We start from the raw sequence: 70,222 nt of genomic DNA, 5'->3' as shown, positions 1-70,222 counted from the left end.
TTGCAGAAATTGGCCAGCAGTTTAATGCCTCTGAAAGCATCCAGTCATCAGTCTCCACACTGCAGCCTTGAGCTCCTGATTCCTCAGGCTGTAGATGAGGGGGTTCAGGGTTGGAGGCACCACTGAATACAGAACAGACAGGGCCAAATCCAGGGATGGGGAGGACATGGAAGGAGGCTTCAGGTGAGCAAATGTGGAAGTGCTGATGAACAGGGAGATCACAGCCAGGTGAGGGAGGCAGGTGGAAAAGGCTTTGTGCCGTCCCTGCTCAGAGGGGATCCTCAGCACAGCCCTGAAGATCTGCACATAGGAGAAAACAATGAACACCAAACAACTGAGTCCTAAACCGACACTAACAGCAAGAAGCCCAAGTTCCCTAAGATAGGATTTGGAGCAGGAGAGCTTGAAGATCTGTGGGATTTCACAGAAGAACTGGCCCAGGGCATTGCCATGGCACAGGGGCAGGGAAAATGTATTGGCTGTGTGCAGCAATGAATAGAGAAAGGCACTGGCCCAGGCAGCTGCTGCCATGTGGGCACAAGCTCTGCTGCCCAGGAGGGTCCCGTAGTGCAGGGGTTTGCAGATGGACACGTAGCAATCGTAGCACATGATGGTCAGGAGGAAAAACTCTGCTGAGATGAAGAACAGAAAGAAAAAGAGCTGTGCAGCACATCCTTTGTAGGAGATGTTCCTGGTGTCCCAGAGGGAATTGTGCATGGCTTTGGGGACAGTGGTGCAGATGGAGCCCAGGTCAGTGAGGGCCAGGTTGAGCAGGAAGAAGTAAATGGGGGTGTGCCGGTGGTGGCTGCAGGCTATGGCACTGATGACGAGGCCGTTGCCCAGGAGGGCAGCCAGGGAGATGCCCAGCAAGAGGCAGAAGTGCAGGAGCTGCAGCTGCCGTGTTTCTGCCAATGCCAGCAGGAGGAAGTGGGTGATGGAGCTGCTGTTGGACATTTGCTGGGGCTGCACATGGGGATCTGTAAAAAAAGTAATCATGGAATAGTTGGGTTTGGAGAGGACTCTAAATATCCCAGCACAGCCTGGCGGCACTTTCCCCGCACTGCCTGCCAAGGGCTCTGCTGCCTGGAGCTGTCCCTGCCAGCAGCTGCTTCCCAGTGCCCAGGGCTGGGCCCTGCCAGTGCTGCCAGAGCCCAGCCCAGCCCTGGGGGCTCAGCTGTGCTCTTCAGACCCCTCCCAGCTCAGGCACTGCCCAGGGGCAGCTCCGGCTCTGCAGGCTCTGATGGCAATGTCAGAGCAACCCTGAGGAGGCTGGAAAATTACACTGATGCTGCCTCTAAGAGCAACCCTGTGCTGATTTCTGTCACTGGCTGGTATATTACCATCTGAGAGAATTTTCTTTCATTTTTCTCAGCTTGATCTGAGATATGATTATCTATGTGCAGATTCCCCTCCAGGCAACCCAGAGCAGTAGAATAAAAAAGCAGGATTTCCCTTTTTATGCAGCCCCTGCCTTGCTGTGCTCCTTGTATAATCTACTTGGAAATGTTCTGCAGTTAAATGTCCTACTGGGAACAGGCCTGAAAAATGCAGCATCCTCAGCACAAAACGAGAACACTTTCAAGCCTTACCAGCTGTCTCCTTCCACCCAGATCTTGTCCCCCTGCACTGGAAGCAGATGCCAGGGCTGGCTGAGAGCTGTCCGTAGCAGGCAGCAGAGTCCCTGCCCCAGCACAGCGCCCTGTGCTACAGGACCCTGCTCTGCAAGACAGCCCTGGGCACCCCTGGCTGCTCTGCACAAGAGGCAATCAGAGAATGTACTCAGAGGGTCTGTAGGCATTGGGATATTCCAGCTTTAGGAGATGGCTCCAGGAGCTGCAGCTGCTTTGTCCTGCAGCCAGAGGTTCCTGTGTCAAGGGCTGGCAGTGATTGTGCCCCAGGCACTTCTCTGCACCTTGCCAGCCCTGACTGATTGAAGCTCTCTGTGCCTCTGTGCTGTGCCCAGGGTGACTGCAGACAGTGCCCCGCCCTGCTGGGCTGGGAGAAGAGCTGCTCATCAAGAGAAATGTGCTTTTGAAGCTCTTCTTGGTTACCAGCAGCTGCCTCTGTGCGAGGAGCCCAGCCCAGCTCAGCAGCACAGACACAGCACAAAGACTTTAATGAGCCTCTGGGGCTTTGTGCTCAGGCCCTGAACATCAGTCCCTGAGAGGGAGCTGAAGAAACCTCTCCAGAACTCCAAGTCAGAATCACACTCCAAAGTTTCTTTCACTTTTAATGGGTCCCACTGAGGGACACGACTGAGAAAGTGTCCCCAGGCCCCAGGCAGAGCAGAGAACTGGAGGCAGTGATGACAGGTGGGGACAAAGAGGAGCCAAGTCTTGGTGCCCTGGGGCACAGCAGGGTCTGTGCCACCAAGGGCTGTGAGGAGACACCTTGTCCTGAGGCACTGGGGCCTCCTGGCACAGCCCCAGCCAGGCTGAGCACTGTCACCCCTTGTCCTGCCCTCAGCATCCACCCTAGCCCACATCCCAGTGGCCTCAAGGATGTGCTGGAAGGAGTCCCTGGGGAGCCTTGCTCAGGAATGGCCCTGGGGGCTCCCAAATGCTCTCAGGCACTGCAGGTTTTTCAAAGGACTTTGGGTTTGGCTTTCGCCTTGGAGTCTCTGAGAGGTTTGTGCAATCATGGCCTCCAATTATCTGCTGTAATTATTCCCTGGAGAGGCTTTGTCAGTAACAACACTCAGTGGGGCTCATTAATGCTTCAAGGTACTTCACTTATTTTAAGGTACTTGGTGTTTCCCTTTGGATACAGACTCTGGGAGAGGTTTGTGCAATCATGGCCCCAATTATCTGCTTTAATGAGTCCCTGGAGAGCTTTGTACTGACACTCAGTGGGGCTCATTAATACTTTAAAATACTCAAAGTTTTTAAGGTACTTTGGATTTTCCTTTCTACTTTGAGTCTCTGAGAAGGTTTTGTGCCATCCTGGCCACCAATTCTCTCCTGCAAGATGTCCATGAGGAGCCTGTTTTGGGGAATGGACCTCAATGGGACCCCTTAATACTTTGAGATACTTTGGGGTTTATCTCTGGCTTTTACTCCTGGAAAGTTTGTGCAATCTCCTCTCAGGCCCTGAGGTTCAATGTCTCAGCTCCAAATGCACAACGGGGCTCATTGGGATCAGGCAATTCTTGACAAACCATGGCTCTGCCTTGATTTCCCCCTGGTCTCATGCAGTTCATCAGGAAGGTTTCTTTAGTGGTTTTGTTTCACCAAATTGAGATTTCTTGGAGAATGCATCCATTATTGTGGTGGGTTCAGTGTTGGCTAATTACCAGTACACTCACTAGAATATCCTTTCTCATTTCCTTCTGTGAGATAGGATTAGGAGAAAGGCAAAGTAGGCTCAAAACTTTAAAAGTGTATAAAGAAAAGTTTATTACCAGTAAGTAAAAGAAAGAGTAATAAGAATCAGAACAAAACTTTCAGAACACTTCTCCTCTCCCTACAACCTTTTCTTTCTTACTGACAATGTAAAGAGAGAAAACCTAGAATTTTCAGTCACTTTACCACCTCTAGATCAGTCTTTCTTCAGTTCACTTAGAGAGAGGTTGACTCGTTTGTGCTATGAAGACTTCTCCATAAGAAAACAGTTCTCTTGTGGCTCTCAGTTTTCATGAAGAGAAGCCACCTGGAAAATCAGCACTTGTGAAGTCCCTCAGATTTTTTTTCCCAGCTTTTCCCACATTTGTGTTTATAGACTATGTCAACTTACGAGCTATTCATTTAAAGATGGGCTGTTTAAGAGCAGAGGTTCTCTTTATCTACTTCTGAAATCATTTTCATGTCTAGGAACAGAGATCTTCTCTCCACAAGGGCATAGGGTCTCATCACTCTTTCCTTTTTCTCTATTCAAACTTCTCATGGGATCAGAGCTACTTAAACATTTGCTTATTTTAGCATGGAGGCCTTTTCTGAACAAGTCATCTCCTCACACTTTTCAATGAATTATAGGGAAAAAGAGATTCTGATGTATCAATTCGACCCTTCTCCATAGCTTTACAGGGGGATTTCAGCCCCAAGATCAAGGCATCTCCTCATCCCTCCCATCTGGGACTCAACTTCCTCTTCACTGTCCTTGGTGTCTTCATGTTGCTCCTCTATGTGCCTGCACTTTGTCCTTTTCCCTCACTTGAGGGAGGATGGAAGCACTGACAGAGTTCATATCTCACCCAGGGCCTGCAGATGGTTCTGTGACCCCGGCCAGGCTCGGTCCTTGTGGCCAGAGCTGTTTTACGATGGAGGTTTCTGCAGCAGCTGCACTGGGGCTGTGTCAGGATGGGCCGCGCTGGGGTAGGGCCAGGATCTCAGCAGCCAGGCCAGAACACAGCAGCAGCACGGCCAGGGGCCGATGGCTTCTCCTCCCCCGGCCAGGGGTTGCGGGCAAACCCCAGCAGTTTTTTCATCTTTAAAATGTGTCTTCACAGAGCCTTGTACAGTTTCTTTAGTGGTTTAATAGATTTTCAGCTCTCAGATCTAATTACTGATTGGTTTCTTAGCCAGACACGAAGGAAACTGCTATCAGCTTCTCTTAGGACATCACTTCCATGATGCAAAACCCCCACAACAGCACAGAGCACACAGCTCCTTTGTCCATATGTAGTGGTTATACGCCCAAGGCCTACAAACCCCTCCTTGGGAGATCTCTGAGCTCTCCCCAAGGTGTTTTCAATGAAAAGATTCAGCTCATAGTCTAAGAAAATCACCAGAGGACAGGGCCAGCCTGACCTGTCTGTCCTGGCTGCTTTTGTCTGGAAGGAATCCTTGGATATACAAAATTTGGGAGGCCAAATTTCAGTTTTGGCCATGGCCCTTGGACATGAAAGCCGGCTCTTTTCAGTAGGAATGAAGGAACAGGGCACCAGTATTTCAGGGGCAGATGAGAGGTGACCACCAGAGGCCAAGGCCAGTGAGAGCTGGCAGGTTTTTTTCTGAGAGATACCCTTCCTATAGGAAATTTTTTAGGGAGAGTACCAATTTTGGCAATGGGCATCTGAAAAGAGGGACACTTCTTTTCCATAGCAAGGAAAGCATGGAAACCCAGGGCTCTAGGAGCTGATGAGAGGCAGCCCTTGACATCTCAACATCAGCCAGACATGTCAGGTGAACCCTGGGAGGCCAAGCCAGCCAAACCTGTTCCATGTTCCCTTGGTTACATGGGGCCACACAGTGTCCCAGTGGTCCCTTGCTTCCATGGGGCCCTGAGGTGCCATAATGCCCCCTTGGTGACATCAGGCCCTGAAGGGTCAGAGTGTTCTCCATGGTTCCATCAGGCCCCACAGAGCCATAATGGTCTCTGGGTTCCATGAAGCTCCACTGGGTCACCACGGCCCCTTGGTTCTATGGGCTCCAGTGGTGCCACAATGATCTCCTTGGTGCCACAATGATCCCCTTGGTTCCATGAGGTCCCCACAGTGTCATAGTGATCTCCATGGGAAGGAAAGAACCCAGCCCCAGTGTTGCAGGGGCAGTCACCAGAGGCCAAGTGTCATAGGGTGACAATGAAGTGAGTGTTCTTGGAAAGTTATAGCCAAACCAATCAATGCTCACATTTAAATATTGACACCTGGTGTAACCACGGAAGACATGGACACACCTCTGAGAACACAGGGGGTTAAAAGCAGAGAACTCCCAGGGGAACACTCTTTTGTTCTGGTCAGTGAAGGGTTCAGACCCCCCTGCCCATCCACATGCTGGGTGGGGGAGGGGAAGCTGTGCAGCCTAGGCTGAGGTAGGCTGGAACCCAGGACAGAGAAGGGGGTGAAGGGAGTGGAACCAGGCATGGCCCCTGCAGGAACAGAGGGGTGGAGAAGCACTGAGATGTCCTGGGCAGCCTCTCCAGAGAGAGTTCCCCCCTGAGAGAGAGAGCCTGTGCCACCTTGAAATTTGATATCATGTCCTGGCAGCATGGCTAGCAGAGGAGAAAGAGAAGGGAGGCAGAAGGTGTCCAGCTGTGAGAGTCCTGGGCAGGCTGCTGTGGGATTTCAGTTGTCCTGAGGCCAGCAGAGCCCAAGACTTTAACCCTTCCTTAGACAAAGAAAACTTTGTGAAACACTCATCCTTCATCTGAAAGAGAAAAGAGACAGCCTTGGACCTGAGATGTCAGGAGAAGATGGGAAAGAATCCTAGGTGAGAGGAGATCATGGAATGGCCTTTGGCTGGACTTTTCTTTGTATAGCCATAGACTGAAACAATTTTCCTGTAACATAGAGACTGCATTTAGGGGAATGCAATGGCCTGAGCCAAGAGAGTGACCTGCTGCAGTGATTGCCAGTGCAGGAGTGAGAGTGACCTGCTGCAGTGACACCATGTGCAGGAGTGAAGTGTACAGAGAAAGATGAGCAGGGTGTGGTGGTGCCCTCTGGCTTCAGGGAAGAAGAAGATCTCTGTTCTCAAGTCCCTCGGCCCCAGGGGAGGTGAAAATGGGGGGTATGTTGTCCCAAAAAACTGTCATTCATTGGTACTTGGCAAAGCATCCTTAAAAGGAACCCTTTAAGAAGTTTTGGTCCATGGACGGTGGTGAGAGCATGGAAGGAGGAGGTCACAATGGCAGATTTTCTCCAGGCAGTGCCATGTGTGACATGGAAACATAAGAGGTTTCAACCTGTGGAAGACTATGGTACAAGAGAGACTCCTCTCTCCCTTGATGAACTAAGAATTGATTATCTGAGAGGTGGTAACTTGACTGAGAATCCAAGGTTTGTCTCATTGTGCTTTGGTGGAAATTGGGTCGGGGGAGTAGAAATGTTTTGGAAGGTTTTAGTTTTGAATTTTGTTTCTTTTATTATAGTGTAGGTTAATAAAGTTTTTTTCCCTTTATTTCTAAGCTTGAGCCTCATCTGCTCTGTTTCTGGTCACACATCACAGCAGCCATTTGAGAAAAATATATTTTCATGGGTGCACTGGCATTGCACCACTGCCAACCCATGAAACTGAGAAAGGCCAGAAGGGCAGGGAAGACACCAGGAATTGGTCACATTTTCTCCCATCACAACCATGACTCAGGGAGTAGGATTAAACCTGGAAAGGCTCAGGCACATTACTGACCTCCTGCTGCCTAAGGAAAGAAAGAGAAATAAAGATAATTTGTCCCTTTTTGGGTTCTCCAGTTCAAAAAAGACACTGAGTCAATCAAGAAGGTCAGGAAAGCTGGATATACAAGGATTTACAAGGGGAAGCTGGGAGTAGAAGTTGTGCCCATACTCATGTGACCTGAACTGCTGGGTTCTATTTGCAACAGGTTTTTGGACTGGTTATTTCAAAAGAGGATATCCAATCTAAATTATTCTCAAGTTTTATGTAAAGGGTTCCATCTGAACTGGGTCACCACAAGCTTCCTCCAGAGCCAGTGGATGTGGAAGTTTGGGTATAAAATCCAGTGGCTTCACTGAATATTCCTCCATTGTTAGAACTTTAAATATTTACCTCCAACAGAAAAAGAAAAACACCAGAGTAGACACCAAATGTTAAATTTAGTAATTCTCTTTTTTTTCTGTTTCTCCAGTCTCCATACTTTCTCTCTACTATCCTTCATTTTCCTAGGAATTTCTCAGCACCCTCTGTCTCCTTTTTCTATCCTACACGCCTTAAACTTTAAAGGCTTTAAACAGCAGCATTTAAAGTCTCCCTGTCCTGGTGTTAACACGTGTTTTGGGTTTGGGTTTCCCAGGACATGCACTCCTGAAGATTACAAATTACTTTATGCTGTTCCTGCTGTCTCCTGGAATGATTTCACCCCAGACATAGTTGGAACAGTTCATATTAAAAATATTTATTATCCATTTACCACTGTCACTCTGATCTTGACACGACTCTTTCTTCATCCTTACGGATGGAGAAAATGTGCTCTCTCTGAGGGGATAGAAGGGAATAAAAACTCTGCTCTGGAACTCCATCCAGACAGTGCATATGAGGAGGAAAAAATGCCTGAAATATGAAATATGCTTTTTATCTGCCTAATCTTAGCCAGACCTGGTGTCTTCTCCCAACCAGTCCTTTCAGTCAATGAGGATAAAACAGAGAATATTGACCTCATTTTTTCTACTGTTGAATATGTTGATATTTTTATTTAACCTTACAAGATAAAAATTAACTAAATTCTTCCTGTGGAGAAACTGAGGTACAGGAGAAGACTGGGATTCATCTGCATAATTTGGGGTGCCTGTAATTTATACATCTTAATTTAATTATCATCAATAAAGACAATCCAATCAACAAACTGAATAGAGTTTAGAGTGTGAATCACCTGACATAGTGCACATCTGGTTTAGGGTGAAATAAATCACTGAATGGGTTGGGTTGGAAAAAACCTTCAAGATCATTGTCTTGGTTTGGAAGACAGGTGCCTGCTAAAGGAGACAGGAGCCTCCCCTGAAATGGAGAATGCAAACCCTCCCCACCCCTCTGAATTGCTATGAATTTTAAATTAAGGGGCTCTCAGGCAAAAAATATGGGAGCTGGAAATTACAGTTCTTTAATAGGGAACGGCAAAAAAATAAAACAATGATAAAATAAAACAATGCAATACACTAGAACAACACTGACAGAGCCAGAACTCAACCTGACACCCTGTTGGTCAGGGTGTTGGTAGCAGTCCAGTTGGAAAAGGGCTGCAGTCCTCCTGGAGTGTCAGGCGTGGTTCTGTTGGAGCAGGGGAGTCCTGTAGGGAAGGGGTGTATTCTTCCTCTGCAGATCTGTGGAAGTAGAAGCAGCTGCTGTTCCTCTGGGGAGTCCAGTGGAGAAAAGCTCTGTTGGTGTGTCAGAATCTCCAGATTATATCTGGGTAGAAATGCTTGGTTCCTCCCTCTGGGCGGAGCATCTCACAATGGGATGTTATAGTTCTTATCAGTCATGTGGTGACATTCAATAGCCCCTTATCAGCAGATGTTCCCTGCTGAGGGACCCTGATTACAATCACTCAGGAAGAGAGATAAGGAGAATTGCCCACTTGACACCAGACAACTGTCATACAGATGGCAATAGAAAACATCTTGCCTTGCAATCTGGAACACAGTCCCTCTGGCACTGGAAATGCCATGGCCCAGGCCAGAACCAACCCGGTGGGCCACAGGTGTGAGCGGCCGATGGTGTTGTAGGTATTCAGTCCAGAGCAGGTTTAATCAGCTCCAAAGAAAAAGAAAAACCCCAGCCCAAGGAACTTCTCTGCTTCAGCAAGCTAAAAACTCACTAAAAGCAAAGGAGAGCTCTGTCCTAATGTCTGTCCATCCACAGACCAGAGATACCTTAGGTTTTAAGTTTTTCTGTATTGTTTTGGTGTGCAGCTTTTAGCTTTTTTATTAAGTGTTACTGGGATCTTTTCACAAGGTGGTGAAGACAAAACAATCCTATTCTAGCTGGAGACTCAAGGACAGTCTCTTCAAACTTCAGGCCCAAAGCACAAACAACATGACAAGAGGAGGGCAGGCAAGCAAGCAAGGAGGATGAAACTTCATAATTTGAAGGTATTAATTGCAGAGTTAACTCTTATATGCAAATGGACTAAAACTTATAAAAAATATGAGATCTCGTGACCAAGCCCTCTTTTGCTCCCATCTTGGAGCCATCCAGGCAGAGCCACAACTGTGGCTCTTGTACTGGCAGACTGTGGCCTTGCAAGGCACTTCAATAAAAATCCACTTTATTCCTCTTAACTCCCTCTGGCCTCTGTTCCAGCCCCTTAAGGCATCACAACAGTCCAGGAGCCGGAATGTGGAGGAGTGAGTGCAGTTTCTGAAAACAAACTGCTGCTTCTTCCTCCTCCCCTCGCTCTCAGAACCGGCCTGAAATGTGCAGAACTCATTTCTGGGCTGAACGGACTGATGGGGGTACGAGCATCATGAAGTCACCCCAGGACACGCCCCAGGACACGCCCCCTGTCAGGGTCAGGGGGTCCTGTCCCCGCCTCATCTCCAGGCTGCTGGGGGTTCCTCCAGATCTGGTATCGCCCCTTCCCCTCTCCTCAATCTGGGGGTCCCCCGTTCTACAGCCCCGGCTCTCATGGGGATCCCCAAAACGAATGGCCTGCCCTGTCAGTACCTGGCCAACCCAGCGTGGAACCCCCAAGGCCGTCCCCAGAGGCAATGATTCCTCCACTCCACCCAAAAAAGCTCCTCTTAGGGAGCCCAGAGATATCCTTCTTGTCCTCCTCCTCCTCTTCTGTCTCCACATCCTACTCTTCTTCCTCGTCCTTGTCATCCTCCTTGTCCTCCTCCTCGTCCTCCTCCATGTCCTCATCCTCCTACTCCTCCTATTCTTCCTAATCCTCCTCCTTATCCTCCCCCTCCTCCTCCTCATCCTCCCCCTTCTCCTCCTCATCGTTGTCTTCCTCCTACTCATCCTCCTCTTCGTACCTCTCCCCCTCCTCAGCCTCATCCTCCTCTTCATCCTCCTCCCCCTCATCCTCATCCTCCTCCTTATCCATGTCATCATCCTCATCCTTCTCCTGCTACTCTTCTTCATCCTCCTCCTCACCCTCCTCCTCCTTCTCCTCATCCTCCACCTCCTCCTCATCCTCCTTCTCCTTTTCCTCATCCTCCTCCTCCTCGACCTCCTTCTCCACGTTCTTCTTGTACTCCTCTTCCTCGTCATCCTCCTCTTCCTCATCTGCGTGCTCATCCCCCTCGTCATCCCTAGCTCCTTGTCCCCAGCCTCCTCCTTCAACTCCTCCACATCGTCGTCCTTGTCCTTATCCACCTCTTCCTCCTCATGCTCGTCCTCTACTGCATCCTCTATCTCCTCCTCCTCGTCATCCTCCTCCTCATCATCATCCTCATCCTCCTCCTCGTCTGGCTCCTCATCCTCCTCATACTCTTTCTCCTCTTCCTCCTCCTTCTCCTCATCCTCCTCCACCTCCTCCTCCTCGTCCTCCTCCTCTGCCTCCTAGTACTCCTCTTCCTCCACCTCCTCGTCCTCCTACTCATCCAATTCTTCCTCATCCTCCTTCTGGTCCTCCTCCTTGTCCTCATCCTCCTCTTCTTCCACCTCCTCATCCTCCTCCTCCACATCCATGTCCTCCTCCTCCACATCCATCTCCTCATCCTCTTCCTCCTCCTCCTCTTCCTCCTCCTCATTGACCTCCTCCTCCTCTTCCTCCTCATCTTCCTCTGCCTCCTCCTCCTTCTCCTCCTCCTCATCTTCTTCTTCCGCCTCCTCATTCTCTTCCTTGTCCTCCATCTCCTCTTCCTCCATGTTCTCCTCTTCTTCCTCGACCTCCTCCTCCACATTCTCCTCGTACTCCTCTTCCTCGTCATCCTCCTCTTCCTCATCTGTGTGCTCGTCCCCATTGTCCTCCTCCTTCTGCTCATCCTTGTCTGTCTATCTCCTTGTCCCTGGCCTCCTCTTCCACCTCCTCCACATTCTCGCCCTTGTCCTCATCCTCCTCTTCCTCCTCCTCCTCGTCCTCCTACTCCTCCTATTCTTCCTAATCCTACTCCTCATCCTCTTCTTCCTGGTCCTCCACCTCCACCTCCTCATCCTCCTCCTCCGCCTCCTCCTCCTCAACCTCATCCTTCTCCTCTTCATCCTCCTCCTCTTACTCCTCCTCCAACTCATCCTATTCCTTCTCTTTTTCCTTTTCCTCATCATCTATGTCCTCCTACTTGTCCTCCCCCTCCTCTACCTCATCATCTTCCTCCTCCTCATCCTCCTCTGCCTCGTCCTCATCCTCCTCCTCCTCACTGTCCTCCTCATTCTTATCCTTATCCTCATCCTCATCTTCATCCTCATCCTCATCCTCATCCTCATCCTCATCCTTATCCTCATCCTCATCCTGTTGCCTTTTTTGTTACAAGGCAACGGCGACCTGGTTCTATGGAGCAGCACGGTGGTCCAATCTGCTCAGGACCATCCGGGCCAGTGACACGCGTGGCATCAATGTGATGGACGATCAAAGGCGTTTATTGTCTCATATCATGGGGTTATATAGGTTTGGGGGTCTGCATTACATCACCTAGGGGTCTTGCATTACCTTCTATGGTTAGTAAGGGGTGGAACTATACTAGAGTTAGTGGAAAGTTACTGGAATAGGGAGGATTGCATTCTTTCGGCTTATCTCTTATCTTAGGGAGTTGGGGAGAAAGGAATGTCTAGCTTTCCGTTACATCGCGTAATCTTCCGTGGCGCCTTGCCTTGACCACTACATCATCCTCATCATTGTCCTCCTCCTCCTGCTACTCCTCCTCCTTATCCTTCTCCTACTAGCCCTCCTTCTCCTCTTCCTCCTCCTCAACCTACACCTCCACGTCCACATCCTCCTCGTCCTCCTCGTCCTACTCTGCCTCCTTCTCCTCCTCGTCTTCTGCCTCCTCGTCTACCTCCTCATCCTCCTTCTCATCATCATCCTCCTCCTCAACCTTCTCCTCCTCCTCAACCTCATCCTCTTCCTCATCATCCTCTGCCTCATCCTCCTCCTCCTTATCTTCCTCGTCCTCCTCCTGCTACTCTTCTTCCTCCTCCTCCTCTTCACCCTCCTCTTCCTTCTCCACCTCATCCTCCTCCTCGTCCTCCTACTTGTCTTATTCTTCTTCATCCTCCTCCTTGTCTTCCTCCTCCTCCTTGTCTTCCTCCTCCTCCTTTTCCTCCTCCTCTTCCTCATCCTGCCCATTCTACTCCTCCTTCTCTACCTCCTCTTTTTCTTCCTCCTCCTCCTTGTCCTCCTCCTCCTCTGCCTCCTCATTCTTCTCTTCCTCCTCATCCTCCTTCTTCTCATCGTCCTCGTCCGCCTTGTCATCCTCCTCCTCCTCATCGTCCTCGTCCTCCTGGTCATCCTCCACCTCCTCATGCTCCTCATCCTCCTCCTCATCCTCCTCTTCGTCCACCTCCTCCTCTTCCTCATCCTCCTCATCCTCTTCGGCCTCTTCCTCCACCTCCTCCTTCTCCTCATCTTCCTCTGCCTCTTCCTCTACCTCCTCGTCCTCTTCCTCAACCTCCTCCTTCTCATCCTCTTTATCCACCTCCTCCTCATCCTACTCCTCCTCCTCTGCCTCCTCATCCACCTCCTCGTCCTCTTCCTCAACCTCCTCCTTCTCATCCTCTTTATCCACCTCCTCCTCATCCTACTCCTCCTCCTCTGCCTCCTCATCCACCTCCTCGTCCTCTTCCTCCCCCTCATCCTCCTCCTCCTCATCCTTGTCATCGTCCTTGTCCTCCTCCTGCTACTCCTCTTTCTCCTCCTCCTCACCCTCCTCCTCCTTCTCCACCTCATCCTCCTCCTTCTCCTCCTCCTTGTCTTCCCCGTTCTCTTCCTCATCCTCTTCTTCCTCTTTTTCTTTCTCCTCCTCATCCTTGTCCTCCTCCTCCTCATTTTCCTCCTCCTCCACCTCCTCCTCCTCTTCCTCCTCCTCCTCCTTGTCATCCTCCTCTACTTTCTCTTTGTACCCCTTCTCCTCATCTGCCCCCTCCTCTTCCTTGTCCTTCTTCACCTCCTCCACATCTTCTTCCTTGTCCTCCTCCTCATCCTCCTCCTTGTCCTCCTCTTCCTCATCCTCCCCCTCCTCGTCCTTATCCACCTCTTCCTCATCCTCCTCCACCTTGTTCTCCTCCTCCTCATCCTCCGCGTCTGTCTCCTCCTCCCTCTCCTCAACCTAATCCTCCTCATCGTTCTCCTCCTCCAACTTGTACTCCTCCTCCTCATCATCATCTTTGTACTCCTCCTCATCCTCCTCCTCTTCCTCATCCTCGTCCTCCTCTTCCTCCTCCTCCTCCTCGTTGTCCTCATCCTCATCATTTTCCTCGTGCTCATCCTACTACTCCTCCTCATCCTCGTCATCTTCCTCCTCGTCATCATCCAACTTCCCCTCCTTGTCCTCTTCCTCCTCCTCAACCTACACATCCATGTCCACCTCCTCATCCTCCTCCTTGTCCTCCTCCTCCTCCTCACCCCACTCCTTGTCCTCCTTGTCTTCATCCCCCTCATCCTCCTCCTCTGCCTTCTCGTCTACTTCCTCGTTCTCCTCTTCCTCCTCCTTAGTCCTCCTCCTTTTCCTCCTCCTCATCCTCCTCTTTTTCCTCATCCTCAACCTCCTTGTCTTCACCTTCTTCGTATTCTTCCTCCTCGTCCTCCTCCTCCTCATCCCCCTCCTCCTCTTCCTCTTTCTCGTCCTTGTCCTCTGCCTTCTTGTTAACCTCCTTGTTTTCCTTGTCCTCGTCCTCCTCCTCATCCTCCTCCTCGTCTCCATTGTCCTCCTCTGTCTCTCCCTTTACCTCCTTCTCCTCCTCCTCTTCCTCCTCCTCATCCTTATCCTCATCCTCATCCTCTTCATTCCCTCTTCCTCCTCCTCTTCATTCCCCTCCTCGTCATCCTCCTCCTCCCTCCTCATCCTCCTCCTCGTCCCCCTCCTCATCTTCCTCCTCCTCATCGTCCACATCTTCATCCTCCTCCTCCTCGTCCTCCTCATTCTCCTCATCCTGCTTGTTCATGGCCTCCTCCTCCTCCACATCCTCATCCTCCTCCTCATCCTCCTGTTCCTCCTCCTCCTCATTGTTGTCCTCCTTCTCCTCATCCTCTTCTTCCTTGTCCTCCTCCTCATCCTCCTCGTCGTCATCCTCATCCTCGTCATCCTCCTCGTCCGCCTCGTGTTTCTTGTCCTCATCGTCCTCCTAATCGAAAGGATGGGATATTTTCCCCTTCCTCTTTTCTGTGGAACAATGAAGTCCAGCTGCTGTTTCCTTCTGGTGCCTTGTTCTTTCTTCTTCTGGGGATGTCAAACTCACCAGGAGCAGGAAAATCCCCATTCCCTGTTTCCTTGTGGCTGCAGCCTGGAACATCCTCTCCAAACAAAAACTTTCTGACAGTCTGTAGTGGACACTGAGATGGCTAGGGCCCCATGGAGGATGTAAGCCTGAGATAAGCAATTGCTGAGTCAGAATAGCTAAGCCTGGAGTCCTCACTTAGGTCCTCTGGCCTAGCTTATCGCACTGTGACCCTATAGGCTAATTTCCCTAACCCTTACAATTGGTCAGTTTTCAATCCCTCCTAACCCTATATAAGTAGCAATTACTGCCTGTTCTGGTAGAAGAGCTGCCATAGGAACCCTTCGCGACCCCTGCAAATAAACCATTGTGGAATTTCCGAGGCTGCCTTCTCCTCTCTCTCCGTCTGCTCTGTAGAAGCCACTGAGGCCAGCATCTTAGCAAGCAAAGAGCTGAAATTATAAAAGAGCTGAAAAACACTAAGAGCTGATAATCACTAAGCTTGCTAAAATGTCAGGCTTGGGACACTTAGGCCTCGGACACTGGGCCTGCTGAAGGCTGAGCTGCCCGGCCCGAGACTGCTTGCCTGAAGGAACCCTGGACCCGTCTCGCTATCCAGCAAGAAGAGGCCCAGTGGAGGGACAGAACAGTCCTGCTGAATGACACTGGGAGGAGGTTTGCGAGAAAAGGAGGAAATTGTGTTTTGATGGGAAATAGAAGTTGCAAAATTATTTCTTTCTGTCGCATTCGTTTTCCATCAATTCCAGTTCTGTTTTCAGAGGGCCACCTTCTCAGCTAATTGTGTTTGTGTCCTCCTTTCTCTCCTGCCTTTCTTTGCCTGCTCTGTTTCTCTCTCAGTGTCTCTCTTGACCCAGGGCAGCTCCCACCAAAGACCCTGCCCTGATTTGATCCCCCATCCAGGAGCTACAGCAACCATGGGTGAAGTTATGAAGGCTGGCAGTGAAATGTCACTGTAAGATCTTGCTCCACTTGGCATTTGGCTCCAACTTTAGAGCTTTGTCTTCAAGGGCAGGAACATCTTTTCCTGGTTGGGAACTGGAATTCCAGCCCCTGGGAGTGTGTGCCATGGATCCCAGAGGGGCATTCCTGAGGCTCCCAGGGTGCTGCTCCTGCTGTGCCTCCCAAGGAGCTGTGCAGGGCCAGGGGACAAGCTCCAGCAGCTCTGTTGGTTCTGCAGTGCCACAAGGGCCCCTGGTTCCATGAGTTTCCCTACTGCCAACAGTGGTTCCTTGGTTCCCATGATGCCCTGCTGTGTCATCATGGATATTTGGTGCCATGAAGTTCTTCAGTGTCACAATGGCCTCCCTCGCTCCATGAGCATCCACAGTGTCACAATGGCCTCCTTGGATGGGCAGTGTCACCATGGACCATTGGCTCTATGCAGCCCCGCTGGGTCACCATGCACTCCTTGGGTCCATAAAATTCTGGGGGTGTCTCCATGGTCTCCTTGGATCCACAGTGTCACAATGGAACCACTGCATCCACGTGGCCCTGCTATGTCACCATGGCCCCTTGGTTCCATGGGACCCCAGGGTCACAAATGACTCCTTGCTTCCACGTCACCCCTTCAGTACCAAAATGGCCCCTTTGTTCCATGAGGATCAAAAAAGTTTTGTAGAAACATTGAGCAAATCCTGCTTAACACGCCTGGGAACATTTGCTTACATTCAAGAGAGAGGTCAAAGGTGAGGATGGCGCCAGCAGCTTCCATCTGCAACTCAAATCCAGGGAAAGGACAAGGACAGAAAATTCAGCTGCAAGACTCAGAGAATTCTGCTTCCAGAGATCATTTCTGCTCACACTGGCCCTTGCAGAAAGGTGACACAATTCCAGGCAGCCTGGACTGAGCAGATGGTTCCTCAGTGGGGTTTGTTGTTCAGGAAACCTGCTCAGATTTTTCCATTCTTTCCTTCCCAACAGGAAAACTTCTCCTGGGCCTGTGTGCAGGCAGAGCCCTGAGGAGAGCAGGTGGGACATGGTGCAGTGGGCTGAGACATGGAGCTGCAGAGCTCAGGGACAAGGTTCTGCTGCAGAGCAAAGGGATGTCAGTGCCAGGTAGACTGTGTCAGACATGGTGAAGCTGGGGGTGAGGAGCAGCTTGTCCAAACAGGGTCAGCCCTCAAGGGACTCATTCTTCTACATACCCAGACCTCCTAAGGAGACATTCAGCATCCAGATCACCCGGGGAATGCTTCTATCAGCTCTTCTCTCAGCTGGTAAATAAAAAATACTCACTTGATTAAAGGAAAAAAGTCATGAGGTGCACTTTGAAATCTTCCTTCTTAACAGAACTCCAAACTGATTCTAATCAGCTGCACAAGCCCTGGAGAACTGAAGAAAATTTCAGGAAGAGAAAGAGCCCCAGAGGGCTTTCTGCATTTTGGTGATCCCCACCATGGGTCAGTTGTGACAACATGAGTCCAAGGACACCACGGTAACACTACAGAACCTCATGGAACCAAGGGGCCCTTGGGACATTGTGGTGACTCATGGAATCAAGGAGAGCATTGTGAAACTCGAGGGCCACAAGGAACCAAGGGTCTGTGATGACCTTGTGCAGCCCAGAGTGTAGCTGAGGAGGCCCTGTGACACAGTGAGGGCGCATGGAGCCGAGGGGCCATGGTGACACATCAGGGCTTTGTGGAACCACAAAGCCATTGTGACATTGCAAGGCCTCAGGGAAGCACAGGGCCATTGTGACACTACAGAAGCAAGGAGAACATTGTGACACTCCACAGCCTCATGGAACTGAGGAGACCATTGTGACACTGTGGGATTACATAAACCAAGGGAACATGGAACAGGTCTGGCTGGCTGGGCCTCCTGGGGACACCTGACAGGTTCAGCTGACCTTGGCATGTCGAGGGCTGCTTCTCATTTGCCCCTGAAGCACTGGGGCTCTGGGCTTTCCATCCTATGGCAGAGAACTGTCCTTCTCCTCCAGGGGCCCATTGCCAAAACTGGGATTCCTCCTCCAAATTTCCTTATATGTAAAGATTGTTCTCAGATGAAATCTGCCAGGAGAGACAGATCTGGCTGCCTTGGTCACCCAGGGGCCACCTTTCATCTGCTTTTGAAACACTGGGATCATGTGCTTTTCTTTCTTAGAGGGAAAACCAGCCATTTTAACCAGGCGCCCAAGGCCAAATTTGGGCATCTGCCTCCAGAATTCCCTATATCCAAGGATAGATCCCAGACAAAAGCTGCGGGGACTGACATGTCTGGCTGTCCTTGGCTTCCTGAGGGCTGGCACTCATGTACTTCTAAAACCCTGGGGCTCTGTGATTTCCTTCCTAATGAAAAGAATTTTTCTTCCTGTCCAGGTGCTCATGTCTAAAACTGAGATTCCACCTCCAAAATGCCCTATGTCCAAGGACAGCCCCTAGATGAAAGGTGCCAGTAGAGACAGGTCTGGCTGGCTTGGCCTAAGGGTGGCCACCTCTCATCTTCTTCCAAAACACTTGGACTTCATACTTTACTTTCCTATAGGTAAAATACCCATCCATCTTGACCATGTGCCCATGGCTAAAACTGGGATTCCACCTCCAAAACTCCGTACATCAAGAACTGGCCCAAGGAAAAGCTGCTAGAAAAGACAGGCCTGGCTGTCCTTGGACTCTTGGTGGCTGCCTCTCAACTCCATTCAAAACTTTGGAGCATGGTATTTTCCTTCCTATGGAAAGAACTGTCCTTCTTACCTATGCAGAAATGGCTGAAACTGGGGTTCCACTTCCCAAATTCCCTATATCCAAGGGTTGCTTTCAGACAAAAGCTACCAGGGCAGAGAGGTCTGGCTGGTCTAGGCCTCTGATGGCCACCTTTTATCTGCCCCTCAAACACTACTGTTCAGTGCTTTCCTTCCTATGGAACAGAACCGTCCTTCTCCTCCAGGTGTCCATGTTTGAAATTGGGATTCCACCTCCAAATTTCCCTATATCCAAGGGTTGCTCCCAGGCAAAATCTGCCAGTACCATCAAGTTTAGCTGGCCTTGGCCTCTAGTGGCTGCCCCTACAACACTGGGGCTGGGTTCTTTCCTTCCCATTGGAGATCACTGGCACACTGTGGGGATCTCATGGATCCAAGGGGATCATTGTGGCACCACTGGAGCCCATGGAACCAAGGGGCCATGGTGACCCAGTGGGGCTTCATGGAACCCAGAGACCATTATGGCTCTGTGGGGCCTGATGGAACCATGGAGACCATTGTGACCCTTTAGGGCCTGGTGTCACCAAGGGGGCATTATGGCACCTCAGGGCCTCCTGGAAGCAAGGGACCTTTGGGACACTGTGGGGCCCATGGAACTGAGGGAACATGGAACAGGTCTGGCTGTCTTGGCCTGCCAGGGGCCACCTGACATGTCTGGCTGATGTTGGGATGTCAAGGGCTGCCTCTCATCAGCTCCTGGAGCACTGGGGCTTCTGTGCTTTCCTTGCTATGGAAAAGAAGTGTCCCTCTTTTCAGATGCCCATTGCCAAAATTGGTACTCTCCCTAAAATATTTCCTATATGCAAGGGTATCTCTCAGAACAAAACCTTCCAGCTCTGCCTGGCCTTGGCCTCTGGTGGTCACCTCTCATCTGCCCCTGAAATCCTGGTGCCCTGTTCCTTCATTCCTATTGAAAAGAACCAGCTTTCATGTCCAAGGGCCATGGCCAAAACTGAAATTTGGCCTCCCAAATTTTGTATATCCAAGGATTCCTCCCAGACAAAAGCAGCCAGGACAGACAGGTCAGGCTGGCCCTGTCCTCTGGTGATTTTCTTAGACTATGAGCTGAATCTTTTCATTGAAAACACCTTGGGGAGAGCCCAGAGATCCCTCAAGGAGGGGTTTGTAGGCCTTGGGCGTATAACCACTACATATGGACAAAGGAGCTGTGTGCTCTGTGCTGTTGTGGGGGTTTTGCATCATGGAAGTGATGTCCTAAGAGAAGCTGATAGCAGTTTCCTTCTTGTCTGGCTAAGAAACCAATCAGTAATTAGATTTGAGATCTGAAAATCTGTTAAACCACTAAAGAAACTGTACATGGCTCTGTGAAGACACATTTTCAAGATGAAAAAACTGCTGGGGTTTGCCCGCAACCCCTGGCCGGGGGAGGAGAAGCCATCGGCCCCTGGCCGTGCTGCTGCTGTGTTCTGGCCTGGCTGCTGAGATCCTGGCCCTCCCCCAGCGCGTCCCATCCTGACACAGCCCCAGCGCAGCCGCTGCAGAAACCTCCATCGTAAAACAGCTCCGGCCCCAAGGACCGAGCCTGGCTGGCGTCACAGAACCATCTGCAGGCCCTGGGTGAGATATGAACTCTTTCAGTGCTTCCATCCTCCCTCGAGTGAGAGAAAAGGACAAAGTGCAGGCACATAGAGGAGCAACATGAAGACACGGAGGTCAGTGAAGAGGAAGTTGAGTCCCAGATTGGAGGAGCTGCCTTGATCTTGGGGCTGAAATCCCCCTGTAAAGCTATCGAGAAGGATGGAATTGATACATCAGAATCTCTTTTTCCCTATAATGCATTGAAAAGTATGGGGAGATGACTTGTTCAGCAAAAGCCTCCATGCTAAAATAAGCAAATATTTAAGTAGCTCTGATCCCATGAGAAGTTTGAATAGAGAAAAAGGAAAGAGTGATGAGCCCCTGTGCCCTTATGGAGAGAAGATCTCTGTTCCTAGACATGAAAATGATTTCAGAAGTAGATGAAGAGAACCTCTGCTCTTAAACAGTTCATCTTTAAATTAGTACCCTGTAAGCTGACATAGTCCATAAACACAACTGTGGGAAAAGCTGTGAAAAAATCTGAGGGACTTCACAAGTGCAGATTTTCCTGGTGGCTTCTGTTCTTTAAAACTGAGAGCCAAAAGAGAACTGTCTTCTTATGAAGAGAAGTCTTCATAGCACAAATGAGTCTCCTCTCCCTAGGTGAACTGAAGAAAGACTATTCTAGAGGTGGTAAACTGACTGAAAATTCTAGGTTTTGTCTCTTTACATTGTGAGTAAGAAAGAAAAATTTGTAGGGAGAGGAGAAGTGTTCTGAAAGTTTTGTTCTAATTCTTATTACTCTTTCTTTTACTTACTGGTAATAAACTTTTCTTTATACCCTTTTAAAGTTTTAAGCCTACTTTGCCATTCTCCTTATCCTATCTCACAGAAGGAAATGAGTAAGGATATTCTAGTGAGTGTACTGGTAAGTAGCCAACACTGAACCCACCACAATAATGGATGCATTTGCCAAAAAATCTCAAACTGGTGAAACAAAACCACTACAGAAACCTTCCTGATGAACTGCATGAGAGCAGAGGGAAATCAAGGCAGAGCCATGGTTTGTCAAGAATTGCCTGATCCCAATGAGCCCCGTGGTGCATTTGGAGCTGAGCCCTGGAACCTCAGGGCCTGAGAGGAGATTGCACAAACTGTCGAGGAGTCAAAGCCAGAGATAAACCTCAAAGTCTCTCAAAGTATTAATGGGTCCCATTGAGGTCCATACCCAACACAGGCTCCTCATGGACTCTTTGCAGGACAGAATTGGTGGCCAGGATGGCACAAAACCTTCGAAGAGACTCAAAGTAGAAGGGAAATTCCAAAGTACCTTAAAAACTTTGAGTATCTCAAAGCATTAATGAGCCCCTCTGAGTGTCAGTAAAAAGCCTCTCAAGGGACTCGTTAAAGCAGATAATTGGGGCCATGATTGCACAAACCTCTCCCAGAGTCTGTATCCAAAGGGAAACACCAAGTACCTTAAAAGAACTGAAGTACCTTGAAGCATTAATGAGCCCCACTGAGTGTTGTTACTGACAAAGCCTCTCCAGGGACTAATTACAGCAGATAATTGGAGGCCATGTTTGCACAAACCTCTCAGAGACTCGAAGGCAAAAGCCAAGCCCAAAGTCCTTTGAAAAACCTTGGGAACATTTGGGAGCCCCCAGGGCCATTCCTGGCCAAGGCTCCCCAGGGACTCCTTCCAGCAGATCCCTGAGGCCACTGGGATGGGGGCTAGGGGGAGATGCAGAGGGCAGGACAAGGAGGTGAGAGTGCCCAGCCTGGCTGGGGCTGTGCCAGGAGGTCCCAGTGCCTCAGGACAAGGTGTCTCCTCACAGCCCTTGGTGGCACAGACCCAGCTGTGCCCCAGGGCACCAAGACTTGTCTTCTCTTTGTCCCCACCTGTCATCAGTGCCTCCAGTTCTCTGCTCTGCCTGGGGCCTGGGGACACTTTCTCAGTCGTGGCCCTCAGTGGGACCCATTAAAAGTGAAAGAACCTGTGGAGTTAGATTCTGACTTGGAGTTCTGGAGAGGTTTCTTCAGCTCCCTCTCAGGGACTGATGTTCAGGGCCTGAGCACAAAGCCCCAGAGGGTCATTAAAGTCCTTGTGCTGTGTCTGTGCTGCTGAGCTGGGCTGGGTTCCTGGCACAGAGGCAGTTCCTGGTAACCAAGAAGAGCTTCAAAAGCACATTTCTCTTGATGAGCAGCTTTTCTCCCAGCCCCAGGGCTGGGGCACTGCCTGCAGATACCTGGGAACAGTTAAGCAGACAGAGGCTTAAAGCAGCTGGAAGGACAATTCTGAACTCATTCATGGAGAAATCTTCACCACTTCTGACATAGTCAGTCTCTGGCTGCAGGAATCTCCTAAAGCTGACCCAGGACAGGACTGACATGACTGTAAGGATGGCTCTGCTGCCATTTCTGCTTTGGGGGAGGATGTGGTCCAGAGCACGGCTGCCCTGGACACCCTCAGAGGGACAGGGCAGGATGGCTCCTGCTGCCAGGGACGGCTGCAGGGGGTGAAGCTGGGGCTGCAGCCAGGGCTGCCCAGAGCTGTCCTGCAGAGCAGGTCCAGCAGCCCTCAGGGCTCTTGGCCAGCCCAGGGCATGTGCCACCTGCCAGGGGCAGCTCTCAGCCTGCCTGGGAGCTCTTCATAGATGGTGCATGGGAACTGTGAGTGCAAGGAGTGACTCCTGCCAGGGCAGATCCTGCTGCTGGGGAGAGAGTGCTGTGTGGGCCAGGGCTGCTCAGAGCTCCAGCTCATGCCCACCTCATTCCTGAGGGGAATTTTCATGACCTCCTTCAGGAAAGGGGTTTCCTGCTTCTGTGTCTGCTTTCCTGAATCTGTGCTCCCACTTTTCCCTGGCTCAGCTTGGTGGCAGTGGAAGCTCAGCTGTGCAGAGCAGAGCAGGGGCTGAGGCTCTCAAACCATCACACTGAGTTTTCCTGGGAACCTCAGCAAATGCTTCCATCTGCCCAGCCTCCAGATCCATGCAGCATCATCCTTCCAAGGTGGCCAGGCTGAGGGAGCTGTTCTTAAATCCCTGCAGCCCCAAGCAACTGCAGGGCAGAGCTGGCCCAGGGGCTGGGCTGGGCTCTGGCAGTTCTGGCAGGGAAGGAGCCCAGGGCCACAGGAGCAGCTCGGGCTGGCACAGCTCCAGCAGCAGAGAAATGGGCAGGGAGGAAGGGAGGCAGTGCTGATGGAAGCCCTGCTGCAGGGCAGATGTGGCACCTGCCAGCCCTGCCCTGCAGGGTAGACCCTGCCCTGAGCAGCATAGCTCTTGTGTCCCCTCCCAGCCAGCACAGCCCTCAGCCCAGGGGCTCGGGGCTCTCAGTCCCTCCTGGGCCAGCAGAGCAGCACCAGAGATGAAGGGCATCTCTCCAGCCACATGCCCATTCCCTACTGACCAGGGCCTGAGGGCCACTGTCCTGTCCTGGTGCTGCCTGGCAGGGGCTGGGCAGGGCTGGGCGGAGAAAAGCCTTTTCCTCAAGCCTGGCTCTCTCTCCTTGCCTTGCCCAGGTGCTTCTGGCATTGCTGAGGGTCTCTCTGGAATGGCAGTTCCAGCTGCAGGGTCAGGTCCAGCCCTTGGGCTCCTCCTGTGAAGACTGAGCACAGCAATGTGGTGTCCCATTGCTGTGCCCGGGGAGCTCTGGGCAGGGCAGGCTGGGAGGCTGGCAATGAGCCCACTCGCCTTAAGCAGTGCCATGGACAGGACCCTTGGTGTGTCCTTGGGATGCCATCCAAGCTGTGACACTGAGGGACAGGAGTGTCCTTAGCCAGAGTGGGGCTGAGACTGAGAAAGGCTGAGCCAGTTTGCTCTGCTGTGGGTCCCTCTGCTCTCAGCTGTGTCAGGCTGATTTCCAGGGGAGCACAGGGACTGCCCTGGATCTCAGAAAGGGCAGCTGGGGACAGATGGAGTGACAGAGCAGCTCCCTTCACCCTTCAATGACTTGCAGCCACTGTTCTGGCTTTGCACAGTTCTCTCTGATCTCCCTGAGGGCAGCAGGAAACCATCTCAAACTGCCTTTGGCTGTGACTGTTCCTTAGCCCTGGGACAGAAGATGCTGCCAAGCTCCTCTGCCACAGGAACAGTTTGGACTGATGAAATCCAAGCCCAGGATTGGCCCCTTTCCCATTTCTGTGACCCCACTGCTGCAGAGTACAGCTGACCCCTCGGTGTCCATGGGAAGGGCCCCTACTCATCACAGCAATAGGGTCAGATCCCAGCAGAGCTCCAGGCATGGGGCTGAAGGAAGGGCTCTGAGAAAATTGGGTTGCAGAGAGCAGCAGGGGCAGGGCTGGGAGAAAGGGCTTGGACATTGCACAGCAAAGTATGCCCTGACTTGTCACTGTGCCCTCCTTGAACAGGACTCCATGGGCAGAGGGAAGAAATGTCCAACAGCAGCTCCATCAGCCACTTCCTCCTGCTGGCACTGGCAGACACGCGGCAGCTGCAGCTCCTACACTTCTGCCTCTTGCTGGGCATCTCCCTGGCTGCCCTCCTGGGCAACAGCCTCATTATCAGCGCCATAGCCTGCGGCCACCACTGGCACACCCCCATGTTTTTCTTCCTGCTCAACCTGGCCCTCACTGACCTGGGCTCCATCTGCACCACTGTCCCCAAAGCCATGCATAATTCCCTCTGGGACACCAGGAACATCTCCTACACAGGATGTGCTGCACAGCTCTTTTTCTTTCTGTTCTTTACTGAAGCAGAATTTTCCCTCCTGACCATCATGTGCTACGACCGCTACGTGTCCATCTGCAAACCCCTGCACTACGGGACCCTCCTGGGCAGCAGAGCTTGTGCCCACATGGCAGCAGCTGCCTGGGCCAGTGCCTTTCTCTATTCCCTGCTGCACACAGCCAATACATTTTCCCTGCCCCTGTGCCAGGGCAATGTCCTGGGCCAGTTCTTCTGTGAAATCCCACAGATCCTCAAGCTCTCCTGCTCCAAAACCTATCTTAGGGAATTGGGGCTTCTTGCTGTTAGTGGTTGTATAGCACTTGGTTGTTTTGCGTTCATTGTTTTCTCCTATGTGCAGATCTTCAGGGCTGTGCTGAGGATCCCCGCTGAGCAGGGACGGTACAAAGCCTTTTCCACATGCCTCCCTCATCTGGCCGTGCTCTCCCTGTTCCTCAGCACTGGCATATTTGCCCACCTGAAGCCCCCCTCTGTGGCCTCCCTGTCCCTGGATCTGGCCCTGTCAGTTCTGTACTCGGTGGTGACTCCAGCCCTGAACCCCCTCATCTACAGCCTGAGGAACCAAGAGCTCCAGACTGCAGTGTGGACACTGATGACTCGATGCTTTCAGGAACATTAAACTCCTGGCCAATTTCTGGCAATCACTTGAAATAAAATCATCTTTGATACTCCTTTTTGGCTTCAATTTGAAGATTCTTTTTCTTTGTTCAAGTTTTTTAATATTGTCCACTCCAGGCTCCTTGCACAGACTCTCTCAAGAACTCACCCAGGCCAATGCTCAGCACAGAAATCCCCCGTGAGCACGCCCATGCTGGTCGTGGAAAGGCTGGGGGAAAATAGCATGGCTGGTGCTCTGCAAGGGCCCTGGGGGACTAAGGAAGGAGCAGTAAAGCAGGGGCTGATCCATCCCCAGTGTGCTGGACAGCCCAGGGCAGTGTCCTAGAGCATCCTCATGGAGCTGCCAACAACATCCCCCCTCTGCAGCCCTGGCCTCTCCCCCCAGCTCACACAGGTGCCCCATCCTTGCAGGCACAGACATGGCAGCACTGGCTCAGGAGCCCCTATTTGCATTGCACAGAGCAAGTAAGAGATCCCCCATGCTGCTGCTTTGGGGACATGAACCTGAGGGAGCAGAAATGCCATCAGCCCCTGGGGCCAGGAAGGGCTGGGGGACACCAGGGAAACCACTCAGCTTTGTCGTGGCCTCTGCAGTCAGCCAGAAGGTTTGTTCCCATCAGCTGGGAGTTTCCTGTCCCACTGCAGACGCTGTTGCTCAGAGCCAGGCCTGCCTGGCAGCCACCCCCAAGCTGCCCTGAGCATTTCCTTGCCTTCACCTTTGTTTTCTTTCCTTTTTGTGCTTCAAATTTCTTCCTCTTGCCCACCCCTGTTCACTCCCCTGCAAACAGCCCATCCCTGTTTGCCCCTTCCTCTCTGGCCCCACTCCCATTGCAGTTTCTGACTTGGCACCATGGGAACATCCCTTGGGCAGCAGGATCATCCTACAAGTGCTGCAGGAATTGTCTGCAGGCTCCTGCAGTGCCTGGTGTTTCTCCCTTGCCAGAGGCACCACAGGCAAGGAGGACACATCTGGGCTGCTGTGTCTGCCTCTGGGGCTCCTTGTTCTGGGCAATGAGGAGGAGCTGCAGAGGCTCTGCAGGACTGACAGCATGGGCTTGAGGAGAAGCTGAGGGATCTGGGCTGCTGGAGCTTCTGAAGAGGAGGCCCAGAGCTCATCCTGCAACTGCTCCAAGGGTGGTTTCAGAGAATCCCAGGATCAGCAAGGGTGGAAAAGACCTTGGAGATCATCAAGTCACACCTGTGCCCTGACACCATCTTGTCTCCCCTTGGCCTCCTCTTCTCCAGGATAAACAACCCCAGCTCCCCTAGCCACTCCTCACAGGACTTGTGTTCCAGACCCCTCACCAGCCTTGTTGCCCTTCTCTGGACACACTCCAGCCCCTCCATGTCCCTCCTAAATTTGGGGACCCAGAACAGCAAACAGCACTCGAGGTCATCCCCAATCAGTGCTAAGCACAGGGGAAGAATCACTGCCCTGCTCCTGCTGGCCACACCATTCCTGAGCCAGGCCAAGGACCATTGGCCTTCTTGGCCACCTGGACACACTGCTGGCTCTTGTCCAGCCATCTGTCCATCAGTCCCTGCAGGTCCCTTTCTGCCTGGCTGCTGTGCAGCCACTCTGTCCCCAGCCTGTAGTGCTGCAGGGGTTGTTGTGGCCAAAGTGCAGGATCCGGCACTTGGATTTGTTAAACCTCACCTTGTTGGATTTGGGCCCTGGATCCAGCCTATCCAGGGCCCTGTCCAGAGCCCTCCTATCCTCCAGTAGATCTACACTTGCACCCAGCATGGTATTTCCACAGTTCCATGAGGTCCCAGAGTGTCTCAATGGTATCCACGATTCCTTGAGGCCTCCCAGTGTCACAATGTCCCTTTGGTTCCATGGGAGTCCTTGCTGTAACAAAGTCCCTTGGATCCTTGGGCCCTACATTGTCACAATGGCCCTTGGTCTCACAAGTCCCTGCAGGGTCACAATGGATCTTTGGTTCTATTAGGTCTGGCAGTGCAGCAATGCTCTCCTTGGATCCATAGTGTCACAATGGCCTCTTGGTCCCAAGGGCCACCACGGTGTCAAACATGTTTCCTTCATTCCAGGAGTCCCTGAGGAGCAGCACTGGCCCCTTGGTTCCAAGGGGCCCTGCAGTGTCACTATGGCCTAACATGACACCAGGTCCCGCTCTGTCACAATGCTCTGCATAGTTCCACAAGGCCCTGAAAGGTCACAGTGGCCTCTTGGTTCCATGAGGCCTCAGAGTGCCACAATGAATTCCTTGGTGCTGCAGTGTCACAATGGAGCCCTGGTGACACAAGATCCTGCAGTGTCACCAGGGACCCTTGGTTCCATGGGGCACCACAGTGTCACAATTGTTCCCTCAGTCCCCAACATCCTTGCAATGGAGCAATTGCCCCTTGATTCCATTGTCCCCAGGCTCTCCCAAGGGTCTCTTTGGTTCCACAATGGCACAATGGCCCCTTGGTTCCACAAGGCCTCGCAGTGTCACAGTGGCCTCGGTGGTTCCACCAGGACCAAGCCTGTCACAATGGACTCCTTGCTTCTATTCAGTCCCACAGTGGCACAATGGCCCCTTGGCTCTGTGCTGCCACGTCGGACACAGTGTCACCATGGTCCTCTTAGTGCCACCAGGCCCTGCAGTGTCACAATGGCCCCTGCAGTATTACAATCATCAGAGAATCAGCCAGGCTGCAAAAGACCTTGGAGAGCATCAAGTCCAACCTGGGACCCAACACCACCTTGTCACCCAGGCCATGGCACTGAGTGCCACATCCAGTCTTTCCTTAAACACCACCAGAAATGGTCACTCACCCACCTCCCTGGGCAGCCCATTCCAATGCCCAATCACCCTTTTTGTGAAGAGTATTTCCTAATGTCCAGCCTAAACGTCTCCTGGTGCAGCTGAAGGCTTCGTCCTCTCGTTCTGTCACTGCTCCCTGGGGAAAAGAGCTGGACCCCAGCTGGCTGCACCCTCCTTTCAGAGAGTTGCAGATGAGGTTCCCCTGAGCCTCCCCATCTCCAGGATAAACAACCCCAGCTCCCTCAGCCACTCCTCACAGGACTTGTGCTCTAGACCCTCACCAGCCTTGTTGCCCTTCTCTGGACACGCTCCAGCCCCTCCACGTCCTTCCTAAATTGGGGGCCTAGACCTGGACACCACACTTGAGGTGCTGACCAAAGACTGCCCAACACAGGGGAAAAATCACTGCCCTGCTCCTGCTGGCCACACTATTCCTGTCCATAGGAGTACCAGGGGTTGGATGAGGGAAATGGTGGGGAGGGGGTTGGGACAAAGTGTTATTGATGGTCAGCCATGAAGGGTCTTGATTTTTCTATCTGTTGAGACTGCATTAAAAGCTGCTGTGGGTCAATATCAATTGGACATTGCTAATATCAATCCATAAACAGGAAAACAGGAGAAAACAGCTCTCTCTGCATTGTTTTCAATATACTGCATCCTCTGTAAATACACTTCTGAAATCTTTCAAACTTAACAGAGAAGAATTGAATATTCCAATTATTCTTAGGGGCTCTTCTTGTTGAGGTGTTTTGAACAAATTTTTCTGATCTTGTCTCAAGGAATTCCTGAACTGAAGAACTCAAGAAAGAAGAGGCCTCTGGGGTAGTAAAATTCATCAGAAACCTCCAAGGTGCTGAGGATCCATCCCCATCAGAGCAGCAATGAACAGGAATGGGCAAAGCTCTGTGGCTGCCCCAGCTTTGGGATGGGCCCTGGGCCTGCAGCAGGAACAGCTCCGGAGGGCCTCAAGGCCGGGGCTCTTGTGCTGCCCCAGGCAGATGGGATGGCAGCAGGGGCTACAGAGCTCTCAGCACCTCAGCCAGAGGGGAGCAGGGCACCCAGGGAGCCTCCTTGTGCCTTGGCCAGGCACCTTCCTCCATGGCTGGGGCTGAGTGCTGTGGCAGCTGCAGCTGCTGCTGTGCCCTTGCCAGGGGCTGAGGCCATGGGGCCAGTGCCCAGAGCAGCCTGGCCTGAGCAGAGCTGTGGGGCCAGAGGTGGCTGAGCTGGGCTGGCCAGAGGCTCTTGGTGCTGCCCAGAGCTCAGGGCAGCTGTCAGAGCTTGCAGAGAGCTGGGTTGGGCTCAGAGAGCCTGGCACAGAAACCATCAGTGTCCATCTCAGCCTGGCTGAGTGTGCAGGGGCAGGACTCAGGCCAGGCCTTGTGGGGCAGGGCAAGTGCCTGAGCAAAGCATTGAAACCAGGCAAGTGCCCCAGAGAGGAGGCTGCTCTGTGCCCTGGGGGGCATGGACAGAGCATGGAGGGGGCCCAGGACATTTGTCAGTTCCAGCCTCTGTCCCCAGCCCTTGGCAGCCCTGGCTGCTGAGCCCAGCTTTGCCCTGGGCTGAGTTTGGCCATGGCCCAGCTCCATCCTCCTGCGGGGCTCAGGGCCTGTTCCCAGCCATGGCCAGCTCTGGCTGCCTCTCTGCTGGCCCAGAGGCAGGCAGAGCCCGGGGCAGGGCTGTCTGTGCAGGCCCACAGGTGCCACGGGCTCTGCAGGAGCTGGCAGAGGCTGCCCAGCAGGGAGGCCATGGGGCACAGAGCCCCAAGGCTGCTGTGAGCACCACAGCACAGGGGCCCTTCCCAGCCACAATGCTCCTGGCCTGGGCTGGGCCTGCGCCACCATGGCTGGGCCAGCACAGGGCCACAAAGGGGCCACGCAGCCGCTGCCAGGGCTGACAGCAGGGCCAGGCACAGACAGGGAATTGCTGAGCATGGTCTGTGCTGGGCAGGGCTGAGTGTGCCAAAGGAAGAGCTCAGCTTCCTTTGAGGGGCTGCAGGAACAGTCCAGAGCCCAAAGAGCCTCCATGGCTGTGCTGCAGACCAAGGCTGGAGCAGGGAAATGCAGGGCTGCTGCGGAATGGGGAGGGCATTGAATTCCAGCACACACCTCAGCTCTCTGATGATCCCGGCACCATGCTGGGCCCTGTTCCAGTCTGCAGCAGAGCAGATGTTGATGGGACAGGAGCCCTGCAGGGCTGTCAGGGATCTGCAGCTTGCAAGGTGCTCTGCTCTCCCTCAGGTGCTCTCGGAGAGATCCAATCCCAGCTGGGCACCTCAGGGCACAAGTGGCACTGCCTGTTCATGGGCACACAGCTGATGTCTGCCTGGAAAGGGGCACATGTGTTAATGCCTGTTCCTTTCATAATATGCAAGCAAATCTTTTTCACATGGGTCACTTGTGTACTTTTGAGAAATGGCAAAGTTTTCCCACCAGGAACAGGAACTTCCTGGATATATGGGATTCTACTGGTGCTGGCAGGAGAAGAAATACTGATCTTCCCTGCTACCTTTGCTACCAACATTCAGTCTAATATTTTATGACCCTCTTCCTTCATGTGTTTCTAGCTCTTTTGTTGAAATGGCCATGTCTAAGGGCATCTCTTCATTGAGAGCAGCTGCATCTTTGTCCTTCCCTTTGCTCCCAGACTTCCTCGTGCAGCTGTTTTCTGGTCCTTCCAATTTGTCTCCCTTGACTGGATTCATGCTTTGAGCTTCAGGGAGTTGCCCAATCTTTCAGATGTTGTCCTTAAACAGCATCTTAGTTGTAGTTTTATCTTTTACAAAGCCTGTTCTTATGTCTTTGTCTAAAATCCTTCCTGTATGGCAATCCCTTGTGGGTGGTGGATATGTCAGATGTTGTTGGGATGTCACAAGGAGCTGAGGGAAGGGTTTTGATGTTTATTAAATTTTATCATGTTCACACTTTTTATGTTGGCTATGAAGAGAAACCTTTCTGTGCCTCTGAGTCTCACCAGTTTCTGGTCCCTCAAAGGTCACAAATCTGATGAGTTGTGGTTCCCACTCCAGTGGCTGCACTTGCACCTCCCTCCATTCCCTGAGCAGAGCTCCCTTGTCCCAGAAAGTCCTTGGCAATGCAGGGATGAAGGAAACAGGACAAGCTGTGGGTATCAGGGGCAGGGCAGAGCCAGGGAGAAGAATGACTTTTGCATTTGATGGAGCTGTGCCTTCCCTTGGCTCTGTTGGCTGACTATAAATGAACATCCCTCTGTGTCTCAGGCAGCTCCTTTTCTGAGGAAAGCAGGTGGGAGTTGGAGCCAAGGTGCTGAAAGCTGCAGGCGCAGCCTGGGCTGGAGGCAGCTCAGATTTGCAGAAAGGCTGCTCTGAGTTCCAGGGCTTGGATGGGGGAAATGGTGGGGTGGGGGTAGGGACAGAGTCTGATTGATTGTCAGCCAAGAAGGGTCTTGATTTTCATATCCATTCAAACAGCATGAGGAGGTACTTGGATTCAGTGTCAATTGGAGATTGCACATATCAATGAATTAACATGAAAAAACCTAAACAGGACAGCGGCCTCCAAGTTGCTGAGTATGTCAGCAGCCCCCACTGCGCTGTGCCAGAAACTAGCAGACATTGCTGGGCTGGGATAGAGGCTCTGGGGGGATTAGGATTCCAGGGCAGGGCAAGGCTGGGTTACAGGGCAGGGCAAGGCTGGACCTGCCCCTTTCTCCCCCACACATGAAATGTTTAGAGGCAACAATCTCTTCCAGTCTGTCACCACAGCCAATGTTGGAGGTGGAACCCCAATTCTGGCCATGGAGGAGAAGGACAGTTACTTTCCACAGGCAGGAAAGCACAGAGCCCCAGTGTTCCAGCAGCAGATGAGAAGAGACCCTCAACATGCCAAGATCAGTTAGACCAGTCAGGCAGTCCATGGGAGGCCAAACTAGTCAGACCTGTTCAGTGTTCCCTTGGTTTTATGAGGCTCCATAGTGTCATAATGATTCCTTGATTTCATGGGGGCCCCTCAGTGTCAAAATGTTCCCAAGAATTCCATGAGGCCTTGCAGTGTCACAATGGTCTCTGTGGTTCCCCAGGCCTCACAATGTCAGTTGATGCCTCTATACCATGAACCCTGCAATGTCACAACAGAGCTTTGGACCCTGTGGGTTTGGTGTGTCACAATGGTCTCCTTTGGCACCACAATGTCACAATGGACCACTGATGACAGGAGGCCACTCTGTGTCACCCTGGGGTTTTGATTCCATGCAGCCCCGCAGTGTCACAAAGGCATCTTGGTTTCATGAGGCCCCACAATATCACAATGGTCCTCTTGGTTCTGTGGGCACCCCCAGGGTAACAATGGTCTCATTGGTTCCATGAGGCCTCACAGTGTCACAGTGCTTTGCTTATTCCATGGGCCCTCACAGTGTCACAATGGTGTCCATGATTCCATGAGTCCCCTGAGTGTCACAATGGTCTCCATGTTTCCATGGTGCCCCTCAGCATCACAATGACACCTTGGTTCCATGAGCCTGTGAAGTGTCCTAATGGTCTTTGCATGGTTCCATGAGGCCTTGCAATGTCACAATGGACCTTTGGTTCCATGGAGTCTCAGAGTGTCACAATGGCCCCTTGGTTCCATGACATCCCAAAGTGTCACAATGGTCTCCATGGTTCCATGAGGCCCTGTGGCGTCACAATGGACCCTTGGTTTGATGGGACCTCTCAGAGTCACAATGATCCCTACATTCCATGGAGCCACACAGCATCAGTACAGTCCCCTTGGTTCCATGAGGCCCAGCAATGTCACAGTGCTCTCCATGATTCCATGAGGCCCCACAGTGTCACAAGGCTCCCTTGGTTCCATGGCCCTGTGCTGCTGCATTCCCCCCTCCCCTTCTCAGGCCGCCCTGCCAGCTGAGAAATGCTCCTTGGGCCTCGGCCTTGGCCAACAGCCCCTGGGCTCAGCTCCTCTGCAGCTCATCACAAACACTGTCTGCTCCAGGCACTGCTGCTGCCCAAACAGCTCCTGGCTCCTTTAGGAGCAGCCCTGGGAACTGTTTCTGTTCCCTCCGTGGCACAACATCCCTGTTCTCACACTGCCAAAGAAAGCTGCTGATGCCAAGTGTGGCCAGGATGAGCCATTGCTGGGACTGAAGCCCCTCTCGTGGGGCCCTGCAAACAGCGCTCCAAAAGGAGCCCTTGGAGCTCTCCTGGGCCAGCGACTCCCTCTGAGTGGGGCCTCTCCCAGCTGGGAACTCTCCCGTTTGCTGCACTCGGGGATCCCAAACATCGACAGAGCCTGGGCCGATCCCCCCACTCCTCCAGGCTCAACCCTTCACCCACAGGGGAGATGCCAAAGCATCAGCAGTGAGCATTCCCTGCCCTCAGGGGAATTTTTCCCAGGTGCCTTGCACTGACTCTTGGTGTCTGTGTGTACACAGGAGTGCCTGTGCTGGGGAAATGTGGCAGAAATGCTGCTCTCTGAGGGGTTTGAGTGCCTTGGGTAGCTGAGTCAGTCAGGCCTGTAGGTGAGGATAAATCACAAGGTCTCAGTGAAGTTAAATGTATTATGAGATGTTCTTCTGCTAGGTTGTTTAATATATGTTATAAGCGGAGTTAAATGCTGTTAAGTGTTATTCCTCTTTCAAATTGCAAAATCATAGTTTTCAAGTTAGGTTAAATGCTGTTATGTGCCGTTCTTTTGTACATTGTGAAGTTGAAGGTATCAGTTAAGGTTAAGGTATCAGTTAGGTCCTGTTAAGTTTGAGCTCTGTTAAGCTTTTGGGCTGTATTCCTGTTATCCTTGCCCTCACTGTCCTTGTGTCACACACACACAGGGGGACAGTTCTCGGTTCATTTCTGGTTTGATTGCCTGGATTCTGCTTGGTTTTGTTGTTGCTTTGTTTCCCTGGTGTGCCTGAAGTGTCCAGTCAGGAGCAGAGTGACTCTTCCCAAGGAACTTTGTGCTGCTGTCCCTTAATACTAAATCTGGTTTTTGCTGATCCCTTGCTGGGGATTTTTTCAGCGCTCTCAAGGCCTCGTTTGGAACAGGGTGAAGGAGCCCTGGCCCAGGCTCTGGCCCTGGGGGACACGGGGATGCTGCTGGAGGTCCCTGTCCCCCTGTCCCACCCCCATGGCCCCGTCCCCCCGTCCCCATGTCAGGCTCTGGGGTCGATCTCATGGAACATCCTCTGGGGGAGGCTGCGGTGCCGGGGGCGGGGGGACGCGGGGGGACAGGGGACCCCGCTGTGCACGAGCAGGGTTGGACTGCTCTGGGGGGAACTGTGAGGGGGGACCAGGGCAGAGTGACCTCCCCAGTGACCTCACACAGCCACTGTGATGTCACACAGCCCCTGTGATGTCACACAGTCCTCTTGTGATGTCAAAGGCCACATTATGATGTCACAGGCCGCATGATGATGTCACAGTCAATATTGTGATGTCACATTGCCATTTTATGATGTCACAGCCTGGTCTGTGATGTCACAGAGCAGCCCACCATGATGGCAGAGTCTGCTCTGTGACCTCACCACACACTCTCTGATGTCACAATGCACCAGGATGCACTAGGGCCATGTCACAGCCCACTCTTATCATGTCACATCACCACCATGTGACATTTCAGCCTATTCTATGATGTCACATAACAACCAGTGATCTCACAGCCCACTCTATGATGTCACAGCCTGCTCTGAGATTCACAATCAACTCTGTGGTGTTATACATCCACCCTCTGATGTCATAGTCTGCTTTGTGATGTAACAACCCACTCAGTGATTACACACAACAACACTGTGATGTCATACAGCCACCTTGTTATCTCACAGCCCAGCCAGTGACATCACAGCCTGCTCTTTGATGCCATAGCTGCTTTATGACCTCACGCAACAAACTCTAAGATGTCACAGCCCAATCTTTGACCTCACACAGCCCACTCTGTGCTGTCACACAGCCCCTTGCTGACATCACAGCTGCTCTGTGCCTCCATGACACAGCCACAGAGGTGCTGCTGTGACACAGCGCCCTCTGAGACATCCCACAGCCCCTGCCAGTGCTGAGCCCCTGTGAGCTCTGTCTGTGCCCTGCTCGTGTCCCTGAGGTGCCCTGGCCGTGCCCCAGCCCTGCTGGGCTGTGCACAGGAGCTGCTCCTGGCCAGAGCTGTCTCTCTGCAGCACTGCCCTTGCCAGGAGCTGCCTCTGGGCCAGGAGCCCGGCCCAGCTCAGCAGCACAGACACAGCACCAGGACTTTAATGACCCTCTGGGGCTTTGGTGCTCTTTGCATCAGACTCAGTCCCTCAAAGTGTGCTCAAAGCACCTGGACAAGGCGGACAGTTGTTTTCTACAGGAAAGAAACCACAGAACCCCAGGGTTTAAAGGCAGATGAGAGGCAGTCACCAGAGGCCAAGGCAAGCCAGATCTGTCTGTCCTTGCAGCTTTTGTCTGAAAGCAACCTTTGGATATATGGGGAGTGTTGGGGGTGGAATTCCATTTCAGCCATGGGTTCCTGGACTGGAATGACAGTTCTCCATGGGAAGGAAAGGGCAGAGCCCCTGTGTTTCAAAGGCTGATTAGAGGTGGCCCCAAGGAGGCCAAGGCCAGCCAGGCCTGTTGCCAGGGAGAAATCCTTGGATAGACAGAATTTGGGAGGCCAAACTCCACTTTACCCTGTGGGCATCTGGACGAGAAGGACAGCTCTTTTCCATAGGAAGGAAAGTATGGATTCCCAGAGTTTCAAAGGCAGATGAGAGCTGGCCCTCCGGAAGCCAAGGGAACCTGGATTGTCCTGGCAGCTTTTGTCTGGGAACTATCCTTGGATATAAGGAATTTCAGAGGCTGATTCTCAATTTTGGCCATGGATGCCTGGACTTGAAAGATGTTTCTTTCCATGAGAAGAAAAGCAGAGGCCCCCAGTGTTTTGAAAGCAGATGAGAGGTGGCCACCAGGAGGCCAAGGCCAGCCCAGAGTGGGTTGTGTGAGGTCACAGGTTGGGCTATGATGTCACAGAGTTTTTTGTGTGAGGTCACACAACAGCTACTGAAGCATAAAAGGGATTGTGTGACATCACAGAGCAGGATGTGACATCGTGGCATGGCTGTGTGAAATCATAGAGCTGGCTGTGTGAAATCATAGAGCTGGCTGTGAGGTCAAAGTGTGTGCTGTGACATTACAGAGTGTCAGTATGACAACACAGAGAGGGTTTTGTGACAACATTGAGGGGGTTGTGCCATCATACAGCTGACTGTGACAAAATAGAGTAGAGCTGTAGAGCAGACTCTGCCATCATAAAGGGTGTCTCTGTGACATCAGAGAGTGGCTTTTGACATCACTGGGTGTCTGTGTAACGCCATAGAGCAGGCTATGACATCAGAGAAGAGACTGTGATGTCACAGGGTGCCTTTGGGACATCCCAGAGTCTTCTGTGATATCACAGACCAACTGTATGACTTCACAGAGTGATATCCCAGCACTGGTCCTGTGATATCACGAAGGAGCTTTGTGACATCACAGAGCAGTCTGTGACATCACAGAACAGCTGTGTGTGATCATGGAGCCTCCTGTGATATCACAGAGTAAGCTCTGTGACATCATAGGCAGGACATCATAGAATGGATTCTGTCATCACAGGCTATCTCTGTGACATCACAGAGGGGCTGTGATATCACAGACCAGGTTGTGACATCATATAATGGCTGTGTTACATCACAACATTAATTGTGACATCATAACAAGGGCTGTGAAATCACAGGAGGATGTAAGACCTCACAGGGTGACTATATGACATCATAGGAGGCAGTGTGACATCACAGGGGCAATGTGACATCACAGGGGGCTGTGTGAGGTCACAGAGATGGCTGTGTGAACTCACAGGGGCTGTGTGACATCACAGGGGCTGTGTGACATCACAGGCGTTGTGTGAGGTCACTGGGGAGGTCAATCTGCCCTGACCCCCTCACAGTTCCCCCCAGAGCAGTCCAACCCTGCTCGTGCACAGAGGGGTCCCCTGTGTCCCCGGTTCCCCCCGCCCCCGGTGCCGCAGCCTCCCCCCAGAGGATGTTCCACAAGATCGACCCCCGAGCCTGACACGGGGATGGGGGGCCGGGGCCATGGGGGTGGGACAGGGGGACAGGGACCCCCCGGCACCATCCCCATGTCCCCCAGGGCCAGAGCCTGGGCCAGGGCTCCTTCACCCTGTTATGAACGAGGCCTTGAGAGTGCAGAAAATCCCTGGCCAGGGATCAGCAAAACCCAGATTTACTATTAAGGGACAGCAGCACAACGTTCCTTGGCAAGAGTCACTGCTCCTGACTGGACACTTCAGGCACACCAAGGAAACAAAGCAACAACAAAACCAAACAGAATCCAGGCAATCAAAACAGAAATGAACCATGAACTGAAGCTTTCCTTCCTATGGAAAAGAACTGACCTTCTACAGATGCCCATGAAATTTGGGGTTTACCTGCAACATTCCCTATTGTGTCAGACTGGAGGAGATTGTTGGCTCTAAACATTTCATGTGTGGGAGAGGAAGGGGCAGGTGCTGCCTTGCCCGGCCCTGGAACCTCAGCACTGCCGTGCCCTGGAACCCCAATCCCCCCAGAGCCTCTATCCCAGCCCAGCAGTGCCTGCCAGTCCCTGACGCAGCACAGGCAATGCTCCACATCCACCTCTGGAGCCCCCAGCCCAGCTCCTGAGGGACCAAATGAGCCCAGGTCCCAGCTGGGGGAAGGGCCCAGGAAGACCAAGGGCTATTTTAGGCTGACCATGAGGTAAGCACACATCTTGACCCTACCTCCTCTTGGAATTTCCATCTGAACACCACTGAAATCCAGGAGTTGGTAGCTGTGTGTGCTTTTTTTTTTTTTTTTTTCCCTATCTTTCTCTCTTTCTGTGTCTTTTTCTGATTCCCTCCTCTTGCAAATTTTGGTTAACTTAAAAGTGAACAGGCTAAAAGTTTGTGAAGTTGAATAGGCTTAGTTAATGCTTTGAAAAGTGTTTTCTGTACATTGGATATTGTATCAAACCATTTGCCATGTTCCTCCAATTTTCTCAAGTTGCCAGTAAAGGCTGTTTGGTTGTTTGGAGCTCCTGAGACTCTCTTGTCAGTATTTCTCTAGTACATCCAACTCAGAGGACACAGACAATTTTAATTCTTTTTAAATGTCTCCTTGAATAGGTTGTTTGGGGGATGGCAGTCAGGGCTTGTCTGTCCTGCCTGGCACAGCCCAGGCAGGGCTTTCCCACCCACATTCCAGACTCCATTTCCCAGCTGGAGCCCCTAGTGCCTCTGAGTTGTGCTGCCCCAGCCCCAGGGACGCTCTCCTTGTCTGCCCATTCCCCCACGGGCTCTGGGCAGGGATGGCCTCAGTGGGGGCTGCTGACATCCTCAGACACTTGGAGGCTGCTGCTGAATTTCCCTGCTCCAGAGGCTTGTTCAGCCTTCAGCTCTTCAGTTCAGGAATCCAGTTCCCCAGGGCTCATTAACATTCAGAGCACCTTAACAAGCCAAGCCTCTGGGAATAATTTTTAAAAGTTTCCAAATGCTTTGTGGTTCATTAGACAGATTCCAATAGTATATGCAAACAGAATATATTCTTTTTTAAAAGACAGTGAGAAAACATTTCTTAGGTCCTGTTTAGTTTTTTTCCCCCTATTAATAAATTGATATGTGCAATCTCTAACTGACACTGAATCCAAGTACCTCCTCATGCACTTTGACTAAATATGAAAATCAAGACCCTTCATGGCTGACAATCAATCAGACTCTGTTCCTACCCCCACCCCACCATTTCCCCCATCCAAGCCCTGGCACTCACAGCAGCCTTGTGCAAATATGAGCTCCCTCCATCTCAGGCTGTGCCTGCAGCTTTCAGCTCCTTGGCTCCAACTCCCACCTGCCTTCCTTGGAGAAGGAGCTGCCCAAGACACAGAAGGATGTTCATTTACTGACACCCAACAGGACCAAGGGAAGGCACAGCTCCATCAAATGCAAAAGTCATTCTTCTCCCTGGCTCTGCCCTGCCCCTGATACCCACAGCTTGTCCTGTTTCCTTCATCCCTGCATTGCCAAGGACTTTCTGGGACAAGGGAGCTCAGCTCTGGGGATGGAGGGCGGTGCAAGTGCAGCCACTGGAGTGGGAACCACAACTCATCAGGTTTGTGTCCTTTGAGGGACCAGAAACTGGTGAGACTCAGAGGCACAGAAAGGTTTCCCTTCATGGCCCACATAAAAAAATGTGAACATGATAAAATTTAAGAAAAATCAAAACCCTTCCCTCAGCTGCTTGTGACATTCCAGCAACATCTGACATATCCACCATCCACATGGGACTGACGTACAAGAGGGATTTTAGACAAAGACATAAGAACAGGTTATATAAAAGATAAAACTACAACTAAGATGCTGTCTAAGGAGGTATTGGTATTTAAACTTCTGTAAGATTGGGCAACTCCATGAAGCTCAAAGCATGAATCCAGTCAAGGGAGACAAACTGGAAGGACCAGAGAACAGCTGCACGAGGAGGTCTGGGAGCAAAGGGATGGACAAAGATGCAGCTGCTCTCAATGAAGAGATGCCCTTAGACATGGCCATTTAAACAAAAGAGCTAAAAACACATGAAGGAGGAGGGCCATAAAATATGAGACTGAATGTTAGTGGCAAAGGTAGCAGGGAAGATCAGTATTTCTTCTCCTGCCATCAGCAGTAGAATCCAGTATATCCAGGAAATTCCTGTACCCGGTGGGAAAACTTTGCCATTTCTCAAAAGTACTCAAGTGACCCAGGTAAAAAATATTTGCTTGTATATTATAAAAAGGAACAGGTATTAAAACCTGTGCCCCTTTCCAGGCAGACATCAGCTGTGTGCCCATGAACAGGCAGTGCTACTTGTGCCCTGAGGTGCCCAGCTGGGATTGGATCTCTCCGAGAGCACCTGAGGGAGAGCAGAGCACCTTGCAAGCTGCAGGTCCCTGACAGGAGCCCTGATGGGCTCCTGTCCCATCAACATCTGCTCTGCTGCAGACTGGAACAGGGCCCAGCATGGTGCCGGGATCATCAGAGAGCTGAGGTGTGTGCTGGAATTCAATGCCCTCCCCATCCTGCAGCAGCCCTGCATTTCTCTGCTCCAGCCTTGGTCTGCAGCACAGCCATGGAGGCTCTTTGGGCTCTGGACTGTTCCTGCAGCCCCCAAGGGCAGCTGAGCTCTGCCTTTGGCACACTCAGCCCTGCCCAGCGCAGGCCATGCTCAGCAATTCCCTGTCTGTGCCTGGCCTTGCTGTCAGCCCCGGCAGCGGCTGCGTGGCCCCTTTGTGGCCCTGTGCTGGCCCAGCCATGGTGGCACAGCCCCTGTGCAGGCCCAGCCCAGGCCAGGAGCATTGCGGCTGGGAAGGGCCCCTGTGCCGTGGTGCCCACAGCAGCCTTGGGGCTCTGTGCCCCATGGCCTCCCTGCTGGGCAGCCTCTGGCAGCTCCTGCAGAGCCCGTGGCACCTGTGGGCCTGCACAGACAGCCCTGCCCCGGGCTCTGCCGGCCTCTGGGCCAGCAGAGAGGCAGCCAGGGCTGGTCATGGCCGGGAACAGGCCCTGAGCCCCGCAGGAGGATGGAGCTGGGCCATGGCCAAACTCAGCCCAGGGCAAAGCTGGGCTCAGCAGCCAGGGCTGCCAAGGGCTGGGGACAGAGGCTGGAACTGACAAATGTCCTGGGCCCCCTCCATGCTCTGTCCATGCCCCCCAGGGCACAGAGCAGCCTCCTCTCTGGGGCACTTGCCTGTTTTCAATGCCTGGCACAGGCGCTGGCCCTGCCCCACAAGGTCTGGCCTGAGTCCTGCCCCTGCACGCTCAGCCAGGCTGAGATGGACACTGATGGTGTCTGGGCCAGGCTCTCTGAACCCTGCCCAGCTCCCTCCAAGCTCTGCCAGCTGCCCTGAGCTCTGGGCAGCACCAAGGGCCTCTGGCCAGCCCAGCCCAGCCACCTCTGGCCCCACAGCTCTGCTCAGGCCAGGCTGCTCTGGGCACTGGCCCCACGGCCTCAGCCCCTGGCAAGGGCACAGCAGCAGCTGCAGCTGCCACAGCACTCAGCCCCAGCCATAGGGGAAGGGGCTTGGCCAAGGCCAAAAAAGGCTCCCTGTGTGTACTGCTCCCCTCTGGCTGAGGTGCTGAGAGCTCTGCAGCCCCTGCTGCCATCCCATCTGCCCAGGGCAGCACAAGAGCCCCGGCCCTGGGGCCCTCCAGAGCTGCTCCTGCTCCAGGCCCAAGGCCTATGCCAAAGCTGGGGCAGCCACAGAGCTTTGCCCATTCCTATTCATTGCTGCTCTGATGGGGATGGATCCTCAGCCAGTTGGAGGTTGCTGATGAATTTTATTACTCCAGAAGCCTCTTCCTTTCTGAGCTCTTCAGTTGAGGAAATCCGTGGGAAAAGCGCATAAATATTCGTTCAAAACACCTGAACAAGAAAAGCCCCTGGGAAGAATGCAACTTTTCCATTATTTTGTTGTTAATTAGACAGATTTCAGAAGTGTCTTCAAAATGAATATATTGTATATAAAACAATGCAGAGAGACCTTTTTTGTCTTCATTAGTTTTCCTGTTTATCGATTGATATCAGCAATCCCCAGTTGATAATGATCCCCTGCACCTTCCAATGCAGTCTGGATATGAAAATCAAGACCATGCATGGCTGACCATCAATAATACTTTGTCCCCGCTGTGTCCCCACCATTTCCCACATCCAACCCCTTGCACTCCTATGGATCAGGAATGGTGTGGCCAGCAGGAGCAGGACAGTGATTCTTCCCCTGTGCTCGGCACTGGTTGGGCAGCACCTCAAGTGCTGTGTCCTGTTCTGGGCCCCCCAATTTAGGAAGGACATGGAGGGGCTGGAGCGTGTCCAGAGAAGGGCAACAAGGCTGGTGAGGTGTCTAGAGCACAAGTCCTGTGAGGAGTGGCTGAGGGAGCTAGGGTTGTTTATCCTGGAGAAGAGGAGGCTCAGGGGAGACCTCATCACTCTCTACAACTCCCTGACAGGAGGGTGCAGCCAGCTGGGGGTCGGGCTCTTTACCCAGGGAACTGGACAGGAAAAGAGGACACAGCCTTCAGCTGCACCAGGGTATGTTTAGGCTGGGCATTAGGAAATATTCTTCACAAAAAGGGTGATTGGGCATTGGAATGGGCTGCCCAGGGAGGTGGGTGAGTGACCATCCCTGGAAGTGTTTAAGGAAAGACTGGATGTGGCACTCAGTGCCATGGCCTGGGTGACAAGGTGGTGTTGGGTCCTAGGTTGGACTTGATGCTCTCCAAGGTCTTTTGCAGCCTGGTTGATTCTCTGGTGATTGTGACACTGCAGGGCACTGGGGAAGCAAGGGGCCATTGTGACACTGCAGGGCCTGGTGGCACTAAGAGGACCATGATGACACTGTGTATGACATGGCAGCAGGGAGCCAAGGGGCCATGGTGACACTGTGGGGCTGAATGGAAGCAAGGAGTCCATTGTGACAGTCTGGGTCCTGGTGAATGCACAGAGGCCACTGTGACCCTGCGGGGCCTTGTGGAACCAAGGGGCCATTGTGCCACTGTGGAACCAAGGAGACCCTTGGGAGAGCCTGGGGACAATGGAATCAAGGGGCCATTGCAAGGACTTGGGAACTGAGGGAACAATTTTGACACTGTGGTGCCCTGGAACCCCAATCCCCCCAGAGCTTCTATTCCAGCCCAGCAGTGCCTGCCAGTCCCTGACGCAGCACAGGCAATGCTCCACAGCCACCTCTGGAGCCCCCAGCCCAGCTCCTGAGTGACCAAATGACCCCAGGTCCAACTTGGGGGAAGGGCCCCGGAAGACCAAGGGTTATTTGAGGCTGACCACAAGGCAAGCACACATCTTGACCATGCCTCCTCTTGGAATTTCTATCTGAACACCACTGGATTCCAGGAGTTGGTAGTTGTGTGTACGCCTCTCTAAATCATTTTTGTCTTTCTTTCTGTGTCTTCTATTTCTGTCCTCTTGCAATTTTCAATTAACTTAAAATAGACAGAATTATAGTTTGTGAAGTGGAATGGGCAAGGTTAATGCTTTGAGAAGCAGTTTTTGTTGATTGAATGTCATATAAAACCCTTTGCCAAAGTTTCTCTGGATTTCTAAAGTTGCCAGTAAAGGCTGTTTTGTTGTTTTAGCTCCTAAGAATCTCTTGATTGTATTTCTCCAGTGTGTCCAACTCAGAGCACATAAAAAATATTAGTTCTTTTTAGATGTCTCCTTGAGAGAATTGTTTGGGACATGGCAGTCAGGGCTTGTCTGTCCTGCTTGGCACAGCTCAGGCAGGGCTTTCCCAGCCACATTCCACACTCCATTTCCCAGCTGGAGCCGCTGGTGCCTCTGAGTTGTGCTGCCCCAACCCCAGGGATGCTCTCCTTGTCTGCCCATTCCCCCACGGGCTCTTGGCAGGGATGGCCTCAGTGGGGGCTGCTGACATCCTCAGCAAATGTGGTGCCCCATGGAATCAAGGGTCCCTGGTGACACTTCAGGATCTTGTGTCACCAGGGCTCCACTGTGACACTGCAGCACCTAGGAATTAATTGTGGCACTCTGCGGCCTCATGGAGCCAAGAGGCCACTGTGAATCTGCAGGGCCCTGTGGAACCATGCAGAGCATTGGGACAGAGCAGGACCTGGTGTCATGATGGCACCGTTATGACACTGCTGGGCCCCATGGAACCCAAGGGCCAGTGCTGCTCCTCAGGGACTCCTGGAATGAAGGAAACATGTTTGACACCATGGTGGGACCAAGAGGCCATTGTGACACTTTGGAACCCAGGAGAGCATTGCTGCACTGCCAGACCTCATAGAACCAAGGATGCACTGTGACCCTGCAGGGCATTGGGGGACCAAGGATCCATTGTGACACAGCGGGGACCAAGGATCCCGGGGACTCTGACACCAAGGGGTCTCGTGGAACCAAAGGGACATTGTGACACTGGGAGGCCTCATAGAACCATGGAGACCATTGTGACACTCTGGAGCCTGATGGAACCACATTGACACCAAGCTGACTGGGAGTGTTGATCTGTCTGAGGGTAGGAGAGCTCTGCACAGGCCCCTGGACAGGCTGGATCCAGGGCCCAAATCCAACAAGGTGAGATTGAAAAAGTCCAAGTGCCAGGTCCTGCACTATGGCTACAACAATCCCTGCAGCACTACAGGCTGGGGACAGAATGGCTGGACAGCAGCCAGGCGGAAAGGGACCTGCAGGGACTGCTGGACAGCAGGCTGGACATGAGCCAGCAGTGTGCCCAGGTGGCCAAGAAGGCCAATGGATCAGGAATGTTGTAGCCAGCAGGAGCAGGGCAGTGATTCTTCCCCTGTGCTGGGCGCTGGTTGGGCAGCAACTGGAGTGCTGTTTGCAGTTCTAAAGCCCCCAACTTAAGAAGGACAGGGAGTGGCGGGAGCATGCCCAGAGAAGGGCAACAAGGCTGGTGAGGGGTCTGGAACACAAGTGCTGTAAGGAGTAGCTGAGGGGGCTGGGGTTGTTTATCCTGGAGAAGAGGTGGCTCAAGGGAGAAAAGGCGGTGTCAGGGCACAGGTTAGACTTGATGATCTCCAAGGTCTTTTCCAACCTTGCTGATTTTGTGATTCTCTGGAACCACCCTTGGAGCAGTTGCAGGATGAGCCCTGGGCCTCCTCTTCAGATGCTCCAGCAGCTCAGGTCCCACAGCTTCTCCTGCCAGGCCCAAAGCCCATCCTGTCAGTCCTGCAGAGCCTCTGCAGCTCCTCCTCATTGCCCAGAACAGGGAGCCCCAGAGGCAGACACAGCAGCCCAGATGTGGCCCCTGGCCTGCGGTGCCTCTGGCAAGGGAGCAGCATGAGGCACTGCAGGACCCTGCAGACAATTCCTGCAGCACTTGTAGGATTATCCTGCTCTGCAAGGGACGTTCCCATGGTGCCAAGTCAGGAACTGCAATGGGGAGTGGGGCCAGGGAGGAAAGGGCTAACAGGGATGGGCTGTTTGCAGGGGAAGAAACAGGGGTGGGAAAGAGGAAGAAATTTGTGCCAGGGAAGAGTGAGGAAATCAAGATGAAGCCAAGGAAATGCTCAGGGCAGTTTGGGGGTGGCTGCCAGGCAGGCCTGGCTCTGAGCAACAGCGTCTGCAGTGGGACAGGAAACTCCCAGCTCATGGGAACAAAATTCTGGCTGACTGCAGAAGCCAGGACAAAGCTGAGTGGTTTCCCTGGTGTTCCCCAGCCCTTGCGGGCCCCAGGGGCTGATGGCATTTGTGCTCCCTCAGGTTCATGTCCCCACACCAACAGCATGGGGGTGCTCCCCTCTGCTCTGTGCAATGCAAACAGGGGCTCCTGAGGCAGTGCTGCTGTGTCTGTGCCTGCAAGGATGGGGCACCTGTGTGAGCTGGGGGAGAAGCCAGGGCTGCAGAGGGGCATGTTGTTGGCAGCTCCATGAGAACGCTCTGGGACACTGCCCTGGGCTGTCCAGCACACTGGAGATTGATCAGCCCCTGCTCTGCTGCACCTTCCTTTCTCCCTGAGGGCCCTTGCAGAGCACCAGCCATGCTTTTTGCCCCCAGCCTGCCCACGGCCAGCCTGGGCCTGCTCACAAGGGTTTTCTGGGCTGAGCTTTGACTTTGGTGTGTTCTTGAGAGAGCCTGGCCAAGAAGCCTGGAGCCCCCAGGGCCTGGCCTGAGGCATCAGCACTGCCCCAGCAGTGCCTATGGCCTGTCCCTGCTGCAGCCTGGCACTGCCACCCCCAGGACTGTGCCTGGCCCCGAGAGCACTCAGGCCCTACAGTAACACCAGGGCCACCAGGGCAGTGGGGCAGGCCCACGGAGCAGCACTGGCAACACCAAGTGCTGCTGCTCCTGGGCACAGCTGCGGTGCCAGCACTGATCTGCCCCCGCTCTGCTCACAGACATTGCTGCTGCAGCTCCAGAGAAGGCAACAAAAAAGCATCACTGGAGAAAACTTTGCTGGGAGATCCTTTAGTTCCTTTAAAGACATCCAGAGTGCAGCTCCTCATTGACACAGTCTGTGGCCACAGAGAAGGTGGAGAGAAACAAAATGAGAAATGTCACAAAGAATGACATTTCTCTGTGGACTTTATCATTAAAGTAAAACAAATTAACAAAACCTTCAAAATGAGAAGTACAAGAAGTATCAAAGATGAGTTTTATTATAAATGGTTTGCAGAAATTGGCCAGCAGTTTAATGTTCCTGAAACCATCCAGTCATCAGTCTCAACACTGCAGCCTTGAGCTCCTGGTTCCTCAGGCTGTAGATGAGGGGGTTCAGGGCTGGAGTCAACACTGAGTACAGAACTGACAGTGCCAGATCCAGGGATGGGAGGGACATGGAGGGGGGCTTCAGGTAGGCAAATGTACCAGTGCTGAGGAACAGGGAGACCACAGCCAGGTGAGGGAGGCAGGTGGAAAAAGCTTTGTGCTGTCCCTGCTCAGAGGGGATTCTCAGCACAGCCCTGAAGATCTGCACATAGGAGAAAACGATGAACACAAAACAACCAAATGCCAAACAGACACTAACTGTAAGAAGCCCAAGTTCCCTGAGGTGGGATTTGGAGCAGGAGAGCTTGAGGATCTGTGGGATTTCACAGAAAAACTGGCCCAGGGCATTGCCATGGCACAGGGGCAGGGAAAATGTATTGGCTGCGTGCATCAGAGCTGTGAGAAAACCACTGGCCCAGGCAGCTGCTGCCATGTGGGCACAAGCTCTGCTGCCCAGGAGGGTCTCGTAGTGCAGGGGTTTGCAGATGGACACGTAGCGGTCGTAGCACATGATGGTCAGGAGGAAATACTCTGATCCAATGAAAAACAGAGAGAAAAAGAGCTGTGCAGCACACCCTGTGTAGGAGATGTTTCTGGTGTCCCAGAGGGAATTGTGCATGGCTTTGGGGACAGTGGTGCAGATGGAGCCCAGGTCAGTGAGGGCCAGGTTGAGCAGGAAGAAAAACATGGGTGTGTGCAGCTGGTGGCTGCAGGCTATGGCGCTGATGATGAGGCCGTTGCCAAGGAGGGCAGCCAGGGAGATGCCCAGCAAGAGGCAGAAGTGCAGGAGCTGCAGCTGCCGCGTGTCTGCCAACGCCAGCAGGACGAAATGGCTGATGAAGCTGCTGTTGGACATTAGCTGGGGCTGCACATGGGGACCTGTTGATGGAGAAAAGGACACTGAAGAGTTAGAGGAGATACCTGCAACCAAAATCAAAGCCTTTTCCTATACACCCTCCTCTACAATGCACAGACAAGGTCTTTAGTCATTTTGATTTCTTAGGTTTTCTTTTTAAGCTTCCAAATATGTTAACTGATATTCATGAATATCAGAAACCCTCAGCATTTCTGATACCCTCTGGTAGAATAGAGTGAGTTCCCTGAACTAAGATCATGACTGGAGACTGAGGGGAGATGGTCTGACACTTCATTATATTTGGAGTTTCTCCTTGGCTTTCACTTTTTGAAAATGGAGTATGTTCACACTCCTATGTTTCTCTTAAAAATCTCCAGGTACTGCTGAGTGCAGATGGATCCACCACAGCCCAGCTCCACATTTGTAGCCAAGGACTCACTTTGCTCATTTCACCAACCCAGCAGCATTTTCAGTGTCAAAAAACCTCTGCCTTTCCCCATCAATCTTATAGCTCAGAGATGCTCTAGGACAGTTTTGCACCCTGGATTGAAGATTTCAGCTTGGACTGAAATCTCAGGGAGACTCCCAAGTGTCCTGATGATGGCATTTGATGAAGAGAGATGCAGTTCCTTCCCTGGCTGCACTGAGAGCATTGCCCAGAGCTGGGCACTGGGGACAGCGTCATCCTGAGCCAGTTGTGCCCCCTGCCAGAGCCCCCAGGGCTGGCCAGCTGCTCCCAGCCCTGTGCTCTGCAGAGGGAACTGGGCCTGGGGCTGCAGAGCTGCCCCTCGGCTCTGCTGCAGCTTTGCCTGCACAGGAGGGGCTGCACACCTTGGAGACCCGGCCCTGAGGGCAGAGGCTTGGCTGGGGGCACAGGAGGCAGGGGCTGCACTGGAGGGCATTCTGTAGACATCTCTAAACTCTCGCTGCCACAGAATTTTTGGGGTTTGTTTTCTCTCATTGCCTGATCTTCTCTCTGCTTCCTGGAGATTTTCCTCCTGCAGGTGTTTCCCTGTGCCTGATCTCTCCCTGCCAGCACTCACAGACCCCAAATATCTGTGCACTCTCCTTGGCCCTACAGAACGCTGCTTGTTTGCAGGGCACTGGCTGGGGGCAGGTTCTGTTTGCAGCTTGGAGAAAGGACGGCTCAGACTGAGCCTGATGGCTCCAGCAAAGGTGCTGCTGCTGCTGTCCATGGGCAGAGTGGCTGAAAGCAGAATAGGCGATCCCTGTAAACCTATGGATCACTAAAAGTAACAGTTCGGATGTTTCAGACACTTGTCAAAACTCATATTTATTACTTCATAATCAACCTATAATATTTATCTCCCCCTCCCTGCCATTCTCCAATAGTAGGAATCTGAATACAAAGTCTAAGGAAATTTCTGCTTTTTTATCAAAATCTTTTTCTTAGAAATATTCTATGACTGATGAGAAGCCCTCAGCATGTCAGAGTTTCATGAGCATTTCACCTCCCCTGCACCAGAAATACCCAGAGTTGTACTCACAGAGTCTGTAGGCATTGGGATGTTGCAGCTTTAGGAGATGGCTCCAGGAGCTGCAGCTGCATTGTCCTGCAGCCAGAGGTTCCTGTGCCAAGGGCTGGCAGTGGTTTTGCCCCAGGCACTTCTCAGCACCTTCCCAGCCCTGACTGATTGAAGCTCTCTGTGCCTCTGTGCTGTGCCCAGGGTGGCTGCAGGAAGTGCCCCAGCCCTGCTGGGCTGGAAGAAGAGCTGTTCATCAAGAGAAATGTGCTCTTGAAGATCTTCTTGGTTACCAGGAGCTGCCTCTGTGCCAGGAGCCCAGCCCAGCTCAGCAGCAAAGACACAGCACAAGGACTTTAATGAGCCTCTGGGGCTTTGTGCTCAGGCTCTGAACATCAGTCCCTGAGAGGGAGCTGAAGAAACCTCTCCAGAACTCCAAGACAGAATCACACTCCAAAGTTTCTTGGACTTTTAATGGGTCCCACTGGGGGCCACGACTGAGAAAGTGTCCCCAGGCCCCAGGCAGAGCAGAGAACTGGAGGCAGTGATGACAGGTGGGGACAAAGAGAAGCCAAGTCTTGGTGCCCTGGGCCACAGCAGGGTCTGTGCCACCAAGGGCTGTGAGGAGACACCTTGTCCTGAGGAACTGGGGCTTCCTGGCACAGTCCCAGCCAGGCTGGGCACTGTCACTCCCTTGTCCTGCCCTTTGCATTCCCCCTATCCCACATCCCAGTGGCCTCAAGGATCTGCTGGAAGGAGTCCCTGGGGAGCCTTGCTCAGGAATGGCCCTGGGGGCTCCTGAATGCTCCCAGGGACTGCAGGTTTTTCAAAGGACTTTAGGTTTGGCTTTTCAGCTTGGAGTCTCTGAGAGGTTTGTGCAATCATGGCCTCCAATTATCTGCTGTAATTAGTCCCTGGAGAGTGTTTCTCAGTAACAACACTCAGTGGGGCTCATTAATGCTTCAAGGAACTTCAGTTCTTTTAAGGTACTTGGTGTTTCCCTATTGATCCAGACTCTGTGAGAGGTTTGTGCAATCATGGCCCCAATTATCTGCTTTAAGGAGTCCTTTGAGAGCTTTGTACTGACACTCAGTGGGTCTCATTAATACTTTGAGATACTCAAGGTTTTTAAGGTACTTTTGACTTTCCTTTCTACTCTGAGTCTCTGAGAAGTTTTTCTGCCATGCTGGCCTGTAATTCTCTCCTCCAAGAAGAGCATGAGGAGCCTGTGCTGCAGAGGGACCTCAGTGGGATTCATTAATGCATCAAGACTCTGGGGTTTTCTTCTGATTTTGACTCCTGGAAATGTTTGTGCAATCTCCTCTCAGGCCCTGAGGTTCAAGGGCTGAGCTCCAAATGCACAGTGAGGCTCATTTGGATCGACAAACCATGGCTCTACCTTGATTTCCCTATGCTCTTGTGCAGTTCACTAGGAAGTTTTCTGTAATGGTTTTTCTTTGTCAGTTTGAGATTTCTCCAACAAAGTATCCATTTGTGTGGTGGGTCCTGTTTGGGCAGCCTTTCTAGTGTTGGCAGTGTAATTACCAGTGTGCTCAGTAGAATATACTTACTCATTTCCTGGTGTGAGATAGGATTAGGAGAAAAGCAAAGTAGAATCAAAACTTTAAAAGGGTATTAAAAAAAGTTTATTAACAGTAACTAAAAGAGAGACTAATAGGAATCAGAACAAAACTTTCAGAACATTTCTCCCTACCACCTTTTCCTTCTTACTGACAATGAAAATAGAAAAATCCCAAAATTTTCAGTCAGTTTACCATCACTAGAATAATCTTTCTTCAGTTCACTTAGGGAGAGCAGTCTCTCTTTCATGTTTTGGAGACTTCTCCATACGAAAACAGTTCTCTCAGGGCTGTCAATTCCCATGAATGGCAACCACCCATAAAAAATCTGCAATCATCGTCCCTCCCATATTTTTACAGCTTATCCCACAGTTGTGTTTATAGGCCATGTCAACTTATTAGGTAATAATTTAAAGATGACGTGTTTAAGAGAAAAGGTTCTCTTCATCTATTTTTGAACTCATTTTCATCTCCTTGAACAGAGATCTTCTTCTTCTCTCCCTGAGGGCACAGAGTCTCATCACACTGCTCTCTTTGAATGTTCAAACGTCTCATAGGATCAGAGCCGCTTAAATATTTGCTTAATTTAACATGGAAGCCGTTGCTGAACAAGTCTTTTCCCCATACTTGTCAATGTGTTGTAGGGAAAAGGAGAGTCTGATGTATCAATTACATCCTTCTCTACAGCCTTACAAGAGAATTTCAGCCCCAAGATAAGACATCTCCTCATCCCTCCCATCTGGGACTCAACTTCCTCTTCATTGACCTCAGTGTCTTCATGTTGCTCCTCTATGTGCCTACACTTTGTCCTTTTTTCTCATTCGAGGAAGGATGGAGGCACTGAAAGAGTTAATACATAACCCGGGGCCTGCAGATGGTTCCATGACCCCAACTGGGCTTGGTCCTTGTGGCCAGACCTGTTTTATGATGGAGGATTCTGCAGCGGCTGTGCTGGGGCTGTGTCAGAATGTGCCGCGCTGGGGGAGGGCCAGGATCTCAGCAGCCAGGCCAGAGCACAGCAGCAGCACGGTCAGGGGCCGATGGCTTCTCTAGTGGCAGAATCTTGGCCGAGCCGGCCCAGCCCGCGACTGCTCCCCCGGCCCGGCGGATCCTGTCTCGGCCCAGGCTGGTGGCAGGGCAGGGCTCAGCAGTGCCCAGATGTTGGCAACTGCAGCCACAGCCCAGCCCAGCCTTGACCCCACAGCCTCCCCTGCCCTGCCTGGCAGCCTATGAGACCTGGCGGGGTCCCTGGGAAGGGGTCCAGCCCCACAGCAGGAGCTGCCTGGCCCGCCCTGGCTGAGACGAGGGCCAGGTCAGCCTTGTTACCTCTTTGCCAGCCAGAAAGGAAAGAGACCCTCCCAGGCTTTTTTGTCTTTAACACGTGTCTTCACAGAGGTGTGTAGAGTTTCCTTAGTTGTTTAACAGAATGTCAATTCTCAAACCTAATTACTGATTTTGTTTTTTGTCAGTCACAGTGGAAACTTCTAGCAGCCTCTCTTGGAACATCACTTCCATGATACAAAACCACCACAACAGCACAGAGCACAGAGGTCCTTTGTCCATATGCAGTGGTCATGTGCCTGAGGCCTCAAAACCCCTCCTTGGGAGATCTCTGGGGCCTCTACAACATGTCTTCAATTGAGAACATTCAGCTCAGAGTCTAAGAAAATCAACACAGTACAGGACTAACCTGACCTGGCTACTTTTGTCTGGGAGCCATCCTTGGATATAGGTAATTTGGGAGGCAAAATTCTAATTTTATTCCATGATCCCTGGACATGAAGGCCGATTCTTCTCCATATGAAGGAAGGCACAGAGCCCCAGTGTTTCAGGGGAAGATGAGAGGTGGCCACAAGAGGCCAAATCTAGTCAGACCTAGCAAGATTTTTTCTGAGAGATATCCTTGCATAGGAGAAATTTTTTAGGGAGAGTACCAAATTTGGGAATGGACATCTGAAAAGAGAGATGATTCTTTTCATAGCAAGGAAAGCACAGAGCCCCAGTGCTCCACGAGCTGATGAGAGGCAGCCCTTGACATCCCCACATCAGCCAGACATGTCAGGTGGCCCCTGGGAGGCCAAGCCAGCCAGAACTGTTCCATCTTCCCTCAGTTCCATGGGGCCCCACAGTGTCCCAATGGTCCCTTTTTCCATGAGACCCTGTGGTGTCAAAATGTCCCCTCGGTGACACGAGGCCCTGAAGGGTCACAATGGTCTCCAAGGTTCCATCAGGTCCCACAGAGCCATAATGGTCTCTGGGTTCCATGAAGCCCCACTGGGTCACCACGGCCCCTTGGTTCCATGGGCTCCAGTGGTGCCACAATGATCCCCTTGGTGCCATGAGGTCCCCACAGCGTCCCAGTGATCTCCAATGGAAAGGAAAGAACCCAGCCCCAGTGTTGCAGAGGCAGCCACCAGAGGCCAAGGCCAGCCAGACTTGAAAGTACTGCCAGATTTTGCCTGGGAGCAACCCTTGGATATACAGAATTTTAGAGGTGGAATCCCAATTTCAAACATGGACACCTGGAGGAGAAGGATGGTTCTTTTCCATAGGAAGGAAAGCATGGAAGCCAGTGTTTCAGGGGCAGATGAAAGGCCTAGGCCAGGCAGACATCTCTGTTGCTTTTGTCTGAAAGCAACCCTTGGATATAGGGAATTTGGGAGGTGGAACCTCAGTTTCAGCCATTTCTGCATAGGTCAGAAGGACAGTTCTTTCCGTAGGAAGGAAAATACCGTGTTTCAGGGTTTTGAAAGGAGTTGAGAGGCAGCCACCAAGAGTCCAAGGACAGCCAGGCCTGTCTTTTCTAGCAGCTTTTCCTTGGGCCAATTCTTGATGTACGGAGTTTTGGAGGTGGAATCCCAGTTTTGGCCATAGGCAACTTCTCAAGGTAGATGGGTATTTTACCTGTAGGAAAGTAAAGTATGAAGTCCAAGTGTTTTGGAAGAAGATGAGAGGTGGCCAAGCCAGCCATACCTGTCTCTCCTGGCACCTTTCATCTAGGGGCTGTCCTTGGACATAGGGCATTTTGGAGGCGGAATCTCAATTTTAGACATGGGCACCTGAACAGGAAGAAAAAATCTTTTCATTAGGAAGGAAATCACAGAGCCCCAGGGTTTTAGAGGCAGATGAGTGCCAGCCCTCAGGAAGCCAAGGCCAGCCAGACTTGTCAGTCCTGGCAGCTTTTGTCTGGGAGCTATCCTTGGATATAGGGAATGCTGGAGGCAGATACCCAATTTTGGCCTTGGGCGCCTGGTTAAAATGGCTGGTTTTCCCTCTAAGAAAGAAAAGCACATGGTCCCAGTGTTTCAAAAGCAGATGAGAGGTGGCCCCTGGGTGACCAAGACAGCCACATCTGTCTGTCTTGGCAGATTTCATCTGGGAACAATCTTTGCATATAAGGAAAGTTGGAGGAGGAATCCCAGTTTTGGCCATGGGCCCCTGGGGGAGAAGGACAGTTCTCACCCATAGGATGGAAAGCCCAGAGCCTCAGTGCTTCAGGGGCAGATGAGAAGCAGCCCTCGACATGCCAAGGTCAGCTGGACCTCTCAGGTGTCCCCAGGGGGCCCAGCCAGCCAGACCTGTTCCATGTTCCCTTGGTTTCATGGGACCCTACAGTGTCACAATGGTCTTCTTGGTTCCATGAGGCCCTGGAGTGTCACAATGTTCCCATTGCTTCTGTAGTGTCACAATGGCCCTGTGCTTCCCTGAGGCCTTGCAATGTCACAATGGCTTTGTGGTCCCACAAAGCCCTGATGTGTCACCATGGCCCCTCAGCTCCATGTGCCCTCGCTGTGTCACAGTGGGTCCTCCGTGACACTCTGGGCTGCACAAGGTCACCATGGACCCTTGGTTCCTTGGGGCCCCTGAGTTTCACAATGGTCTCCTTGATTCCATGAGGCACCACAGTATCACCTTGGTTCCATGAGGTTTCGTAGTGTCACTGTGGTGTCCTTGGATCTTCATTGTCACAGCTGACCCATGCCTCCATGAGGCTCTGTAGTGTCACCATGGTGTCCTTGGATCTGCATTGTTACAACTGACCCATGGCTCCATGAGGTTTCATAGAGTAAGAGCCTGAATGAGAGATGTGGGACTCCAGGCGCGTGTTCAAAATGCAGTTTATTACATCCAAGATTTCACAGCAGTTCAGGGTCATGTGTGGCAGAGCCTGTGCCTACAGCTGTCAGCTCCAGCTGCAGGCAGGCCTGAAGACCCTTTAGTTTTGGTTACAGTGCATTATATACTTTTATATATATATAGATATAGATATACACTCTATAGATACTTTACTGAGCACCTTCATACTGTAGAACCAATCTATACCTTAACTTTTACCTATAGCCTATCATAACTACTTTAATTAACATATTCATGTTGCTATTCTCCAATCACTAAAAGTTTGTATGTTATAAAAGTTTGTATGTTATAATGTAAGCTAGGAGTTGTTTTTCCGTTTTCTTGCAGTGGAAAATTCTGAGATTTTTTTTCTACTCGCAACTTCTGCTGACTTGTTTGCCTGTGCTATCTTTATGCTCAGTAAAAATGTCTTGTTTGAGGTGGGTTTATCCTTTGCTCTAGGCCATAAAAACCCCTTCTAACACACCCTCTGCCTCTGTGGTTAGCCAGTAAGACTGGCTCAGCAATTCTTCTACATCAAAACTTGCTTTCATTTCTATTCCTTCTTCAGATTCTACATTCAAAAACCTTTCTGCCAAGCATGCATATCTGTGAGACTTCCTTGTCAAACTTTCATCCTTCCCAACATCCCTATATCGTGGTCAAGTGCCTGAGGCCAAGAGTGCCTGGACAAAAGGGACAGTTCTTCTTACAGGAAGGAAACCACAGAGCCCCAGGGTTTGAAGGCAGATGAGAATCAGTCACCAGAGGCCAAGGCAAGACCTGTCTGTCCTTGCAGCTTTTGACTGAAAGCAACCCTTGGATATTTGGGGAGTTTTGGGGGTGGAATTATAATTCAAGCTAGGAGGTTTTTTTCCAGTTTTCTTGCAGTGGAAAACTCTGATTTTTTTTTCTACTTGCAACTTCTTCTAACTTGTTTGCCTGTGCAATCTTTCTGCTCAGTAAAAACATCTTGTTTGAGGTGGGTTTATCCTTTGCTCTAAGCCATAAAACCCCTTCTAAGTAACACACCCTTTGCCTCCTTGGTTATCCAATAAGACTGGCTCTGCAATTCTTTTCTTCTATATCAAAACTTGTTTCTGTCGGAATTCAGGACGTCCCTCTGGCTGTCCTGGACTGCCACATCCCCTGCCAGGGGGCTCAGAGACCCTGGCACAGAGCCCAAGGTGCCCAAGGTGGTTTTGATTATGACCCACAGAAAAAATTACCAACCTTAGATGAAGATCTTCAATCCACAAGAAATTAAGTAGAATGACAGTGGATTTATCACAGGGTGAAAAATAGATTTTTTTTGGGTTTTAGAATGGGGGTTCAGGAGGGCAAGATGGAGGAATCTGGGCTGAGGGAAGAGATGAGAAAGTTGACTCCATGTTCAGAAGGCTTATTTATTATTTTATAATATATATTACATTAAAACTGTACTAAAAGAATAGAAGAAAGGATTTCATCAGAAGGCTCAGCTAAGAATAGAAAAGGAATTAATAACAAAGGTTTGTCTCTGACCGAGACAGTCGGGACAGCTGGACTATGATTGGCCATTAATTAGAAATAACCACATGAGACCAATCCCAGATCCACCTGCTGCATTCCACATCAGCAAACAATCATTGTTCACATTTTGTTCCTGGGGCCTCTCAGCTTCTCAGGAGGAAAAATCCTAAGGAAAGGATTTTTCATAAAACATGTCTGGGACAGGGCGTGCACAGCCTTTCTCCTTCTTCTCGGCCTCCACCTTCTACTGTGATGGTGGCACTTTTGGATTGGTTTAGAGGAGAAGCTCACTGTCTATAGCTATTGGAAAGTGATTGTGAATATTGTATACGTTGTTTTTAGTATAAAGAGACAACACCCTGGGGGAGGTCTCGAAAGGTGCAGATTGCTGCAACCCCGAGATAAGTGAAAAGTCTCTGTTTCGAAGGATGACTCAGAGTTCTTCAGTTCTCGGTCTCAGAATTGTTTATTGCTTCTTATCTATGAAAATTTTCCTCCTGCCCAGCCAAGGTCCATCCAGCAGGACAGTTCCTGGCACTCTGCCTGCCCCCAGGGCAGTGTTAGCTCTTTATACTAAAAACTACGTGTACAATGTTTGCAAACACTTCCCAACACCCATCACCTGTGTCAGACAGTGAGCTTCTACTCTAAACCAATCCAAAAGTGCCACCACCACAGCAGAAGGTGGAGGCCAAGGAAAAGAAGGAGAAAGGCTGGACACATGTTGGAACTCAGGACGTCCCTCTGGATGTCCAGAGTTGCTGGGACCCCTGCCAGGGGGCTCAGAGACCCTGGCACAGAGCCCAGAACACCTGGGGGTTTGATTATGACCCGTGGAGCAAATTGCCAGCTTTGTATGAAGCTCAGCAAGCCAGAGCAGTTTAATTAGTGTAATAATAAAATTATCACTGCGTGAAAAGTCTCTGTTTCGAACGATGACTCAGAGTTCTTCAGTTCTCTGTCTCAGAATTGTTTATTGCTTCTTATCTATGAAAATTTTCCTCCTGCCCAGCCAAGGTCCGTCCAGCAGGACAGTTCCAGGCACTCTGCCTGCCCCCGGGGTGGTGTTGTCTCTTTATACTAAAAATTACGTGTACAATATTTACAATTACTTCCCAACACCCATCACCTGCGTCAGACAGTGAGCTTCTACTCTAAACCAATCCAAAAGTGCCAACATCACAGCAGAAGACAGAGGCCGAGAAGGAGAAGGAGAAAGGCTGGACACGCCCAAATCCCTCCATCTTTCCACCGAAACCCCCATTCTAAAAACCCCAAAATCTATTTTTTCACCCTGCGATAAATTCACTATTATTCTACTTAAAGTGTTGTGGCTTGCTGAGCTTCATATAAGGTTGCTAGTTTGCTCCACGGGTCACAATCAAACCCACAGGTGTTCTGGGCTCCATGCCAGTGTCTCTGAGCCCCCTGGCAGGGGTTCTGGCCACTCTGGACACCCAGAGGGACATCTTGAGTTCCGACAGCGAGGCAGAGTGCTTGGACTGTCCTGCTGAGGGGAATTTGGCTGGACAGGAGAAAGGATTTTATAGATAAAATACAATAAACAACCTTGAGAATGAAAAATGAAGAGTTCTGACTCCTTCTCCCACCACTGGGCTGGGAAAAGAGCCTTTTAAAAATTATCTCGGGGTCACTCTGAGCAGCTGGAGACCCTGAGAGCTCCCGTCTCTGTTCCTTCATCAGATTCTGCATCCAAAAATCTCTGGGATCTGCTGAAACTGGGATCCAGTGGGTTTGGGGTGTCTGGGTCAGAGATCTGCTGGGCTGGGATGTGCTGGATCTGGGACTGGGTGGGACTGAGATTTGCCTGGCCTGGGATCTGTTGGCCCTGGGATCTGTTGGATCTGGGATCTGCCAGGTTTGGGGGTTCTGGGACAGGATCCTCTTGGACCAGGATACGCTGGATCTGGGATCTGAAGGGATGGGATCTGCCAGGTGTGGGGCTCCTGGAACTGGGACCTCCAGGATCCACTGGGGCTGGAATTCACTGGATCTGGGATCTGAAGGGATGGGATCTGCCAGGTGTGGGGCTCCTGGAACTGGGACCTCCAGGATCCACTGGGGCTGGAATTCACTGGATCTGGGATATGCTGGGATGGGATCTGCCAGGTTTGGAGCTTCTGGAACTGGGATCTCCAGGATCCACTTGGACTGGGATCCACTGGATCTGGGATCTGATGAGATGGGATCTGCTGGCTTGGGGTTTCTGGATGTGGGATCAGCTGGGAAAGGATAGGCTGGGTCCAGGATCTGTTGGGACGGGATCCACTGGATCCAGGATCTGCTGGGTTTGGGCCTTCTGGCTCAGGGATCTCCGGGATCCACTGGAACTGAGATCCACTGGGTTTGAGGTCTCTGGAACTGGGATCTGCTGGGACAGGAAGGGCTGGGTCTGGGATCTGTTGGGATGGGATCTGCTGTGTCCGGGATCTGCCGGGTTTGGGGTTTCTGGAACTGGGATCCGCTGGGATGGGATGGGATGGGATGGGATGGGATGGGATGGGATGGGATGGGTCCAGGATCTGTTGGGATGGTATCTGATGGATCCAGGATCTGCCAGGTTTGGGGTTTCTGGAACTGGGATCTGGAATCTCTGGGATTCACTGGATCACAGAACCATCAAGGTTGGGAGGTTGAGATCTGCTGGATCCGGCATCGGCTCCAACAGACCCACTCCAGGTGTTCTGTGGCCAAAATTCCAACTGCACTGCTCCCAAAACCCCGACCAATTGGGTGTCACGTTGAATTCTGACTCTCTCAGTGGTTTTTCTTTTGGATTTTTAAATGTATTTTGGGTTTTATTTTCCATTTTCCATATTTTCCACATTCCATATTTTCCACATTCCATATTTCCCATTTTCCATATTTTCCATTTTCCATATTTTCCATATTTTCTGTTTTCCTCATAACTTGTATTTCCCGCTTGGAGTCTCTCACCGGTTTTCCTTTTAAACCATGTCTACACCCCTGTGGAGAAAAAATTTGGCATTTTGTGATTGAATGTGAAAATTTGGGGGTTTGGGGAGGGGTTGATGGGGTGTCTGGGAAAATTGGGGCTTTTTGCCATTGGCTGCAAAAATTTGGGGGTTTTTGGGAGGGGTTGATGGGGCCCCTACAAATATTTTGGGGTTTTGTGAGTGCTCAATGAGACTGCTGTAAAAATTTGAGGTTTCTGTGATTGGCTGTCAAACTTTAGGGTTTTTGTGAGGGGTTGATAGGGCATCTGTAAAAATTTGAGGTTTTGTGATTGGCTGCAAAAAAATGGGGGTTTTGTGATTAGTTGCAAAAGTTTGGAGTTTTTGTGATTGGCTCTGAAGATTTGGGGGTTTTGGGAGGGGTTGATGGAGTGGCTGCAAAGATTTTGGGGTTTTGTGATTGGCTTAGAAAATTTAGGGGTTTTGTGATTGCCTCAGAAAATTTAGGGGTTTTGTGAGGGGCCAATGGCATCACTGTGAAAATTTTGGGGGTTTGGTGGGGTGTTGATGGGGTGGCTTTGAAGATTTGGGGTTTTTCTGATTGGCTGCTAAAATTTGAGGGTTTTGTGATTGGCTGCAAAAATTTGGGGGCTTGGTGTTGTTGGGGTTGGCTGCAAAAATTTGGGGTCTTTGTGATTGGCTCTGAAAATCTGGGGGGTTTGGGAGGGGTTGATGGGGTCCATACAAATATTTTGGGGTTTTGTGAGTGGCCGATGGGGCTGCTATGGAAATGTGGGGGTTTTGTGATTGGTTGTCAACATTTAGGATTTTTTTGAGGGGTTGATGGGGTCCCTTATGAAAATTTTGGGGTTTTATGAGGGGGTGATGGGGTGTCTGGGAAAATTTGGGGATTTTGTGATTGGCTGCAAAAAAACTGGGGTTTTGTGATTAGTTGTGAAAATTTGGATGTTTTGTGATTGGCTTTGAAAATTTTGGCGTTTTTTGAGGGATTGATGTGGTGGCTGCAAAGATTTGGAGGGTTTGGGATAGGCTGTGAAAATTTGGGGGTTTTGTGATTGGCTCTGAAAATTTGGGGGTTTTATGAGGGGTTGATGGGGTGTCTGGGAAAATTTTGGGATTCTGTAATTGGCTGTGAAAAAATTGCGGTTTTGTGATTAGTTGTGAAAATTTGGGGGTTTTGTGATTGGCTCTGAAGATTTGGGGTTTTTGTGAGGGGTTGAGGGGGTGGCTGCAAAGATTTGGGCGTTTAGTAATTGGCTCTGAAAATTTGGGGGTTTTGTGGGGGGCCAATGGTGTCACCTTGAAAATTTTGGGGGCTTGTGATTAGTTGCAAAAATTTGGGGGGTTTGTGGGGTGTTGATGAGGTAGCTTTGAAGATTTGGGGTTTTTGGAATTGGCTTCTAAAATTTGGGCATTTTGTGATTGGCTGTGAAAATGTGGGGGTTTGGTGACGGGTTGCTGGGTTTGGCTGCAAAGACTTGGGGATTTTGTGATTGGCTGCAAAAAAACTGGGGTTTTGTGAGGGGTTGATGGGGTTCCTTTGAAAATTTTGGGGGTTTTGTGAGTGGTCGATGAGACTGCTGTGAAAATTTGGGGGTTTTGTGAGGCCTTTATGGGGTCCCTATGAATATTTTGGGGTTTTGTGTGTGGTTGATGAGACTGCTGTGAAAATTTGGGGGTTTTGTGATTGGCTGTCAAAATTAAGGATTTTTGTGAATGGTCGATGTGGTGTCTGGGAAAATTTGGGGATTTTGTGATTGGCTGCAAAAAAATTGGGGTTTTGTGATTAGTTGCGAAAATGTGGAGTTTTTTGTGATTGGCTCTGAAAATTTGGGTGGTTTGGGAGGGGTTGGTGGTGTGTCTGTGAAATTTTGGGGTTTTTGGGATTGGCTCTGAAAATCTGGGGATTTTGGGAGGGGTTGGTTGATGGGGTGGCTGCAAAGATTTGGGCGTGTAGTAACTGGCTCTGAAAATTTGTGGGTTTTGTGAGGGGTCAATTGTATCATTGCAAAAATTTTGGGGGTTTGTGATTGGTTGAGAAAATTTTGGGGTTTGGTGGGGGGTTGATGGGGTGGCTGTGAAGATTTGGGGGTTTTGAGATTGGCTCTTAAAATCTGGGGGTTTGTGATTGGCTGCGAAAACATGGGGGTTTAGTGAGGGGTTGATGGGGTTGGCTGTGAAAATTTGGGGTCTTTGGCTCTGAAAATGTGGGGGTTTGGTGATGGGCCGATTGTGTCATTGCAAAAATTTGGGGTTTTGTCATTTGTTGCGAAAATTTTGGGGTTTGGTGGGGGGTTGATGGAGTGGCTGTGAAGATTTGGGGGGTTTGGGATTGGCTCTTAAAATTTGGGGGTTTTGTGATTGGCTGCAGAAATTTGGGGGTGTTGGAAGGGGCTGATGGAGTCCTATGAATATTTTGGGGTTTTGTGAGTGGTCAATTAGACTGCTGTGAAAATTTGGGGGTTTTGTGATTGGCTGCAAAATTTGGGGATTTTGGGAGCGGTTGATGGCATCGCTGGGAAGATTCCTTTTCCAGGTCATCCCAGCACCTGTAGATCCCAGATCTGGTGGGTCCCAGCAGATCCCAGGGTCAGATCCCCACAGAGAGACTATCCCAGCTCCAGTGGATCCCAGATCCCTCAAGTCTCATCCCAACAGATTCTAGACCCAGCCCATCCTGTCCCAGCAGATCCCAGTTCCGGACATCTCAAACCCCATGGATCCCAGTTCCAGTGGACCCCAGAGATCCCTGACCCAGAAGCCCCATCCCTAGCAGATGCCAGCCCCAGCAGATCCCAGATCCAGTGGGTCCCAGCAGATCCCAGGGCCAGATCCCCACAGAGAGACCGCCCCAGCTCCAGTGGATCCCAGCTCCAGTGGATCCTTGATCCCAGATATTTCAGTCACAGATCATCCCAGCCCAAACGGATCCCAGCCCCAGCAGATCTCATCCCAGCAGATGTTGATCCCAGTCCCAGTTGATCCCGGCCCAGTAGCTCTAGGCCCAGCAGATCCCAGCCCCAGAAGGTCCCAGCCCCAGCAGATCCCAGCCTGGGTGGCTCTCAGATCCAGTGGATCCCAGCCTGGCATTTCCCAGTTGCAGGAGATCCCAGATCAAAACCAGATCCTGATCCAGGAAGATCACGGAGATCCTGGGTTCAAGATCATCCCTGCATCCCCAGATCCTGGATCTGGCAGATCCCAGCCCCAGATCCCATCCAAACAGATCCCAGTTCCAGAAACCCCAAACCCTGCAGATCCCAGCCCCACTGGATTCTGTCCCAGCAGATCCCAGATCCAGAAACCCCAATCCCAGCAGATCCCAGGCCCAGTGGATCCCGTCCCAGAAGATCCTGGATCCAGAAACACCAAACCTGGCTGATCCCAGTGCCAACAAATCCCAGTCCCACCTGATCCCAGATCCAGCATATCCCAGTCCCACCTGATCCCCGATCCAGCATATCCCAGCTCAGCAGATTCCCATGCCTCAGTTCTTGATTCTGGTAGATCCCAGATCCACTAGGTCCCAGCAGATCCCATCCCAGCATATCCCTGATCCAGCAGATGCCAGTCCCAGCAGCCGTTGATCCCAGCCCCAGTGGACCCGTCCCAGCAGATCCCTGACCCAGAACCCTCAAACCCAGTGGATCCCATCCCAGCAGATCCCAGCCCCAGTGGATCCCTGACCCCTGACCCAAAAGCCCCAAACCCAGCAGATCCTGGTTCCAGTGGATCCCAGAGATCTCAGATCTAGAACCCTGAATCCTGGCGGATCCCATCCCAGCAGATCCCTGATACACAAACCACAAACTGAGACATAAACTTTAAGGAATTTAGAGATTTTAGGGGAGCTGAAGTTTTAGTTAGAGATAAGCTTTATTAGAATTAATCCAAATAAAAGAGTAGGCCTTGATGAAGCTAAGAGTTAGTAGTTAACCAATAACTGATTGCTTGTCAACATAGTGTTTGGTTAGCTGGGTTTTTAATGAAGAATATAGGAACTGATAAATAGCTTTTAGGGACATAAGACAATTGTAGGCCTCCTCTGTTCTGAAAGCAATTGAAGACAGGCAATGGGAGTTCTACCAGGGGTTCATTTGTCATATTTGCATTGAAAAGGTAGGAAGATCAGAACAAGGAAGACTTCATTTACTTCCTCATTTTGCGACCCCTCCCCATGAAAGGGACCCCCGACCCATTTCAGGGAACAAACTATGCATGCTTAATAGCTTTTGAACTGATTACCATGCGAAGCTGGGAATGGGATGTACCAAAGTTATGAATATGCATTTGTATTTTGGGTATTCAATACTTGTATAGATAAAAGGATTCTGTAATCACCTGTAAATTGTGGTGTGTATTTGGGAGCCATCCCACACGCTGCCAGGTGTCACAATAAACATACACTTTCTAACTGTTAGAGGGATTTTGTCCGTCACAGTTGGATACTGGTACTAGATCAATATCCATAATTTCAATAAATCACTACTAAAACCTCCCTTTGTCCTTCTGTCTGAATATTGATAGTGGTTTGGAAAACAGAATGGAGGTGACACGAGACAATCGATTATAACTTGTAAACAAATTTCCTTGGGTTTTTGTTGGCATGGGGGTTTTGGCTTTGTTGTGGTGTTTTAGTTTGGTTTGGAGTTTTTTGCATGTGTGTGAGGCTTAAATGTGTGATAAAGTTCTTGCGCATTCATGAGGCTGTAGAGTGGCCTCCACGGGGATCTCCTTGGCTACGCACAAGCCCAGAGAGTAGCACTGGCAGCTCAGGCCGAGCACAAAGGACCACAGGATGATCTGCAGGGTGCTCTGTAACAACAGGCACTTTGAGCTGTTGTCCAGTGTGTAAGAACTACATCCCCTGTTCCTCAGATTCTCCTAAAAATGCCCACCGTGGTTGTTTTGTATGATGCAGCTCTCTTAAGCCCCTATTACACGGTACCTGCACGAGCATTCACACAGATGTTTGCTAAAACAATTCTGCTCCAGCTGAAAAGCACCGGGTGCCCTGAGCAATAGCAGTACACAAACGGACACAGAGAGACTTCAGGAGCAGAAGCAGCATTAAATCCATGACAATTATGGAGATGTGAAAATACAGAAATCCACCAATGGTGCACAGCCCACACATCTCCTCTGGGTTCTACAGAAGGGCAGCAAATAATGCCCAGGTATGGAGACCATTAACGGGTGCTGTGCTTATTTGTCACTGAGCAGGGCTGAAGGAGGCAGGGATTAAGGGTGATTTTGGAACAGGAAGAAGAAAGGGACAGACAAATTCCAGGTGAAGACAGAGCGGCACTGCTCTGCTGTCGAGGATTTTTTGCAGATTGAGGAGTTTTTGCAGGACAATGGCCATACTCAGCTGATGCACAATCCAGCCTGCTTGGGATAATGGACAATGGACACGTTCACAAACAATGGATAATGGACATATTCAGAAATGGGGTCGGTACATCCTTGAAAAAGATACAAGAAGAAGAGTCATTAGGACTCCCCAGCTTTGTCAGCAAGCTTGGGAAAGTGAGAAAAAAGAGAAGTCATGGGTGGGCCAGATGACCACAGCAAGACACGTGGAAAATTAGATGATCCAAACAGCATTCTATTTTAGACACATGAACAGCTGGAATTAACCAGTCATGTATTAGCTAGAGACATGCGGACAGTAGAGAATTATTATAAATATAGTCTTTTTAGGGATAATAGATTTGGCTTCACTGGATCATATTGGTTGTGGTGTGAGGTCCCTGAACCTCTGCACTCCACAACAATGCATATTGCAAATCATCGGAATTTTTCATTGCCCAGTCAAGAGAATCTTTTTTCAATGGTAAACAGATACCTGCAAATTCTTGACCTATTAACCTTAACAATCTTGTTCTGGCCTTAATAACTATTTTGCTACTATCTCTAAAATTGTAAAAATAGCCTTTGGAAACCTGTAGGGAAGAAAACCCCATTCTATTATCAACAAAGGATCTCTCTCAGAAGGCTCCTATTGAAAAATGAGACCATAAAGTCACAGTTTTTAAAGAACAAAGTCCAGGCTGAAGAGGTCCCATGTCTTCAATCACTTCATTGATCTTCCTCAGGTTGTGAAGCAAACTCCAGGAGTCCGATGTCTTCCTGTGGATGACGAACACTGGTGAATTCCGGGGACTGTTCATGGGTGTGATGTGACCTTGTTTTAACTGCTCCTTTACCAATCTTTTAATGATATTTCATTTTTTCTCTGCTAAAGGCCATTGATCAATCTTTATAGGATAATCAGTTTTGCAGTTCAGCTCTCAAGTGGCAGGTTTCAACGTGGTTTGTATCACAGTCTGGATGGACGGCACAGCCCCAGCCGTGGCAGAGCAGCCTCCTGTGCCCCCGCAGTGGGGCTCAGCTGCAGTTTAAGCCACTCTCAACCAGCACTGCCCAAGGGCTGCTCTGGCAGCATCCTCAGCTCTCTCCTGTCCTCCTTCCCTCTGTGCTGCCCTGGCAGCTGAAAGCCGAGGTGGCCCAGGGGCTGTCTGAGCCCTCAGCCACAGTTGGGTTCTGCTGCTCCAAGCCTGGAGCTGCCATGCTGGAGAACCCACAGCTTGTGGGAATCCACAAAATCAGAGGGTTTTGGGAAAGCTGCAAAAGGCAGGCCTCAGAGACAGCAGAACTGTGATTAGAGCTAAGCAGTAGCCATGAGATTTGTCAGCAGAAAAATTATTTTAAAAGTAGAAAAGCAAAGACAAATAGAACAATGGTCTGTGTATTAACACTTGTCTAGGATAACTCCCTAATCTACAGAAAAGTTTATCTGGCAAGATATTAGGAAGTTTGAAGCTTAATAATGGAGCTCTGTGCATTGTGTTTTAAGGCTTACAAGCAGGTATTGTATTCAAAATAAGCAGGCATTGTTTTATCCAAAGGTACATGTGCTTATAGGGGTTGGATGGAACCACTGTCAATGTGCTTCTGCTTTGTGTGATTGGTCAGAAAACTTAGAAAGTAAGTGGTAACATTAAGTTCTTGGTCTACTGCCTGGGATGTGAGCTGCTGGCATCTTCCCCTTGTCATACCCATGTAATGAGACTGATGCTGAAAAAAAAACAGCTCAGGGCACGTTCCACAGCAGTCCTGTCCTGTTTGTGATTTGTACATAGAGCCCCGGCCAGCGATAACAGCTGAGAGCTTCACTGGAGTGCAGCAAACAGAGGGCCTGACAGGAGGGGAAAGGGCCCTGAGGGCAGGAGAGAGATGAAGGAAAAGGGGAATGGAAAAGGAGAGAAGAGAGAATTCACAGGGCTTGAGAGCTGAATCATCCCTGGGCTGTCCTGGATTCCCAAAATATCAATGGTGTCTGAGGCTATTATGAAACAAAGGAAGTGAAAAAGAATATTGACTGGTTGTTCATCAGCTATTCTGAGCACTGATGATTTTGGGATCTGAAGGAAAATGGACTATGTGACCATGACACTAAAAAAAGATATATAGGCATTTAAAAATATGGGAATCGGAAATACAAGATTAAAAAAACCAAAGATCAAACAAACTCTGGCCTTTCCGAATTTTGAAATTAAGGAATCTGTGCTACAGGTTTCCTAAAATTCTTGTAGGTACTTTTATATGTAATACAAGCATACGAAACTTCAAAATTGCATTTTCAAAAGCACTACGTCTTCACCATGTTCAAACAGTTTTCCAAACAGTTGGAGACAACAAAAATGTGAAAATTCTGGAAGCTCTCAAGTCCTTTCATCTCAGTCTAATCCTGAAAGAAAATCTAAGTTATGTGTCTTTAGAAAAATAGGTATATTTATATTCTATTCAGGAGACTTTTACCTCGGTTTTTTTTTAATCAGCTATCCAACACTGGAAAGAAAACAAGATCTTTCTTGTGGCCTAGAAAGGTAGCAGAAATAATATTTAATAGACTCTATTCAGAGCTCAATTTTTCTTACTGGTTATTTTTACTGGAATTGCCTAGCTAGAAAGAGCCAGGATTGCTCTAATAGACGGATTTCTTCCAAGAGAGTAAGAAGGACAGGAAAATACACGTCAGTCAGCCTTGCCTCTATCCCCTGACAGGGGATGGAGGAACTAACCCTGAAAACCATTCCAAACCAATGGAGAAGTTGATTGGGAGTCATGGTTTACCTCCCTGATGCCCGTGACAGGACAGCCAAACTGATGGATATGGGTGGAGCAATGGATGATGTCTGCCCCAGCTTTACCCAAGCCTTGGAGAGTCTCCTACAGCAGCCTTAAACACCAACTGCCAAAACACCCAGCCAGGAAGGCTGAAACATGGATGAGGGCTGTCATCAGTGGCACAAAGTAGAGCTGGAGGCAAGTCCCGGTGCTCTGAGCCCCAGGGGCTGATGCTGGGGCAGATACTCTTTAATGTCTTCATTCCTGGCCGGCCTGGAGGAGCAGTTTACCCTCAGCAAGTTTGCAGACAGCACAAAACTGGCAGGAGCAGCTGATAGCCCAAATGCTTGTGCCACTCAGAGGGACCTCAGCTGGCTAAAGAATTGGCCTGAGGGGAATCTGATGGAGTTCAAGGAAGGGAAATGAGAAGTCTTGGACCAGGGCAGGAATAACCGCGGGCATCAAGAGGGGATGGGAAGCGGCTTTTTTATTTTCCTTCTCCTGGTGCTTTGGGGTTGTGCCGCAGAGCAAAGGCAGCAGGATGGCTGCAGGCAGAGAAAGAGAGGGTTTGCAGCGGGCCGTGCGGAGCCGAGCCCGGCCGGCCCCGGAGCCGCCCCGCCCGCGCTGTGCCCGCAGCCCCGGCTCTGCCGCGCGCGTCCCCGCCGAGTCCGGCCCGCGCCGGGGCCGCGCTGGGCGCGCGCGGGCCCGAGCGCAGCGCCCCCCTCAGGCCGCGCGCCGCCGGCGCAGCCGCGGCCGTTGCGCTGCGGGCGTTGCGGCGACAGTCGGCGATCGACGCCATGGCGGAGCTGCCGCTGCCCGCCGGGCTCCGCGCCAGCACCTTCCCCGCCAAGCTGTGGCGCCTGGCCAACAGTCCCCGCGTCCGCTCCGTGCGCTGGGACAGCCGGGCCCAGGGGCTGCTCATCGAGCGCTCCCTCTTTGAGCGAGAGCTGCTCAGCTCGGGCGACGCCCAGAGGGGCGGTGGCCATGGGCGGGCCCCGGTGCCGCTCACGTTCCGGGCCACGCAGTTCCGCAGCTTCGTGCGGCAGCTCTACCGCTACGGCTTCCGCAAGGTGCCGGGCTGGCTCGGCTCGGCTGCGCCGGGCGACGCCGGGGCCTGGCTGCACTACGCCAACCCCTGCTTTCGCCGCGACCGGCCCGAGCTCCTGCTCCGCATTAAGCGCCGGAGCGCGGCCAACAGGCAGCGGCCGGCGGCGGGGCGGGAGGGCCGCCGGCGCCCGCCCTGCGGCTCGCAGCAGCTGCCCGGGGCGCGGCCGCTGCCGGCCGGGCGGCACGGGCGCAGTCGCTTCCAGCCGCTGCCCAGGGAGCGGCCGCCGCTGCCGGCCGGGCGCCCGCCCAGCGGCTTCGTGCTGCTGCACAGGGAGCGGGCGCTGCCGGACGGGCGGGAGCTGCGCAGCTCCCGGCCCGGCCGCCTCCAGCAGCCGCCCGCGGAGCGGCCGCTGCTCGCCCGGCGCCCGCCCTGCGGCTTCCACCTGCTGCACAGGGAGCGGCCGGGGCCGGCGCGGCGGGAGGGGCCGAGCCGCTTCCAGGAGCTCTACGGGGAGCGGCCGCCGCCCGCCGAGCGGCAGGTGCTCGGCATCCCGCCCTGCCATTTCCTCGGGCTCCACGGCGAGCAGCAGCCCTCAGCCTGCGACCCACGAGGTAGGAAAAGACTTCTGGCCTTGCTTTTGCCAAAGGTTATGGAAAGTGACTGTTCAAAGTAGTTCTGCCACAGGCTCTGTCATTCTCGGCCAGAAGTTGTCAAGCCTACCAGGAAGGGGCACATAGGAGGCCAAAAGATTCTCTGCCTGCTTTTCCTGGCTGCTTCCCTTGCTTTTTGATGCAAGGCAGCACTCGAGCTCTGTGTCCCGCAGCCACACTGTGGAGCCTGACCAAGGTGTTTGGATTCTTGCAGCCACCCCGGGCACTTCAGCTCCAGCTGGCCCTGCAGCTCCTGCAGCACTAGCGGCCTCCAGCTCAGCACAGGACGCAGCTGGGCAGGAGGAATGGCCACCAGAAGATCTCAGCCTGGCCATAGAGAAAATGATTCGGGAGATCAGGAACTCCCTGTCTGAAAGATCTCCCTCTGCTCAGGTAATTGCATTGGATGGGGATAAAAGGGGCTGGACTGAGAAGTTTGGAATGTTGTTACATGGCTGAGATACAAAGGCTTCTTTAATTGAACTTATTTCATCATTATTTAGTGATTTAGTTATTCTTGGTAAAGAAAGATTTCTAAAAGAGGAAATGAAGAAGAAATGAAGAAGAGGTTTTTCTTGCTGGGAAAGAGGAGAAGGGTGTTTGGAGAATTGCCACTGAAGGCCAAGTGTCCTGTGCAGGGAGGGGCACGCCAGAGGTGCCTCTGTTGCAGCAGCAGCTGTGGGCTGTGCCTCTTTTGGGTGGGAAGGCCAAGGCAAAGCAAGGGCTGGGCTACAGCTGCTGCTGTGTGAGCCCTGCGGTGCGTGTAGGCACTCCCAGAGCCGTGGCTGGGGCTGGGCTGGAGCTGCAGCTCTCTGTCCTTTTGCAGATGATTATACGTGTTGCCAAAGAATGTCTCTCTTTCTATTCATGTGCTGACCCAGTGCCCGCAGTACGTTTATGGTTATGAGGCAGGGCAGCCTCAAGGTGGGGAGAGGGATTTTTTTGGATTTACCAATCCCTTATTCTCAAGTGGCATGACTTTTGTCTTCTGTAAAGTCACCCATAGCAGTTTTCAGTAGCATTTTATTCCATAAGAAAAGGAAATGTTGCAGGCTCGGAACTATCTTTAGAATCTTTAGGGTTCTGATGGCCAGGCTGTTGCAGAAGAGATGAATATTCTGGAACTTGTCATAGTGAGAATATCTGTGTGTCCAGAGGTAATTTGCAGGTGCTTCATTGTGGACATTTACTTCCTCAGTGGAATAGAAACACTGCTGGGTTGTCTGGTTTTTCCTGTCTTTTGGGTTGTTTTTTCAACTACTCTCCCAAAGTACAGATTTTTGCCACTGATCCCAAATGGGATCCTGGGAATACCCTGGGTGCATAAATGTTTGCCTGGATCGTACACACGGGGCAGCGGCAGAGGGCTCCGAAAAGCACCACCCTGTGCTGGGTTGTGTGAGCGCTGGGCTGGGGGTGGTGAGACTGCCAGGCAGAAATGTGTGCTTTGTGTGGGGGTTTGCAGCACACAGCCCTGGGCAGGGCTGGGAGCGAGCTCTGCCCTTGCTGGCAGCCGTGCTGGCAGCAGGGAGAGCCCCTGGCTTTGTGCTGGCTGATTTCTGCCAGCTCTGGGATAAGCCAGGGTC

The 70,222-nt window shown here is 51.4% G+C and overlaps 3 protein-coding genes across 3 annotated transcripts in view; 1 reads left to right on the top strand and 2 right to left on the bottom strand.

The window, feature by feature from the left end:
* LOC311165902 (olfactory receptor 14A16-like) overlaps positions 1 to 954 on the bottom strand; it is a gene marked incomplete at its 5' end in the record, with an annotated part of 1,168 nt that extends 214 nt beyond the window's left edge. Inside the window, one exon of the mRNA XM_084227393.1 lies at positions 1 to 954. This exon is cut by the window's left edge and continues 214 nt beyond it. Within this exon, the coding sequence (XP_084083519.1) occupies positions 22 to 954 (933 nt within the window). The 3' untranslated portion in view covers positions 1 to 21.
* A 23,409-nt stretch (positions 955 to 24,363) lies between these two features.
* On the top strand, positions 24,364 to 25,296 carry LOC311165908 (olfactory receptor 14I1-like; the record flags this gene model as incomplete). The annotated part of the gene is made up of 1 exon (XM_084227399.1): positions 24,364 to 25,296. One exon carries the CDS (start codon positions 24,364 to 24,366, stop codon positions 25,294 to 25,296), a length of 933 nt encoding a protein of 310 aa, XP_084083525.1.
* Positions 25,297 to 46,223: 20,927 nt separating this feature from the next.
* Positions 46,224 to 47,156, bottom strand: LOC311165899 (olfactory receptor 14A16-like; the record flags this gene model as incomplete). Its single annotated transcript, XM_084227390.1, has 1 exon — positions 46,224 to 47,156. One exon carries the CDS (start codon positions 47,154 to 47,156, stop codon positions 46,224 to 46,226), a length of 933 nt encoding a protein of 310 aa, XP_084083516.1.
* Positions 47,157 to 70,222: the final 23,066 nt, after the last annotated feature.

Source organism: Fringilla coelebs, assembly GCF_963513975.1.
Source record: "Fringilla coelebs genome assembly, contig: SCAFFOLD_33, whole genome shotgun sequence".
Classification (NCBI taxonomy): Eukaryota; Metazoa; Chordata; class Aves; order Passeriformes; family Fringillidae; genus Fringilla; species Fringilla coelebs.
The sequence above is the reverse complement of the archived record's forward strand: the minus strand, read 5'-3'. Positions and strand labels throughout refer to the sequence as shown.